The sequence below is a fragment of the Pungitius pungitius genome, chromosome 5 (genome assembly GCF_949316345.1).
Source record: "Pungitius pungitius chromosome 5, fPunPun2.1, whole genome shotgun sequence".
Classification (NCBI taxonomy): Eukaryota; Metazoa; Chordata; class Actinopteri; order Perciformes; family Gasterosteidae; genus Pungitius; species Pungitius pungitius.
The window spans coordinates 5124289-5194769 of record NC_084904.1 but is presented as its reverse complement, the minus strand read 5'-3'; the positions used below and the strand labels follow the sequence as shown (position 1 = coordinate 5194769).

General features: G+C 44.8%; 4 protein-coding genes across 8 annotated transcripts in view; 3 read left to right on the top strand and 1 right to left on the bottom strand.

The window, feature by feature from the left end:
* The window catches only part of mamdc2a (MAM domain containing 2a), a 15869-nt gene extending 6201 nt beyond the window's left edge, over window positions 1-9668 (bottom strand). For both annotated transcript variants that reach the window (XM_037483321.2, XM_062562320.1), the window contains exons 1-8: window positions 9571-9668; window positions 8949-9077; window positions 5048-5298; window positions 3606-3690; window positions 3397-3516; window positions 2008-2264; window positions 279-372; window positions 1-33 (exon numbers count right to left, since the gene is read on the bottom strand). The exon at window positions 1-33 is cut by the window's left edge and continues 114 nt beyond it. In XM_037483321.2, coding sequence (XP_037339218.2) covers window positions 1-33; window positions 279-372; window positions 2008-2264; window positions 3397-3516; window positions 3606-3690; window positions 5048-5298; window positions 8949-9077; window positions 9571-9598 — 997 coding nt within the window. In that variant the 5' untranslated portion in view covers window positions 9599-9668. The remainder of the gene's footprint in view (window positions 34-278; window positions 373-2007; window positions 2265-3396; window positions 3517-3605; window positions 3691-5047; window positions 5299-8948; window positions 9078-9570) is intronic.
* An 8303-nt stretch (window positions 9669-17971) lies between these two features.
* ptar1 (protein prenyltransferase alpha subunit repeat containing 1) lies at window positions 17972-27179 on the top strand. The gene is made up of 7 exons (XM_037483411.2): window positions 17972-18099; window positions 19971-20140; window positions 20566-20632; window positions 20765-20869; window positions 21455-21692; window positions 22432-22760; window positions 23221-27179. The coding sequence occupies exons 1-7, from the start codon at window positions 18014-18016 to the stop codon at window positions 23612-23614; spliced, it is 1389 nt and encodes a 462-aa protein (XP_037339308.2). The 5' UTR covers window positions 17972-18013; the 3' UTR covers window positions 23615-27179.
* A 1675-nt stretch (window positions 27180-28854) lies between these two features.
* apba1a (amyloid beta (A4) precursor protein-binding, family A, member 1a) lies at window positions 28855-52072 on the top strand. 4 transcript variants are annotated; one of them, XM_037482871.2, is made up of 13 exons: window positions 28855-28994; window positions 38303-39961; window positions 42797-42895; window positions 43010-43049; window positions 44908-45053; window positions 47995-48027; window positions 49855-49941; window positions 50497-50682; window positions 50764-50943; window positions 51020-51232; window positions 51333-51452; window positions 51566-51706; window positions 51922-52072. In XM_037482871.2, exons 2-13 carry the CDS (start codon window positions 38396-38398, stop codon window positions 51991-51993), a joined length of 2883 nt encoding a protein of 960 aa, XP_037338768.2. In that variant the 5' UTR covers window positions 28855-28994; window positions 38303-38395; the 3' UTR covers window positions 51994-52072. The 4 variants fall into 4 exon arrangements, with proteins under 4 accessions (XP_037338768.2, XP_037338769.2, XP_037338770.2 ...); XM_037482872.2 differs by having other exon boundaries at window positions 28858-28994; window positions 38306-39961; XM_037482873.2 differs by lacking the exon at window positions 28855-28994 and adding an exon at window positions 29069-29089.
* A 7189-nt stretch (window positions 52073-59261) lies between these two features.
* LOC119225175 (zinc metalloproteinase-disintegrin-like batroxstatin-3) lies at window positions 59262-70273 on the top strand. Its single transcript, XM_037482875.2, has 22 exons — window positions 59262-59564; window positions 61011-61099; window positions 61195-61271; window positions 61608-61686; window positions 61849-61925; window positions 62376-62559; window positions 62686-62748; window positions 62997-63068; window positions 63288-63457; window positions 64133-64214; window positions 64988-65121; window positions 65654-65831; window positions 66331-66420; window positions 67271-67466; window positions 67558-67663; window positions 67763-67919; window positions 68019-68099; window positions 68544-68637; window positions 68732-68837; window positions 68924-68987; window positions 69061-69162; window positions 69749-70273. The coding sequence occupies exons 1-22, from the start codon at window positions 59507-59509 to the stop codon at window positions 69779-69781; spliced, it is 2292 nt and encodes a 763-aa protein (XP_037338772.2). The 5' UTR covers window positions 59262-59506; the 3' UTR covers window positions 69782-70273.
* The last annotated feature ends 208 nt before the right edge of the window (window positions 70274-70481 follow it).

The window sequence follows — 70481 nt, the reverse complement described above, 5'->3', positions numbered from 1 at the left end:
CACAGTTGGCTATGGAGGGGTCAACGGTTGGTTCTGGGACACAAAACGCAACATCTTTAATAACAGAGGTCAGGGATGTGAAAAGTATTTATATTTTAACAAACTTTTCAAAGAAGGCGAGTTTGGAGCAAATAAACTATGTGTAAATCAAAATCTGGTCAGAAGTTGGCGGTCTCGGCTAGGCCTTATGCTGGCTCTGTCTATTATTCCTGAAAATGTCCAATTAAAACGAAAGGCCATGATATCGACATTGTCAACATTTACTGCGCTAAAATCACCTGTGTCAGTGTGGCAAAATTCAGGAGAAAAGGAGATGTCATCTATTGCCACGTATCCCCCTCTGGCACCGTTGAAGGCCACCTCAAACACCACCTGGCACCAAACATAGAAATAAACAGCGACCACAACGATGGGCAACGAGCAATGGGCAACGATGATGTATGACTGCAATCACCGCATACATCCAAGGCTCGTACTGCTCCCTCACCAGCAGCCAGTATAGACTGGCTGTCACTGTCAGAGGAGTCCTAGACTCTATCGGATGTGTATCAGCTGGACCCTCTCAGCCAATAAGCACAACCCTCTTCGCTAGCCTAATCAGCTGTTGCCGTCTCCTTTAAGTGTGCCGTACCACCCGGGCCTCTAGCGCCCTGCTGGCGTGAATTCTGTTTAACTAATACCTCCAGCATAATAAATGTAAACTACTAATTATTCCATTTTATTTCCTGATTGAAATATGGTGACACCTGTAGAGGCCATACAGTGACATCAGTGTTGGGTATATCCAGAAACATGGGTTAGTCGGCCAAATGTGTTGCCTGATGGAAAAGCTCTGTACGACTCTTGGCTTGGATGAGCCAGCTGGTAACGTTATGCAAGCTTTTTTCCACAGTCGCAGCAGTCTAGTCTGAAAGCACAAGGAGAGGAAACAGAGGAGTCATGGAGAAGGGCCGTTTGACAGGGCGGTGGAAAGTCACTGAGTGCTTCCATCCACTCGGCTGCACACACAACACTCAGTGGAGTATGGCTTCCTATTTGTCTTCCTTTCTTGATATGATCTTTTTACAGTTTGACATGAAAACCAACCAATTAGATGGAAATGCTAACTGGAGCAGTCCAAAGCCACATTTAAAGAACTACTCTGTCATGAAAATGTAAAATCCCCCCCCTCCAAAAGGTTCTCTGCTCCACTGTGGAATAGACTAAGGCAATGGTTGTCACCGAGGGACATACCTGGACCATCAAACGGCCTCCAGATAGAAGAAACTATTTTTCATGATGGAGACGTCATCAAACTGATGTGTTTTTGCCATCTGCAACATAAAGCCCTTTAACGGTTTCCATGAACAGTACTGTATTATGTTCATAGTTGTTGGTCAACAAGTTGTCTTGCGGAAAGCTTGCCGGAGGGAAGCTGCAGACAAGAGACATGACTCCTGTTATGGTGATGCATGTGTGGGCTCAGTCTCTGATTCTACACCAGAATGTGCAGGGCCAGGTGAAAGTCTTACAGTTTTCCAGCTGCAGCTGTCAGAGGGGCCAACGCACACAGGCTGAGGGAGAGCCTCTTTGGTAACCACAAGAGTCATCAATGCGGAGGCTGCCAAGGGTCAGAACACGGATCTCTGCTGGCTGCAATACGGGTCAGAATCTGTGCAGCGTCAGCTGAGGTTCTGTGGCTGTAAGAAGCCCCCATGGGTCAAGCTCAAACAACCCTGGATCCTTCATTTTCCATGATGCATCCTAAAGGCATCTTTTGTTAGACCCTTCGCATCCTCCCTCCCTGTCAAACCGTAGCTTAACCTTAAAGGTGACATATTAAAACCCTTTAACCACAAGTTCATGTGGTTCTTTGTGGTCTGAAGGATCATGACTAACGGCACCTTTTTCGCCACAGCCACAAGATCTATTGAAGTGGAATCTTCCTAAAATGTCCTCTTTAACCACTATTTCTAAATAAGTATAGGTCTTCTGACTATAACTGTGAATGCTACCTCCAGTACTGACCTCCAGCGGGTGAGGGGCCTTGATATCGACGCTGACTTGAGTCCAGCCAGATGTAGCATACACCCCTGGCCTCCAGATCTCCTCGTAGTGGCCCAGTTGGTCTCTGGTGAAAACCGAAAAGATGTTCCCTCTCTCTTGATCTCTGTTGTAGTAGAAGGACAGGCAGCCGGCTATGGGCACCGTGGTCATGGGCGAAGTCAGCTTGGCTACTTCCTGGAAGTGCTTGGCGTACACAGAGTCCACATACATGTAGTAGCCTGGAACAGTTGAAGACACAGACGAGCAGAACGTTGTGTGCTTGTCCAGTCAGATTTATGCGTGTGGTTTTAGAAATAACATTTTAACTCATTTTTCACCCTGTTCAGTGTTTAGAGGTGAAACAGATGTTGTCTGGACGAACTGCAGTGAGCATTGGCTAGGTCACTTTTTTTAAAGGATGACCTTGAGGTCTTCATCCAAACCAAACAATAGAGCAGTTCATTCCTTTGGCCAGCACAACTTCCTGATTACAGATTCTGTCCCCCGGATCATCAATCCATGTTAACTACACTGCCTTTGTTTGCAGCCCTAACCCTAACCAATGGATTTGGAGTTTAACATCACTAAAAGGTACAACTGCAACTGGCCTCATCAGCCCTGACACGGACCGTCACCCCCCCATATGGACAAGTTACATTCATTTCTTCACCTCAGTCTCTGAGCAGACCCTTGAGAATATATCTCTGTACAGTTGTTTACAGATTTTTAAACCACTTTCTTCATAAAATCTTTTATGTTACTTTTCATATTTTTCGTAATATCTAGTTTATATACATTTGCAATGCATTCCTTAAATCTTTAAAAAATATATACATTTGATGTGCATGTTATGCACCAATACACCAAAAACCTGCTTGTGAACCTGAGTGAGCCTGATTCTGAAAAAATGTACAGAGTAATTAAGTTAACAAAGAAAGAGGAAAACAACAGATGAAAGAAATGTATATATGTACGTTCATATGATGCAGGGCATTTGGTATTTGGTATGTTTGTCCCGAAGCATTGCGTGTTCCTTTAGTCCTTCATATCCTGAGCAGAATAAACCTTCACATCGTGAGCAGAATGAACACTGCACCGCCCGCTCTGTCAGGGGCTGTGAGAAGTTTCTCCTTTTTGAAACTCACAGACCTTGAGAACGAGGATATTTTAGGGTTCAGTTGTGTTGGTTAAGGTTAAGGTACAGGGCAAGGGCAAGGGCAAGGGTTATGTTCAGGGTAATGGTTGGGCTTCGGCTGTTAGTCGTGGTGGTTCACATTGGGGTTAGGGGCTTAGGAATGACTAATATCATGTGTGGGTCCTCACAAAGAAAGAAATACAGCGATGTGTGTGTGTTTGTGAGTGAGTGAATACCTCTCTGGTTATTGTTGTTAGACTGAGGCTCTCTGGCCACACTCCCTCCAACGTACCAGTTGACATTTGGGTTCCAGCTGTTGCTGTAGCCGCACAAGTGATGCTCCTCAAAATTACACTCTGGTAACAGCAACAGCAAAAAACACTCTTTACTCAGCATCACATATAATGTATAAATAAACACACATCAGGCATTATAACACACTGACCCATGCAGTAACCAGGAACAATGTGAATTTCAAAGATGGCCACGCTAGTCCCCGAGCCACGTTCAGGTCGACCCTCCAGCAAAATCTGTGGATGTGAAAAAGAGAAGTTAGCTCTGATCAAATCACATAAAAAGCATCACTATCACCACTGCTGTACCACTTTGTACAATGCACATGTGAGTTTTAGTAGTAACTACTAATATTTATATACAAACATATATACATTCATTTGTACAGGGGGCGCCAAACTACTTTATTGGTCATATCTTTTGTATTTACTCACAGTAAAGCATACAACACTACAACGGAACATGTACTTCAGTAAATGCAATGAGTCCCATTGGACATTACAGAACATTTCCACCACATTAAACACCTCAGGTCAGGTATTTGAGGGCGGGCATTGTGAAGGTTCTATAGACGCCACAGTGCGCGCACAGACACATACACAGACACACACACACACACACCCGTGCATCAAATCTCATTCCACCATATCTCATCACATAACATAACATATGTAAAGTCACACTAATTTGTAAAGGCAGATCTTACTTATTTTTGTACTTTCTTATCTAACTTACAAACTTAAGGAGCTCATACCTACCAAAGACAGACATCACTTGCAGTCAGCGCCTTGCAGCACGCTGGCCAGTGATGTAAGGTTCCTAATCCTAATCAGTCAGCCTTTAAATGTTTGCCATGCATTACCTTACATACCAACATGACTTCTGTTCTGTTTTCCCCTCATAACTCACTTGGCATGTGAGCCTCACCAACCTCGCCACCACCATTACAGCGTTTGGAGTCATCAACATTTGTTATTTTCTCAGATGATGTGTATTTTCTGATAGTTGTTTCCAAAGAAGACTGGATGCAGGAGGCACGAGTTCGCATTGACAATGAGGAAACTGTTTAAATTTAGAAAGTGGCCGAGATGACATCATTGCTTCTCTTACAGCACTTTGGGGCCTTGGCTTCACACACACTCTGTACTTAAGGAGGGTCAGCCTTTTTTAAATTTAGATTGTCTGGCAAGACTTTATTTATACAACACATTACATGTTGTTCTTCTTTCACATGACAAACCAACCACCTTCCTGGAAATATGCGTTACAATAGTGTCATCTGTGATATATACCGTCAACAGAAGGCGATGTCATCTTTGTCACGGTTTTCTTTCTTCTTTCTTTTAAATAAACAGTTGGAGATGCCATGTAAAGGATCTATTATCTAATTAAAAAACAATGACTACAAATACATTGTCACTACGCCCATAACACATGACCTTAATCTGGATATATAGCAGGAGTTCTTATGACCACTTTCAAGATCTTCAGCACATGGGGGTAAGAAATACTGTCATGCCAACTACATCTGATAGATCACTGATATGCAATAGAGCAGCAAATTCAACGTCACACGGACTTAACTACTCCTACCTGGTAAGGGGTCGTGGTGTTTGCCAGATCTACGCTGGCAATGAGCCAGCTGTCAGAGGCTCTGCTGGCCGTCCACAAAGGATAGTCAAAATTATCTCCATCGGGTCTGAGGTGGAGCTGCAGGGAACCTCCTCCGGTGATCTGGTACACCAGCCGCACGCAGCTCCAGTCCTCCTGCTCCAGGAGCGGACTGACTAGAACCGCCTGGTCCTGGTTGTTTAAGGAGGCCGAGTCCACCGTTATCAAATGCCCTGTGACAACATGAGCAAAAAACACGTCAAATTCACGGGTTTATCAATGGAAGGACGTCTGCTTATGTTGCGGGTGTGTATTTTTTAAATTTTCTGAATGTATACGATGCTACCACTTAAATAAAACAAATGTCGATAGACCTAGGGTGAGATCAAATGGTCGTATAATATTTTACAATAGTAACATTATCATGACATATAGAAGAGACTCATATTTTTAGCCTTAGGGCAACACAAAGTCATTGTAATAGAATAGATAGCGCCATGAAACTTCCCGAGTTGCTGACTTACCTTAAGACAATATTGTTATAATAATCTTCATTAAATGTTATAATTGAATATGCTAAAGAGGCATTATCTAATGCATCTTCTGGAAATCGACAAATGCAAAAAAAACTAAATGGATGATTTCTTCCCAATAGCCCAAAATCTTTAGTCTTTTGTTAACTCTGCTTCACTCGTTGTGACACTGTGTGTCACTTCTAAACTGGAAAGAGACAATGATGTTTGTTCTGAAATAGATCGGTGGCTGCAACTTTAAAATCCGTCACAGCACAGTCGTTTTTACCCATCAGCCATTCTGAATAAACATGTTTTATTATTTAGTTGGATGGAGCTGGATGCAGTGCCATCACTTCTTTACTCTGGTTGGGGAGGGGGAGCTGCAGTCGTTTTTGAAAAGCCTTATTTGGTCAAATGAGGTTCAACGGCAATCTTAAAAGAGCAGGACAGAGTAGACACAGTCCAACCAGTACTGATGTACCTTAGAGACGCATCTGATAATCAAAAGCTTTTTCTTAGTGCTGAGTCAGGGAGTCATTTTCCTGTTTTGGTTGAGGAGTGCAAGGTCAGAGGGCAAGCAGGATGTGCCGAGCAGGCAGACACAAGTCTGACAAGGATGGAGGTTAGAGACACACCAGAGCACCCTACAACACACACACACACACACACACACACACGTGTTGTTCGTTATGTTTACCCCCATCCGGGCTTCACATTTTTGAACACGTTCGTTCAATGCAGTCGTTCGCTCCTTCTTCTTTTTTCCATTCCAACGTATCTCTTTCACCTGAAGTCAATAAGGTGCAAATCACCTTCCACCGAGCCGTCTTTTTTTTTTATTAGCCGTTTTAAAGTCGCAGTTGAGTTATGTAAATCGTCAGAGTGCTCGAGTAGATGGAAATCTAGAGAAGCACACAGGACCAAAGACATGTTAGCAGAGCAATGGGCCGCTGTGGAAAACACAGAGTCCGATCCTAAGTACCTAAAGTAGTCAATAACACTTTAAGTGCGCCCTTTATTTATCTCTGACTGAGAACTGCAGCATCAACCAGTGAGTCTACTTGTGTTGGTGTGACTTTGATTAGTTTGGAGTCACAAGGATGCAACATTTCCGGTAACACGCCCTTCTACTTTTGAAATGAAAGTGATCGGAGAAGTAAGCAATGAACATTCAAAACAAGTATCCTATAACTTATTTGCCATTAGTGTTCTATCTCCATTTGATCTACACTTACTTGTAATAAAGTATGATATGCTGACTCAATGTCAAGGAACTTATTCTGATAAAAGAAAGAAAGACAGAAACTACCCTTTTAAGTGTAACTTCTGCTATAAAATGATGGGGGAGGAGAGGAGGAGAGAGCGGAGGGGCAGGGGAAAGGGATGGAGGGGGGCTGAAAGCAGAGGAGTCAGAAAGCCTGGTGGTCTGAGGCCCCTGACAGCTCTCCCTCTCACTCCATCTGTCCCCTTCTCTCTGTTTATCCTCACGTCTCTGTCCCTCATGTCTCTGTTTAGAGGACATAATGAATCCACCCCGGTTTTAACCTCAAAACGCAGCCCTTAGGTTCTCGTTTCCACCGCGGCCTCACCGCAGCACCAAAGGGTTGCCACGGCAACCAAACAGTAAAACACCGCCGCGGTCCCATCGCCTTTTTGTGAACCTATTCATTGCCACGGCGGGTGTAGTCTCGGCCCGTTTTTTGGCGTTTTGGGGGCGAAGCTCTTTTTTGGTGTCACACGTACGACAGTGAAGGCGCTCCGGGGCGAGGAGAGAAGGCTGCGCCGCCACTTATCTTCACGGCGGGGAACGTAAACTGTGCAGACGGACTCTGATAAACACAGGAGGCTCTGTGGCGGGGCACACGCGGCGTGAGCAGTCAGTGGAAAACAATGCGGGGGGGGGGGGGGGGGGGGGGGGCGATGTGTTTGCTTGCGCGTTTCCCAGGGCGCGTTTCACAGGGCAAAGCCGTCGTGAATCAGCTCGTCTTACAGCAGGGAGTCACCTCACTCAAATACTGATATAAATCCCAATGGCAGGTCAACTTTAACAGTTGTTTAAGAGCTGGTTTATTATCTGGAAAAAGAAATCCAAGAAACTGATGACATTATGAAAAACTGATTTGTTTGAATTTTACAGATAAGATGAAGTTGTAACTATGAAACAACGTCATAATACTGTGAAAATAGAGTTGTGTTACAAAGTTACTAAATATTTAGTATTTTAGTTTGTAGTAGGGGACACATTAATAACTTCCTCGGTGGTTTCACAGTCTTGTGTCAAGTATTCGTAAATGTGTAAACCTTCATCTTTTGTCTCGTAGCACACAAAAGGTTGAAACTAGGGCAGAGCCTTGGTTCCCGCCGGCCTCCACAGCTATCCGGCAATATTTCGGTTTGGCATTCCAGTGTGTTTGACCCATAAAAGAGCCTCAGCACCGCCGCACTGCAACTGGCTAATGACAGGCTCGTACCGCAGGCTGCGCTTGTAGTGTTAAATATAACTGCACTACATTTATTAGAGAGCAGGAGAAGAAAGAAAAATAAAAGGTTTGGAGAAAGTTGGTAGGCGTGCTGTAAAAAACACAGAGATGGTACTGTTTGACCACAATCGGACCCTGTGTTAAGACAATGTCAATGAAACGTAACACTTCCTTGCACCTTTGAAACTAAAAGTTTTACTAAGTGAGGTACACATGGCGTCCACTGATTGGGAAAAGTTACTGAGTGAGAAAAGCACCTTTAAGCAGAAGGTGAACGGAGCACAGGTCCTGTTCACACTTCAAACAGCAGGTAAACATGTGCTCTCTGGGCCGGACTAAGGGCTACATTCATCATACTATATTTCATCTGTGGGCACAAGGTCACAACGTCTAAATATTGTTGGCTATGATTGTTGGCTAATAATCAGATAATGTTTGTCTCAGCACAATCAATGACTTTAGAGATGAACTCAGGAGAAGTTGAATGTCAAAGATGTGCAGCTCTCACCCTCAACCGATCGAGAGCAGACGATTGGTCCGTAGCCAACACTTCGGGGTTCCCCCAGAGAGTCACTTTTCAACATATAACACGTCATCTTGGACGGCACATCGGTTTCCGGTTGTTAAAGGCTTAGTGTCTTTTCAAAATAAACTTCCAAAGAAGATTTACTTTAGCAACAAAACTCATTGAAATAAGTATATTTGTTCGATAAAATAGGTAAGCTTGTTAAGTAACTGGCTCGTTTTAAGTTGGGAGGCTGCACAACAAAACAAAGGTAAAATAAGTAAACATTGAATTGGATTCAAACGGGACCTGTTTCCTGCACTAACTCATCTGTTTGTTGAGTATTCCGAGCATGTTTATTTCTGTCAATAATACCTTAGTACCTTCTTCATTCATGCTCCAGCTGCCGTACTCTGGGTCTGACGTGTAGCCGCAGGTGCCCAGCTCAAAGTTGCAGGTCCCGGGCAGCAGCTGGTGCTGCACCCCGAGGACCGGGCAGAGCAGCAGCAGCCCTGCAGGGTGGACCCCCAAAAGGAGGAGCATCCGTGAGTTCAGCTTCGCTTTCATGCACGTCTAACACACAGGTGTAGCAGGTAGACTTATACACATGGTAGAAACCCTCATGCAGTTTCCCCAGCTGATTACTTACATTAAGATGATAAGCTCACGTATTACACATTTTCTTACAGTGTATGATTAAATATGCCAAAGAGGCCTTCCATTATTAATGATGTGTTCATTTGCATATATATTACCAAAGTACAAACCTCAACTCTGGCTAAAATTTGGATATTTCATCATCAGCATCATTCAATAATCTGAACACTGCCATACAAACAAACACTTTCGTCATAATAAGTAATAAGTAATAAAATACTTGTGTAAAAGAATAAACCAATAGATATGGACATTAAACCAGATGATTACACGAATGCAATGTTCTTTTGTATGTTCCCTTCAATCGTCATGCTTAAATATAGATGTTTAAAAATAGAAGATATCTACCGTGCAGGGCGAGGCGCGCGCCGCTCATCTTGTCCGTGAGCGCGATCCCTCTGTAGGTCGAGTCCTCCGTTACCGACCGGGTCCCCGTTAGATTCCCCCCCCCCCCCCCAACCGCCTCCCACAAAGAAAGACCTAATGCAGCCCGAGAAGCGCCTCAAAACTCGCCTGGGTCTCCCTCCGCATGTTGTGACCGTGGGAGCCGCAGAGATAGAGCGTCCGTGCGTGCGGATAAATGGACGGATGGATGAATGGATGAATGGATGGATGGATGAATGGATGGATGGATGGATGTCCCGTGAGAGGGGCGTCGCGGCGCCTCTCCGCCTACTTGTGCCGCTGTGCGTCCCACGGAGGAGCCACGGACGGGCGGACACGCGTCACACGATGGGTGCGTCCTCACAAGTAAATATCTGCACCTCCGAGCTTTATCTGTAGGAGCTAAATGCGGTTGTGTAGGACTCTGCTAATAAAGATGACGTTCCAAGCGAATAAAACCCCCAACAGAATATTCATGGACAAGAGGAACAGATTTAAGATCCACCCCCTGCCACATTATCTTATCAAGTGTTTAAGGAGACTTTTCCCCAAATCCACATTTCTGCAGACTTTAACTGGGGGAATTACCAACTTGTAGCCTACAAGCAAAGTCATTTTTTACTTCACTTTCTAGAAAATATGATAGCAAATCCCCTCACTATGAGCTACATTTGGACGGTTAACAGCAAAGCATTAAACATTTAGAGCTTGCAATGATTTGGTTCTACTTCAGAGACTGAATGGTTTACTCAGCGCCTGCAAAAAAAAAAATCTTGAAAGAATGCCAGTTGACAGACTAGCATTGTGTTACTTTCCACTGAAAGGGTTCAGCTTCTGCGCCTCTCACACTAAATCCCTCAAAAGAAAAGCTTATCCGTGGCCCCTTTTAGGGGCCCAGCGAACCATTGAAGTGCATGTGGAGAGTCCAAAAACAAATGCTCGTTTGGATCAAAGTCAGGTTAATAGTTGGCGTAAATTATTGGAACAAGTGACTCACAACTTCCATGCAGCAGTTTAAAAGGTTTCCCAGTTCAATCAAAATTTTTTTTTGTATAAATAGATTAATGACTTCAGCAAACAGTTCATTTAAGCACATAAACTATAGACAGTGGCAAACACCTCAGTTAAGACCACACGGCAGATCAGATAAGAACTTTATTTTTCTTTCCAGATTCTTTTAGTTGGGCTACATCTGAAGCTATGAGAGAGAGAAGCAACAATGCCAGAAAGGTCTAAATTCAACTCAAACAAAATGTGCACGTGCCATTCCATGAAGATGCTCATTGACCATCTTTGACAGGGTGTCCAGGGCGGTTCCCAGGAAGCGGCATGGGTGGAAACAGGACATCTCCAGGAATGTAGCGAAATTGGGTGAACTGGCGTCTTCCATTGTTGTAGCGGGAGCGGGATTTGAACGAGAACACTGGCTCCAGGTCCGACACGTCACTGAACACGGGCTTAGAAGCTTCCTCCTCATCAGCATCAGGAAACACTGCAGAGCCGCGGTCAGTGGACCCGGAGCCGGTGGAATAGAACGCAGGCCCAGCGGAGCCCACACCTCCGTAACCGTACCAACTGTTGTCAAGCCCAGAGGCCGGTGCAGGACGGTCATAGCCTGCTGAAAAGGATTAGGGGCAGTTCAGTGGGGGTCCAAGTGAAGCACCGTGGGCTCTGTAGATGGCCAACATTACCTTTTGGTGCAGGGACACAAGTGACACTGCAGATCAGCAGGCACGAAATCCACAACATCCTGCAAACACAAAGGAGCTCAGACAACTGCCACAAGACACCACGAACCCCTCCAGAAGACCAGTTGGGTCCCTTACCTCAAAGACACCCTGCAGCACACAGCCATTGTGACGATACTAGATTCACTGCTACACCCCTGAGTCCTCTGAGCGCTCCTTATAAAGGATCCTCACAGCTGCTGATTGATTGATTGCTGATTGTGACCAGCTGGTGGCCAGGTGGGACGTTCCCAACGATCAACTTCACAGTAAGCTACGTGGGCGGCAACGTTGATGCCAATTATAAAGATCCGGTCAACCAAAATGACAATAACTGGGTTTGGTTTCATTCATCCAGGTTCAGAGATATCTGCCCTCTACGATGGAATTGTGGTTCTTTGAAAACGAGGTTTGAAAAATTCTAGAAACACGTGTTTTTTGAAACGGTGTCCCCTTGTAGATCCATTAATGACTAACAGACTTCCTCGTATTCATGCTTCTTCAGGTCCTCAAATGATCTAAATAGGCCATTTTCAAATATAACTTTGATAGCATGTTTTCCTTTTGCCAGCCGTGTATCCCGTAGACATGTTTTTGTCCCTATCAAACTTCAGGGCCTCTTTCATCTTATGATTTTTCCCCCATGAGGTAAAATTGATCAGTTTCCATTAGTTTAACTTTACCTTTATTAAAGGGTCCATATTAATAGAGATCATGTTTTCAAGTCTAATTCCCAAATATTTCATTCATTAGGATCCATTTAAACAGAAATGTTTCCCTCATAGATCGAGTACACACAGATATTAGCATGCATTTTCATTTTTACCATTTTATTTTATAGCCTTTTTTTTTAAAGTCATTTGTAGAAAGAACCATGGGAATTGATTTCAGGGGGTCTCTGATCAGCAATAAAATGTCCTCTGCACGTCATAAACATGTTGTGTTCCTCCTCTCCTTGTGAGACCCCTCTGATATCCGCTCCTGCCTTGATTGGGACAGCCACAAGTTCCAAGAACGTCGTGAAGAGTAACGGACTCAGAGGGCCTCCTTGTTCGGTTCCTCTCATTAGGTTGAATTGATGGTTTGTTATCACTGATGCTCTGGGATTTGAATAAATGACATTCACCCGTTTAATAAAGGCTTCCCCAAACCCCCAAAAAAGAGGGGATGCCACATAAAAAATCACTCTACTCTATCAAATGTCTATGTCTATTTCCAACCTCATAGCCCAACAGCTTTGTTAGAATTTCATTGTCCACATTAATCAAACTCGGGTTTATAACTTCTAGGATCAGTGGGGTCTTTAACTTTTTTACCAATTAAGGACATCATGGCTACGTTGTAGGTGATTGAGGAAGAAAATAATAATAAGAAGAAGAAGTGTCCTTTATTGATCCCCGTGGGGAAATGATTCTCTGCGTTTAATCATTTCCAGACAGTGGGAGCCGTGTGCTGGCGAGGAGCAGATAGGGGTCGGCTCTCTTGCTCAGGGACACTTTGACTCTACTGGGGTAGATTGGTAGCTCTCCCGGGACCAATGATTTTTTCTACACCTCTGTCAGGATGGTAGCCAGTTTATTTACCGAAATCATATATAGACTGAGGGGCATCCATCTAACCCAGGAGATTTGTCCAGGTTTCATTAAGGAAAATCGCCCTTTTAACATCCTCCATATAATTAGTTTGATCCAATGGAATTTCTGGTAATGTAATTTTGGAAATGAAATGTCACATAGAGAAAGGATCTGGGCATTTGATAAGAGAGGAATCTCAGGTGAGGGGAGTGAGGCGATCACAGGGCAGGATCTGGAAAGGGAGTAGAATGGACTGAGGCAATCTGCGACGGTGGTTAAAGCACAGGAAAGTGGAAATAAATATTGTTGAGGCTGAATAAAAAGGTTAACAAAACAAACACCAAGGCTACAACAATTTGGATTCTCACATAGCTCTGGGAAGATAAATAGAAGGAATGAACTGTGTTCATGTATGTTAACCTACGACATCCCCCACGGTCCTCTATTTCCTGATTCAAAATGAAATGAAATATCTGAGGAGAAATATGTCTTTGCCCTGCAGAATTTACCCAGAACTCCCCATGGAAACTACACATCTGGACATGGTTAGATTCAAAAAGACACACATCGCAACACTAAAAATTTACTGAGCAAAGAAAGTAGTTGTTTTCTCTCTGCAATAATAATGATATGAAAGTGTTGATGTTTAACTGCTTCTGTAAATTCTTACATACATTTTACATCCCAAATGTTCAACAGGAATATGAATAGAATTAATTATTAATTGCTATGATAATAAACAAATAAAATGTCGTATTATTGATTATTAATGAATGATTAGCCAATTGTGTGGGAGTTATCGGGTACTTAACCGGCTCCAGATATAACATATTTACATCTAGTAGGTTCATAATCTATTCATTGCCATTTCAAGCTGCTGATCATTGTCAGTGTATAAATGTAAATAAGGAGTCAGACGTCAGTAAGCAATAAATATATAGCCGTTATACAAGACTCAAGTAAGAATTCAATGGAATACGTACATCGTTCCTGTGTGAAAGCATGACGATGACGGTCTGTTAATCATTAGTGGATCTACAAGGGGACACTGTTTCAGAAAACACGTGTTGCCAATATCTGTGTGTACTCGATCTATGAGGGAAACATTTCAGTTTAAATGGATCCTAATGGGTTTGAAATATTTGGGAATTAGACTTGAAAACATGATCTCTATTAATATGGACCCTTTAAATAAAGTTAATCTAATGGAAACTGATCAATTTTACCTCATGGGGGAAAAATGTTAAGATGAAGGTGGCCCCGAAGTTTGATTACATTCTAAACCAACATGGGTAAAAGTGGAAGGGATACTAGCAGCACCATATCAGATATCAGATATCCTAATATCACAAAAACACATTACTAAACAAATAGAACAAAGAGATCTAATACTCTCAGGGACGTGCACAAGGGCCCACAAGAAGCTTGGTATCTCTCATTACAAACAAGAGTAACCCTCTCTTTGCAATAATATCGTCATTTGTGTAGGGACAAAAACATGTCTATGGGATACACGGCTGGCAAAAGGAAAACATGCTATCAAAGTTATATATGAAGATGGTCTATTTAGATCATTTGAGGACCTTAAGTCTGTTAATCGTGGATCTACAAGGGGACACCGTTTCAGAAAACACGTGTTTCTAGAATTTTTCAAACCTCGTTTTCAAAGAACCACAATTCCATCGTAGAGGGCAGATATCTCTGAACCTGGATGAATGAAACCAAACCCAGTTATTGTCATTTTGGTTGACCGGATCTTTATAATTGGCATCAACGTTGCCGCCCACGTAGCTTACTGTGAAGTTGATCGTTGGGAACGTCCCACCTGGCCACCAGCTGGTCCCAATCAGCAATCAATCAATCAGCAGCTGTGAGGATCCTTTATAAGGAGCGCTTAGAGGACTCAGGGGTGTAGCAGTGAATCTAGTATCGTCACAATGGCTGTGTGCTGCAGGGTGTCTTTGAGGTAAGGGACCCAACTGGTCTTCTGGAGGGGTTCGTGGTGTCTTGTGGCAGTTGTCTGAGCTCCTTTGTGTTTGCAGGATGTTGTGGATTTCGTGCCTGCTGATCTGCAGTGTCACTTGTGTCCCTGCACCAAAAGGTAATGTTGGCCATCTACAGAGCCCACTGTGCTTCACTTGGACCCCCACTGAACTGCCCCTAATCCTTTTCAGCAGGCTATGACCGTCCTGCACCGGCCTCTGGGCTTGACAACAGTTGGTACGGTTACGGAGGTGTGGGCTCCGCTGGGCCTGCGTTCTATTCCACCGGCTCCGGGTCCACTGACCGCGGCTCTGCAGTGTTTCCTGATGCTGATGAGGAGGAAGCTTCTAAGCCTGTGTTCAGTGACGTGTCGGACCTGGAGCCGGTGTTCTCGTTCAAATCCCGCTCCCGCTACAACAATGGAAGACGCCAGTTCACCCAAATTCGCTACATTCCTGGAGATGTCCTGTTTCCACCCATGCCGCTTCCTGGGAACCGCCCTGGACAACCTGTCAAAGATGGTCAATGAGCATATTTAAGGTAATGCTTGTAAAGTAATCCTTTGTTTTAAGAATTGGAAGCTGACCTAATCAAGCTTTTCTTTTCCAGATCTCCTGCTTTAGCATCTTGGAAAATAAAGTGCTTTTGCTCTAAATTTTGAATGTGTTTTTTTGTTATTCAAAACCTTAACTGCATCCTACTTTCGAGTGGCTTAATGGTTCACTTGGTGTGCAAAAACTAAGACTTCCACAAACTTTCTGATCTACTGATATCTTTCTTGCGCCTCCCCAATTCTCCCTTCAATGACTTGATCGACTAAACCATGAAACCAATCCCTATTGGGATGATGACTATAAATACAGGGCACGCTATAGACTGATCACTGCCCTAAAAGTGCATGCAAAGCTGTCTGCTGTGACTTAGTGTTAACTCTGGACTTGCTCAGTGCCACATGCAATATCATAAATTGATACCTGTGAAGACAATTTATTGCCATGGACACTTTACCACTTCCCAAAAACACTTATCCATGGGTTGTGCAGGAGGATTTTGAGCTCTATGGAAACGATTGCCATGGAGTAAATTTATTGCAATTCCTTCTAGGTTGCTTTGTATTTGTATCCTAGACTGTTGGCATACGTTACACTTTCTACCCCACTAAAAATCCTTCATTCTGTAGACTAATCCTAATGGCCCATTTAAGTTTTGACCACTTTCTTAACTGGAATGTTGGGACTCTCCTAACTGGAAGTTCAAAGCAAGAGCAACAAACTATTTCCCGGATCTCTAACAATCGCTCCGATGTTTCTTGTTTCAAGTGTCAATTTCCACAAGTTGGCGGAGTTTTCCAAACGGCACACATGATCAAAGGGAGCGCCAGACAAGAGGCAGTCCATTTTTTGTGCTTTTCGTTGGAAAAGCCTTAAATCCGATGCAGATTGTTTTCAATAAGTGGTGAACTGGTGATGGCCTCTCAACAGGATAACCCCGTTTCCACAAATGCTCACCATCTCTTATGCAAGATTGTTTAAAAAGTTTCAGCCTTTGAGTTTCAGGTGGGGCGGGGGAGGGAAATGACACTGTCAAGCTGTTCTGTTGCCTAAACACTGAATTCTTTGATTCAGAGAAGGGAAACAAACTACAGGAGGAAAATGCAGCATTGCGTAATGTTTTGAGCGTCATTCTGCAAGCCTCTTTGGCAGTAAAAGGATCCTCACATGGTTTAGGTCTATAATGGCCACATACCACCCTCTGCCGTCAGGTCTGTCGGGTGCTCACATGAGCACAAAGCAAAGAGGAATCAAATCAGGTTCAAAATGAATTGATTGCTGGAGGTCGGTTTCTCGCATCTGAAACACAGGGCAATATGCATTTTATTACTGGGGGGCTGGATTGCAAAGCAGGCAAACGGTCCCAATTTGACTAATGCAACCCTTATTTTTGGAAAGGGCAGCATCAAAGCAATATTTGATAACCAGTGGCTAAACGGGACTACAAAATGTCATCATGCCGACTAGTTCCCCTTCACAGCCTTGTTGTGTGAACTCGGACACATTCACTGTAGAGATCATTTAGGGCTTGAAGGTGAAGGTTGTCCATATACTCAAGATATTAGACTTACTACTTTAAAAAAAACTGCTCTTCCCCCTTTAGCCCCCCTGAACAAACAGGATGCTGCCATATCTTGTACAAAGTATTTTAACATTAAAATTGTATAATATAACAGCAAGTTGGGCTCAAAAAATATGGGACTAATTTCTTTTGTCGACAGCAACATGCTTGGTATATCATTGAAAACTACAAATTCTGAGCTTTGTAATTCACCACGGCTTGAAATGCACACCATCCACCTTTAATGGGTCAACGTTCATCTTTTTGTCAACGTATTTCATCTTTAAAAAATAACAAAAACCCATTAAGTTACTCATATGTCTGCAGCAACAATAGAACACCAGAAGTAGGCTGAGGAAGCAGACAGGCCGCTCTCTAGTATAGTCATATATCAATATCGATACCTATTTATTGACATTTGTATTTATTCTTCACTGCATCTTGGTTTTCTGTGGAATAGTGATGGATACATTTTACTCATTTCATTTTTTTGTTTTAAAGGAAGACAAGAAATATAAATTAACCCTTACGTTGGAAAGGGACTAAGAGCTGAATTCTAGCATAGCTCCATCAGGCCATATTATCTATAGACTGTTTCAACTGAAGATCATCGGTGGAAAATGGCGTACTGGAGATGGGGGTGTCTGAAACAGGTTTCCATATAACATTGCCCAACCAGCACCACTGCTGTGACTAAAAGATCAGCTGTTATAGATTGCTCAAAGGATATATTGTTGAAAGATGATACATTTTTTACCAAATAATAACAGTAATTATTTAAATGAATGTTCATACTAATACTATACAAATATTACACCGACTAAGGCATTTAATATCTATTTCATTTATTATATATTCGTAAATATCGCATAAGACCGAGCATAAAACATTCATGCACTCCTCGTGGCAGCTTCGCCTAAGGTCTCTGCGGCTTCCGTAGTGTTTTTTTTCTTCTCTTTTTTTACCCGGAAAAACTTTTTGGTCCATGTTACGTCATTGGGTGGAACAAAGATGGCGGAGTCGGAGGAGGAGGTGGACGTCTTGGTCCAGAGAGTTGTCAAAGACATCACCAACGCCTTCAAGAGAAACCCCAACATGTAAGTATAGTAGTGAACGGTGCACTTACCAGGCGGACGGTAGCGGGACTGCGTCTCTGCCAGGGACCGTGAGCCCAAAGGCAGCCTTTCAGCCGCGTGGGCTCGGACTATTACCTGGAGTCAGAGCGGTCCGGGGAAAGTTGACAGTTTAGCTAGCTAACCTAGCTGTGTGTTTATTTATTCTGTAAAAGCTATAGGAACTTGCGCATAGACACACACCCTTCGCTACCACTTCCGCGTTAAACAACACCACATAGACAACGTTGTTTTCGTTTCGTGCGTCTACCTTAGCGCTCCTTTTAGACGTGGTGAAGGAGGCTGTCCACTGAAAACATTCGACACCAATCGATGATATCAGCTACTCTAATGCATTAACGTTAATTAATCAACCAATTAATTTAAATGTGTCTTATTTTATAAACCTCCTGCTCTGTTACATGGCTACTATAGTCCCTTTGGTAGGGGTACACCGGCTTCAGGTTGAATGCTAACGTTATGCTTTCACAGGCTAACGTCACTAGCTTCTCATCCAATTATAATAGAAATATTAAATGAAGCGCTGCTGTAAGCTCCATCCTAGCGACTCCTTGCATTACTGCTGAACTATCGAGCCGTTAACGGTTATCCAATTCATGTCAAAGGGAGAAAAACTGTCCATCTCATCTATTTTAAATGAGGCAGAGCCTGGTCGGCCTTCAATCAGAAGCTCGGCGGTTCGATCCCCGGCTCCACTTGTGTCCATGTCGGTGTGTCCTTGGACAAGACCCTACACCGCAAATTCTTCTCATCCGTGCATGAACGGGTGGATGTTGACATGTAGTTAAAAAAGTGCTTTACGTGAAGACGCCCACTTACTATTTATTCCGTGTGTTGAAACTGCAATTAGGTGCTTTTGACTGGCGTCCCCAGTTCCCATACAGTGGTATTTCAAAACATTCATTCATAATGAACTTAAAAAGAAAACCAGATATAATTTGTAAACATTTGGTATTTTAAATTAACACAACAACCACTAGAGGAAGCTGGAAAATTCTTTGTTTATGAATTGAAAACAATGGTCCTACACAGCTTATTCAAAGTTTTGGAGAACCAATGCACAACATGCAGGTATCTCTTGCCTAAGACAATAGTTTTAGTTGACTGTTCTATCCTGCCCCCTACTTATTTATACATTTACATCTAAGATTGTCCAGGCATCAATCACAAACTTGCATATAACTCCAGATGAATGATACACATTCCGACGAGGACTCCTTTTCTCATGTGATCATATGAAATAGACATGTACGATTGCTGTTAACTTGCAGTGTCAAGGAGCATGAAAACAAAGACATCAAAAAGGCCATGCTGCGATGTGACTGATGTTACCCCGAACAATTAAAGATTCAACCCTGACTGTAAAGAGCCAGCTCAAATGGCAGGATGTTCCTGGCAATGCGGCACAAAGCCCACACATTTGTCTTTTCCCTCATGTTACTTATTTACTCGACCCTTGGTTAAAGTCATTTAACTTGGCATTTGTTAAAATTAAGAGCGGAGATGAAACATGGACAGACGTGCGTCAAGTTGCTAGACACAAGTTATACATCGAAGTCCACTGAACCCATCTTAGTCTTCGAAGTTATGACATATGCACACGAGTTGTGCATCAAGGCTCTATGTCAATGTCTAGTTGAGATCCCCCACACACACCAGTTACACAACAAGGCTTCTCTGCTGGGAGGTCACAGAATTCATGGCAATATTCATTATTTTTTTCATTAATTAACTGCTGTGACTAAGATAAAACAATTAAGTTTTCCCAACACCTGTCCTCGCACCACGTATGAAAACCTTCTTTGTCCCTCATTGTTCGCCGTCTGCTCCCTCAGTGACGAGATCGGCGTGATCCCGTGTCCGGAGGCCCGCTACAACCGCAGTCCCATCGTGTTGGTGGAGAACAAGCTGGGCGTGGAGAGCTGGTGCGTCAAGTTCCTCCTGCCCTCCGTCCACAACAAGCTGCTGCTCTACCGCCAGCGCAAGCAATGGCTGGACAGGGAAGGTAAGCGAGCTCGCTCAACCTCCTTGAAGGATACGGGCAGAGCAAAGGCTTCCCACACCGGACTCTGATTTCTAGTTGTGTGCGACAAAGAGTGTTGGACTGTATTTGGTTTCACCAGACTTCTGTTTGCTTATCAATTTAAAATAATCAAAAAGATAAAATTACCAGCCGTGGCTCAGCAGGTGGTGCAAGTTGTCCTCCAACCACAGTGCCGGTGTCCCCCCCCCACCTACCTATTGATTGATGACTGAATAATGCTAATAATACTCTAAATTGCCACAATACACTATCTGGTCGCTGAATTATTTAGTAATAAACACATTTTTTTGGCAATTTGAAATGTCATCTTTGTTCACGTCTTTGGTGATGATGATGTAAACGTGGAAAGCCAGGTGCTCACAGCCCTTGTCTTTGTGTTCCTGCAGCTTTAGCAGATATCACCTGCACCCTGCTGCTGCTGAACCCGGACTTCACCACCGCATGGAACGTCAGGTACGGACACACCCGACTCACAGCGCCACCACAGAAATATGCGTTCCCCCGTGGGACGTCGAGCGCTCCGCCGCGGCAGAAGACTGTGTCCTCAAAAGGTCTGGCGTAACACGTGGCCCATTGTCGTTGCAGGAAGGAGCTGCTGCAGTGCGGAGCGCTCAGCCCGGAGAAGGACCTCTACTTGGGCAAGCTGGCCCTCACCAAATTCCCCAAGAGCCCAGAGACGTGGATACACCGGTAAGAGGCACTTATCTAAACTCTGCCTAAGCAGAGAAACACATTAACAGCAGCCTGTGTTTTTTCATATGCCAAGTCTGTACAGCCCTGTCAATGCAAGGCAAGTTTATTCATACAGTACACGTAGGCAAGGCAATTCAAAGTGCTTCTCAAAGAATAACATCAACATACAAAAGGGTAATTCACGAACAGTTTGTTTGGTTTTAATTAAACTACCAATTATCTGTTTGGTTTTTAGACGTTCCTATTATTTCCCGTCGCCCGTGTCCTTTGACCTCAACAGTCCCTGCGCCACCATAAAGGATTGCGTCCAGACTGTCTCTGCCTGCCAATTGAAACATGGGCCAGGTTCCTCAGCCTTTGTTCATGTGCACAACATGACTTTCTTAAAGCTGTGTTTTTCATGAAGACTAGCACCACTTTCCAGTAAACAGAACAGTTTCATTTAAACACAAGCTGGCCGGCCTCGTGATGTAACGGTGTCTCCTCGCGTTGTGTTCCCTCTGGTCTTTGAAAACAACACATTCAAACTAGTCTTACAACTGCCACCTGGTGTGCCCCCCCCACCCCCACCCTACCCTGCAGACGCTGGGTGCTGCAGCAGATCCTGCTTCAGTCCTCGGGCCGCAGCCGGAAGCATCCTCAGAGTGAGGAGGAGAGGGCCGATGGCGAGCAGAGCCGGCGGCTCGACGACCTGCTGGCCAGGACGCTCCATCAGGAGATGGCGGTCTGCTCCGACGCCGCCTGCCGCTACCCAAGCAACTACAACGCCTGGTCCCACCGCATCTGGGTGCTGCAGCACATGGCCACGGGCAACGTCAAGGTAGGACCAGGCTTTACAGTTTTACAACTTCAGGGTAAAAGTAAACCGGAAGGAACTTGAACTGACCCAGATAAGTTGTTACCCTTCATACAGTCTACTGCTTCAAAAACCGGCATACAGACATTATACATTATACTACCGTAAATTCCGGATTATAAGCCGCTACTTTTTCCCCACGCTTTGAACCCTGCTGCTTCTACAACACTGCGGCTAATGTATCATTTTTCCTTATTGGGTTGAATTTCTGGCTAAATGCACAGACAATAAGAAATTGAGCATTTACTGGATATATGGATATTTTTTTATTGCAGCGACTCGTATTCTTTTCTTTCGCCCATGATTTTATTAAATAATAGCGTACATTTCCTCTTCAACAAAAAATGTTTAATGTATCACCTTTGCCTCTTGCATATTTATATATATATATTTATATGCTGCGTTACATTAGAGTACCCAATAAATTGCTTACACTAGGATGCATATCAACTGTTTTCAAGTTAGAAGTTAATAATATATCAACAATAAGACTACAGTTCATTTATTTGTTATTTTCATTTATTTTTGATTTTTACTACGGTGGCCCTAATACCAAGCTTGAATTGTTGAGTGGTGATTATGTGCGAACCCTTACTGGACACAATCCATCACATGGACCTGGTGTTTGCCTCCACCCCCCTCACGGCTAACAGGACCTCCACCTACATGTGTCACCTTCACCAACGCGCTCCTTTCCCCTCAGGTGTTCCACGATGAGCTGTCCTCCATGCGCCTCTGGGTGTCCATGCACGTGTCGGACCACAGCGGCTTCCACTACCGCCAGTTCCTCCTCAAGGAGCTGATCGCCGTGCTCTCTCAGGCTCCGGCTTCCACCTCCTCCACCGGTTTACCCCAGCACCAGTGCAGCAGTCCCCCGCACCTCGGCCATGACCAAGCTAATGGGGAGGAGGCGGATGAGGATGGGAGGATGCTCAGCTCCACCGCGCTCCTTCAGCTCTTCCACCAGGAGGTGGAGCTGTGCTCTGACCTCATCCAGTCCTTCCCCGGCCACGAGACGCTTTGGAGCCACAGGTGAGGCCGTAGAAGTTCATTTATATAGCAGCTAAAGAGCACTGCAGTTAGACCAGTTTGTTATGTCAGTCAAAAAATGTCATTTCTTATCCTTAAAGAAATCTTAAAAATAGATTTGTCTGTAATGTCCGTATGAGTGAACCATATTGATCTCACTTAGATGTTACTCATCAGTGATGAGGTCCAACACCAGTGATGCTGCACACATCAACCGCAGGGAAGTTTATAAAAAATATCAATTCACATTTCCTATATTACGAAAGGGAAAATAGTGTAAAGACTATTTTTCTTTATTTTTTTTCCTTAATTTGAAATACACTTCATTAGCCATGTCCACCTTGACCAGCAGTGCATTTAACCATTATTGTATGTCTCGATGAACCTCTGTGTCACTAAATGAGTTGTAATAATTCCTGATTAAACCAAAGACTTCAGTACCCCTTTTCACCCCCTGTTCCAGGCGGCATGTCTACTACCTGTGGCACAACTGGAGGAGGGAGCACCAACACCAGTGCCACCAAGGCAGCAACGGAGGGAGCGGGCCGGACCGCGTGGCCAACGGCGACGGGGGCCCGCTGAAGGCCTGCGCCCAGAGCCCTGCGGGCGGGGGCGAGGACGGTGTGAATGGACAGAGGCATGCCGGCAACGCTATGGAGGTGGACGGGGCGTCCTTGCCTGACCCCCGCAACAGCAAGCGACTGAAGCGGGGCGCCCTGCCCCCCGGCGCCCCCGCCTTGCCCGCCGAGCACGGCTTTGTGAGCGGGATCCTGGACGGCGGCTGTAACCCCGAGCAGAGACGGTTCGCCCTGGCGTACAGGAAGTGGTTGGACACGGTCATCGGTCCGCATCCTTGAGGGGTTGAGAGACACAGAGAGAGAGAGAGAGAACAGGTCGTCCCCGTCTGGCTTTCTAAACATTGTAAGTTGCCTTTAGACGCCGATTTAGGATGAGCTTACCTACCCGTAGCGCTATCTTTTAACTCGTCATGCTTCGGCTGCGGCGCAGACTTTAGAAAGCGGCCAGCGGGGCGCCGCGGGGCCTGTCCCCGTTCTCCTGGCAGTGGGCAGAGAGGACGGGGTCCCGGAGAGCAAAGACGACGACCGACAAAAACATCTGGATCTCCCCGAGCTTCACCTGAGCCAGTGCCCCCTTCAGAATGGAAACAAACGGACCTCCGATTCTCTTCTTATTCCGGTGTCTCAATGCCTCAGGTCAACTTGGCACTGCATTTTCTCACATCTCCATGTCTTTGTAATATCTGTTCTAATATCTCGGCAGAGAAACCAGATAGGTTGCCATAGGAGGGGTGTTGACTTTGTAGAGGAGAATTTATGCCAAAAAATTGATTGACAGTATTGTATAAAATCCCAACAAAAGCGATGAAATACATACATTTAAAAATGGCATTTTCAACTAAAGTGAAAAATGAAATCCAATACAAATTGTTAATATGTAAGTTATCAAATATAATTTCACACTAATGGGGCGATTGTAAATAATCAACATTCTATGTATTTATTTATTGGCCCTTTGTAGTTAATAGCAAATATTGGATTACATCAATGAGGAACACCGCCCTAAAGAATAATTCCACTCGTGTTAGTGTAAACCTAGATTAATATTTGGGGCCCATGAGCTGCTCGCTCAAACTTGATGTCATCAAGTATAACGTCTGGACAATGAATGGGAGACTGATTTACTTTTTATTTACCCTCGTGACTAATTCCAGCTGTTTCTCAACTACTGGGTGGTTGGAACTGGGCTCCAGTCGTTGGATTTCTTTAAAAATAGAATTAATTTTGGCAATATATAAAGCATGTTATTTTCCTATCTAAACGTGCTAAAGAATTCACATGAATGAAAACCGCAAAAATGAAATGTAACTACTGGAGACCAACATTTTGGCATCACTAGCTAGATAATGGGGAAACCAAATGGATATTTACTTTTTTAAATTTATTAAGTGTGTCAAGTGTTTTGTTTAGTGAGGAAATAGGAATCCATAATATGTGTATTGATATTGGCAGGCAATGAAGTATTTAATATTGTCATTACAGCTGACAGAAATATTTACAGGCCAGTTTTAACTTTTTCCGATGGTTTTCTCATTTATTTTGGAACCTGGTCCTTTTGACTTGTTCAGTAAGCGTTGAGTAACAAAAGGTTGAGAAGCCCTTTGGACCATGTATCCGAATACTCCCGGTATTCTTGTCTTTTCCAACCCATTGTCTATGGCTCAATACCCTTGATGACATCACATTAGTAGTTTGTATCCATTCATCTTTCTGGGACTTTCTTAAACAACCAGAAAAACCAGTTGGAATTCAAAATAATGAAAATGGGCGCCTTTCCTCTTTTTAAAGGACTGTGGGTCTGACAAAATGCTAAAAGTCACACTAAATGTCCATTCTGAAGGCGGGAACGTTTTTTCAACCGGAGCTCTTTGTCGGGGGGGTCGCTGCTCCCGGGCCAAGTCGTCATTAGTTACCGCTGTCCTGACTATGTAGCTAAGTTACCGTAGCTTGCAACAGAAAGCCAAAAAGCTCGACGTCATTTAGGGAAACGGTTGCATCCGCCACGCAGAACGTCTTGGCTGGCGCTGCGAGTCCGCTGAACCTCCTGCCCGACCCCCCCCCGAGCACTACATCTACGAGCGGGGGCAAGACGGCGTCTCCCTGACATTCGCTGGTGCTATACGCTGCTATGTCAGACAACTGAGCAGCACTTTGGAATATTTGATTAAATATAGGCGTTCGTGTTCTGTGGGGTACACTACTTTTTGTTTTTTTTGAATGCAGTCTGTTACTTTGCACCGGGCTACGGCTGCTGGCCAACCGGAGGCTACTGACAAAGATGGAGGTGAACGTTTACGTTGTGTCTTTCCTTGTTTTATGGATCATTTACGGCACACACTTAAAGGCGCATCTGCACAGTCTCTTCAAAAGTCCTTTCCCTTCCTAGTCTCCAACTTATTTCTGAGAAGAAATACTCACGGTAGTCAACGGCGTTGACAATTTGGTGATTTATTTATTTTTATCTTTTTTTTTTAATTGTGCCATGAACACCGTTGATGTTTGTCAATTTCATAATTTTTGCTTGTCAAAGTTTCCAATTTGTTGTTTATTTTTGTGTGAACAGTCACCAATTAATTCATAATTATTTAGTATAGCCCAAAATTGCCAATTACAAATTTTCCTCAACATCCTCTGTCCCAAAACCCTCAGATCAGGCACTCTCCAAAAAATGAAAAACACTTTGATGGGGAAAAAAGCAACAGAACCGTAGGGAGAACGGCAGAGGGATGGACAGACTGCCATGAATGTCATGTCTACAGAATGAACACTGTAAAAGATACGCCAGTCTCGCTGCTCTAGGTACACGCGCACAGCAGCAGGGGGAGATGTCACTAGATGGTTGTGTTGTGTCTCCAATAACCTTTTTTCAAAGTTTTGGACCGGGCCTTTTGAATTGTTCAGGAAGTAAAAGGTCTAACCACGCCAACAGTTGTTACGATAAACTGTCTTAACCTTCCTTTAATTGTTAAACATATGTGATTCATGGCAAAATCCTTACAAAAAGTTGCTTTGTCTTTTGCTGTTGACTATCCACTTGTCATTTGAAATAACTAAGATCACATGGTGGGCCACCAAAAGAAGGCGGGTCTTTGCCTGCAAAAGAGCGCTTCTATATCGTCTCATCTCCATTAATGAGGGAAGATGGGTCACATGGGTTGTTCCATCGGTGTCGCCATGGACACCACATTGACTACGCCCACTGCGTGGTCACGTACCGCTTTCCCTCGACGCAGTCCGGGCGCCGTAACGTCTGTTTGTAGAGAGGTACGGTCGCTTCGCTTCCACTGGCTCCTTCCTGAAGGCAAAAGGGCACATTTTGAGGGGGACATGTAAACGGTTTTAGTGGCCACTGTGCACAGGTTGGCTCGCCAAAACAACCCCCACCCCACTGTCTCCATGTGCTTCCATGTAACCTGTGCCACGTTGTACTTAGAGTTACAAAGTAAGACGCTTTATCACCTCAATCACTGTGTAGATAATCTTGAAAGTAGTATTTTTAAGCCGCATAGTCTTTAAGTTTGTTCATCGTTGGGTGCATATCCGAACTGTATGGGGGGGGGCGCATTTTATCAACCGTACAGACCTAGAACACAAACTTTGAATACAAGACTATCTATGCAGAAATATATTTTTTAAAGGTTTAACAAACTTTTAAAGAATAATGTAGCTATTGTTTTTTTTCTAATTTATTGAGTTTTTTTCAGTGGAGGGTGCGTCCTTCCTGAATAATCCCTAGCATCTCACATATTTTCTATTTATTTATAGAGGTCAAGTCTTCACTCTCAATGTTTTGTCATCTGCTTACCAAGCGAATAAAGCTCATCTGGGATAAAGGTTTTTGTTGGTTTTTGTTTGGTTTGTCAAGTTGCTGGAACATAAATGAAATGATGTTATGTTGACATTAAGACATCACCTAATGCTTTCACAGACTTATTGTGGTGTCAAAATACTCATGTCTAATGTATCTTGGGGTTCTGAACAACTTTTTATATATATATATATATATATACTTTCATATTTAGAAAAGTCATTAGAAATTGCTAAGTACATAACCCTTTCCTGCCGAGGACGTGAAATTCATCTTTATTCATCTTATAATAGCTCTATACAAGTTTTATCCTAATGATTGAAATGCACTTCTTGAAAGTCTCTTTGGATAAAAGCGTTGGCTAAATGATCGAAGCGTATCTAACCTGAGAATTTGGAATTGGAAACGTGGCACTTTTAAATTATTTTCAGTTGCTTTTTTAAACTCATTTGAAAAACTACTGATGCTGTGTGGGGAGGGGGGGGGCGAGTTTCTTTTTAAAGTGAAGCCAATGTGGAACAACTGAATAACTTGCAATCTCCCCGTTGACCAGCAGGGGGGCGATTCCCCCGTTTTCTAAATGAAGTATGATTATATAGAAGTCTATGAGAAAATTACTCCATTCTCTCTTGATTTATTCCCTCAGTAAACATTTTAAACATGAGTTCATGGCCTCAACCTTTAATTTGACGTTATCTTCAATACAGTATCATGTTAATTTACTTACTGATGTTCCATTCAGTGTCTAATGGACCACAAAGCGGAGTACGCTTTAGGCTGGTTTTACTGTGATTGAAAGGTTCTACTAGAGAAGTATACGTGGCGCTGTATCACTCCTCTGCTTTCTAAAAGTGGTGATTTGTGGTGATTTGTTGCCAAATCGGCAACTCAAGGCTTCGTAACCGCAGTGACGTACGTTCACTTCTTACATTTTGCAAGCTATATGGCTACCAACGCGGATGTAAATTAGGGTCTTGTACTTCCCTCCATGCTTGGTGCAGTAGGCACCTGGATGCGTTGCACTCTGCCAAACCATCAGCAGCCAAGTCACGCCTGTAAGCCAAGACGGCCACAACCCTTCATCATCCCCCATGTAGTCCAAGTAGGTGTCCTGTGGGTCACTGCAGTCTACAGGACCTGATTTAAAGTCACTCTGCAAACATCAATTCACTCTGCAAACCACATGTCTTCTGATAGCATTTGGCTTTGTTGGCAGTAGCTTTTTTTTTTTGGTTGGATGATTAATTACATTTATCAACTTCAATATTTGCATGTTGCTGTGACTGGGACGCCATGTTTTTTGGGGAACTCAACGATTATACATATTGCACATCTCGGAGCTTGAGGGATGATTTTGATGTTTTTGACTACATATCTGTGGCAAGACACATTAAATTATGTTTATCTTCCACCAGAATTACATGCAATGACAATGTGGAGATTTGAAACATTTAGGCCACATTATAGAAAGTGATTGACCGTGTTTTTCAAACATTTCTATTTTTACAAAAGTAATGCGAATTTCGAATAAAAAAGGAAATAAATTATAAACACATGAGAACGTGAAAAATGTTAATATTCCATTGTTCGCGTATCTATGTTTTTTTTAAGGACTATTTCATAATTTTTTGTCAAGCTGCGAATCGATTTCTTGATGCAAACTGCTTCATAGGCGTCTTTCCCCGTCCACGGGGGGGGGGGAGGAGGGGCCGGGAGGGAGGCTGGCGACCACACGCACGCACACACACGCACGCACACGGACAGACAGCAGCCGCTTCGGGGAAGATGGAGGATGGTGTGGCAGCGGCGGAGCGGACCTCCAGCCCGCAGCGAGCCCGCCGCTGAAAGCAGGTGAGTCTCTCCGCTCGTCCAGCCCCCGAAGACCCGCCGACTGCTCCCGCCGCAACGCGGAGGACACGGAGCGGCCGAAAACGGCTCGGTGGCGGGTGCGTTGTGAGCCGTGGAGGGGGGGGGGGGTATTGTGTCGCTGCTCGGTTTGTTGACTATTTGAGGAGTGGCTACCAGGAGAGAGAGAGAGAAAAAAAAACTGCGCCTTTCCAGAGCGAATAGCGCGACCGGTATTCTGGATGGAAGGGGACGCAGCGCCGGTGTGGGGAGGGCTTTGTGCCGGGTCGAAGCGCCACCGCACGCCGGGGTGACACGAGTGAAGCAGCCCTTAAGAGGCCCGCTTGTTGGCAGGTGCGGAGTCCCGGCGGGGCTATAACCACAACGCCGTCGGTGCTGGTGTTTTTCAGTATGTCCAAAAACAGGACTCCATCTCGGCTTCCATCCCCTCGTGTGTGATGCAAAAGCCTAAATCCGACCCACACTGTTGTGCAGAGACAGCTGCTGCTGCTGCTGTTGTTGTTGTTGATGATAATGGAGATGCTGCAGGTTAGTGGATGTGCTGCAGCCCAGGACGACACGTCCTAAAACCACACTGGAAAGTCCACATCAAGTCCAACTAGAATAACGTTTAGTCCAAATGCAGTGACTCTTAGAATAAATGAATGACGCACCGGGCCCTTAGTAATAGGCAGATGGGTACAACTAACCTCCGGGACGATGCTGATTGTGTATTTTTTGTTATTTGTTATGTTGTCCATACATGTATACTTTTATATTTAAATTTGTGCTTAGTCGTTAATGTTTATGCTTATATCTGTTCAACCTGCAGTGGAAAACACCGTTGATTTCCTTGTACATTTATGCAGTCACGGCCAATTTGGGATTCTGGTATTGATACCTCTCAGCCTCCCGAGGGGCGTGGCAGGTGTCTGAGCTTGATTGACGGCGGATGGCAGGATGAGCACCAGCAGGGGAAACGAGAACCAAAACACGGGTCTCTAGATTGTAACCCCGAGATTTAGGAGACCTCGCTGCCTCCTCCCACCCAACAAACCAGTCTCTCAAAAACAATTTGGCTCACGCAGGAAGGCCGATGCTGGTCGTCAGGTCTGTAGCTCTTGTGTTGTGTAGCAGGTTGCTGTCTCGCTCTTAAAGCCCCTTTTTAAGCTTTGGGTTTCACGGCCCTGGTCCTGCAGTTTAAACACACTCCGTTCTGGCCCTGGAGCCGCTTTACCATCTATCTGCTGGATGATTGCACTTAGATGTGAGGCGATGGCCACGATGTGCCTCAGATTGGTCTCGCTCGGTGCCGATGGGCTTTTTGCACACAGGATATATTTGGGTATGTCCTAGCAGGAAGAGACAAATATAAACAAAGGCTGGCTTCTTAGATATCAGGGACGTGGTTTTGTGGTTCCCGGCTCCCTGCCTCGACCTACTGAGTCATCATCACCGTCATTGGTAACATCTGTGGAGCTCCCACTTTGAGGTGAAGGTGGGTTGGAGGCATGTACCTTGATTTTAGCGAAACATGTCATGGAGTTACAGTGCATGATTCTGTTTTCATTATAAATCCAAATCTTTGTAGAACCGGGGGCCGCCATTTGCTCAACCCTTAATTTCCGGACCGATGGGTAATAATGAGTGAGAGAGCAGCACGACGTCAACGTGAAGATCCAGTGCAGCGGGAAGCCGTTTGGCCAGTGGGGCGCTCAGAGAGGCGCTCACTGCTCACCTTATTGGTCTCTAGCTTGGTTTGCAGCGGTCGCTTCGCTTGCTTCTTGGAATACTAAATACCTGTGACACACCAGTGACATTTGTATGTGAGGTAGCATACCCTGCTTCAGTGTCTTTGTATTTGACCTTAAATAGGCCGCGATTTACTAAATGAATGCATTGAAGACGATTTGAAAATAAGAAAACCCATGTTTAGATCGTTCACCGAATAAATCAGTCATTTTCTCGGCAAAAAAAAAAAAAAAGGAGCTTTAGTCGAAGATGTAGCAAATCGCACCTCGTCTTTATCAGCTAGGAAGTTTCTTTTGTTTTTGGGATGTTGAGCCAGCCAATGTGTAGCATGCTCAGGGGCCCTTTAATGCCAGCGACTGGGTGTCGGGAAGCAGACGTGGTCATGCTGACGTCACGTCACCCGCTGGTTTGTGGACTGCCGTTTTGAGTTGGATTCTGTCGTCGTCACCTTTGAATACGACCTTTGCCCTGCCCGTTTCTTTGTATCCAATCATCAGACGTTACCGTATTTGGAATGCGGAGGAGTTGTGTTGGTCCCGGACCTCATCACCGAGCTGCTTCCTACGTAACGGACGGATTTGACCTTTCGGGCCAACACTTTCACTCTGTCTACCCCACCGTTATATAGGCACTCCCCAAGAAAGTTTCCAATTATCCACTGATCTCTGCACACAGAGGACTTCCATCCCAATTTCTAAGTAAGGCAGGGCAGTCGTTTTGAGTGGTTGCGTCCATATAATAAATGCCACAGCTCTTAATTCTTTCTAAAAACAACATGTTCAAATGGAATGTTAAATATTAAATATTGATTTCTCTATTTCCCTTCCGAGATGCTAAGTGTTGCTTTGTTGGATGTGCGTTTAACAAGAGGCTCCACCGCTGCCTTATTTTCAGCCTTCCCTCCCAGGTCCCAGAGTGTGTGAGTGGACAGCGTGTGTGGCAGCCTGGAGACAGAAGGAGGATCAAGTAAAGTGGACGTTTCTGCAGACCTGTGGAAAGGAGCCTCTCACCGCCGGCAAATGGCATCTCTATTCCCCCCCAGTGGGAATACTCTTTGGCAAATGCATGGGGAAATGATAACGGGCTGAATCCATTCAGAGATGTCAGCTGGCTCACCTTTTTAAAAGCGGAGCCGTGAAGGGGCGTGGAGGTTGAGACGCAGTAGGAGGACGGCATCCGCAGTGGTCCAATGCTTGTTCTACATTTTGCTGAATGGATTGTAGATGCAGCCCGATTAGACAAGGCTGTGCATGTAGACATTGATGCAGACTTGGTGCATCTGCTTCGGTCTGCTACACTTGTTAAAGGGGGAAATAAGGGCAGTACACATGGTAATACTGCAGCATTAGCGTACGTTACGTTGCATGTCGTTTAGCTGACGCTTTTACCCACAGCAACTTGCAATAAGTGCATTTCAACCATAAGAATACAAACTTGAAAGAACAAGAAAGTGCAATTTCAATAAATAAGCCGATTTACATCTTTCTATAGATACGAGCCTTTATGAGTGGATTTTAAGTGCTACAATTTGTGTTGAAAACCCATGGTTATAATTATTCATAAGTATGCAGTGTCATAAATAAAGGAAAACATCTGCTAGAGTAGCATACATTTTCCTACTGTAGCACACTGTTTGAAGATAGGGTTGTTTTGTGTACTCTACATTGACTAAGGAGACACATCAGGTGACAGCTGCTTGTGTCCTGTGTAAAACTCATTTTTATTAACATTAGGGAAGGCACTCTAAAAAGCTGAGCGCATTTATTTTGACGTCGCATTATTATTTTTTACAGAGACCGTTTTTTTTAAATTTTTTATCTCAACTTTGTTGCCAAAATCTTCCTGTCCGTCACCCAACATTAACCACATGGCGTTATGCAGTTGTGTAATGAGGCCATTTTCTACCCATCGTATTTGTGGTTGATGTCGATGTTGCAAATGGTAATATTAGTTTCGTAGCTCTTCCTGCCACCAAACTCTCCAATTTTCTTACTATTGAAATTCTGAAGGTTTTTTTTAGTATTATTAAAACATAACTCCTGTAAAAAGAAAAAACATGGGGAGACTTGAAAGATGCTCTGGGAAGGCTCTGACACCTTTGCATTTCCAATGTTTAATAGACTCATGTGTGGTTAACTCTGAGAAATGCATTGTTAATAGCAGTATTTTTTCTATACTGCAACTATACGCATGATTCAGCACACTTTGTTTTGATCAATCTATTTATGAGTTGAAGGGAATCCTATGAACACTAACAGGCCATTTCAGTGATGCCGATTCTGCCCCTGAGTATTAATGATGTGTTTGTCAGGTGGACAATTTTAATAAAGTCTGGTGAAAGCAGAGTCACTGAAAATACCGCATTTCCCACCTGCAGCAGTCTGCTGGTGCAGCAGCTAATGCTTCTGTTTCTCTTGCCAGGGTGCACAGGTTGTGGCTGCAGTGGATATTGTCTTTTAATAATATCCTTTTGGGCTTGGTGCAGCCACCTCTTGTTACCAATTTCACAGATGCTTGGTTGATGGGTACCAAGGAGATTCTTCCCTCGCCAGCTCCTAGTATTTCCATTTAAAAAAACCTGCCTTTTATTGAGCTTTTTTTTTTTTGAGCTTTTTTTTCATGAAGATGGAGAGGTTTGATGACCATTTTCGGTTGTCTGTGTCTCTTGTCAAAGCTTTGCAGTTGTGGGTCCACAGGAGGCTCTGAGTACACCGGTATCCACCGAATGGAGTCAGGTTATCTGAGGGAGGCGTGTAGATCGAGAAAGGAACGTTTCAGAAGTCGTAACACGGGGAAACTTAATTCACCTTTGGCGTCATTGTGTGTTTTTAGGAAGTCAATTGAACTCGTTTGACGGTGGGAAGCCAGTGAGGGTCCTTCTTCCTGCACAAGTCACTCATTGATTGATTGATTGATTGATTGATGGATGCATTGGTTTGGGCTCTAACGCAGAGGGCTGTGCGATAGGGATGTTGGGGTATGTGTTTTTCTTTCCTCCTTCATGACTTAAATCCTGATGCATCTTGTCGTCTGTGGGCCAGTGCTTCTGCACCAAGGTGCATCATTTATTCACCCGACTACAAACATTCCAATCAGTGACCTTTCCCCCAAGCGTCTTTTCTGTAACAATCAGCATGACCATCACATGGCTGTATCAGCTCCGATGTCCTCCATAACATCTCCAGTATTTCCTGTAAGGCCCCCACCGCTTGCTCTTCCCTCAGTAGCCCAGCGAGCATGCTAGAACCCTGCTGCTCATTCAATACAAGAGGAGGTGTAGTAAAAATACCACCGGTACACGATATGACATTTTATTAGACTAAAGAAAGGCTCCTCGTGCTCTGGCCTTGGTTGCTGTGTTGCTCTTGGCCTCAGAGGGATGGTTAATTGATCCATACGGATCCCTCACCTACAGTTTGGCAAGCATGTCAACAGCAGATTAATAGTCCAACTTGAACCATCACAGTGTAAAGAAAGTGTTCATGCAACAACCAATCTGTGACTATAATAAAGTAAGGATAACATTTGGAATTTGACATCAGAACAGTTGAAAATGTTTTTGAGATGGAGGCAAAGAGAATAGTCAGGAGCCCTGAAGGCCAGCTATAATCCTATACTATAATCAACCTACTCTGGGATCTGTATCTGCCAATCTGATTCATCACAGATCGACAGTTGGTATCGGCGGAGAACAAACAAGATCAGGGACCTCTAAAAGTAACCCGAACCGTGAGTTTTAGGATTCATTGCACCACTTCTTTCTACTAATTAATCCCCTCAAGTCATAACCTAATAATAGATTGTGCCTCCCTTCATACCTTCTCGCATCTTTGGATGTACAATAGTTTTAAACCACTTCCGACTTATTTGACACACGTTCTTTGTTAGGAAAGTGGAAAGATGGGAGATGATGCATATCCTTGGAAATACTGGCAACCTGCACGGAAGCCTGTAGATTTGGCATAAACCACATAAACCACAAAAATAAAGAAAATACAAATATTATCCATTATTAACGACCACTGCTGTCATATTTGATTGACTGGACACAACCCATAATAAAAAACTAGGCTGATAGTATAGACGCCAGATGCCTTTCGTCACTCGCTGGTATAATTGATTTTTTTTTTAATTGCACACTTTTTCGGGGGCGGGGGGGGGGGGGGGGGGGTCATTTCTGTTGTAATGGTAGGGGAAACACTGCCATGTACGCATACTACTATCGGCAGTCGATCGCAGTGCGGCCACATCGTGTCCAAGTGGACACGTGTCAGAGGCTCCTTGTATTCGCCTCCTTCAGTCCCACCTTAAAGTCATATTTGAAAAAAAAAATAATTACCTGAACATATATTGATAGTGAGTGAAAAAAAGTTGTAACTTGGTAGCTCCAAAGAGGGATCAGACCAACACAAACGAGACCAGGCGCTCCTGCACCTGACGACCGTCAGCCTTTTTATTTCGAGAGGTGAAGGGTGGACGACTGCAGCAAAGGTGGCGGAAGTGGGAGGCCGATGCTGCCCCCCCCCCCTGGAGAGGTCACCTCCTCAGCTGCCCTCCCACCGGGAGCAATTACCCAGTGGTTACCATGACAACCAGCAGCCGTGCTGCCACCGCCTGTGCTCTGAGACTGAGAGGGAGGACAGATAGAGCATGGAGCCTTGAAATAATACATTTCCGGCGGCTAAACATCCCCCAAGTTGTCATTACGTGTTGCCCTGTCAGTGCTTGACAGGATTGTGTGGCGGGGGAAACGGGGGGGGGGGGGGTTATCAAAGTGTTCATATACCTAGCAAAATTCCTACCTATCACAAGCTGTGTGGTTGTTATCTTCCACACAGAGTCGTGCTGCTGTGTACCCAGGTCAGCCAAAAGGGGGAAGGCCTTACTGATCGTTTTTGAAAGGTCCGATCACTAACCTTTAGTTAACCTTCAGGGAGTTCTACCCGGAGAGATCCTGTAAAGGTTATACAACAGTAACCCCTGTGGGAAGGTCCCCAGAATACATTTTCTTAAAGGTTTTTACAATGATAAAGAAATGGGCAGCTTTCAGGGTTGACCTGTCTGCTTGGTAATGATGTTGAAGTTGGTCAGTCAGTCAACGTGATCCTGTTTCCAATCAAAGATGCTCAGAGGGCTTTACAAACTGCACATGCAGCATCCCTCTGTCCTGAGACACTCCCCACCAAGAAATGATTCAATGAATAAGGAAGAAAGCTGAGGGCGAGCAGCACGAGATATCATGTGATCAGAATGAACAATTTAAAGGATTTACAATCCTTTTAAAGCAATGAATCACTGACCTCTTTGACAGACAGTATGTTGGTGTTTTTGTTTTTTTAATACCAAGGTGTCCCTTCCATCACAGCAGCACAGAGGGCATCGAGACGTGAGGCGTTTTTTTTGTATCTGGCCTGTGAGTGCAAATTGGCTGCCAATCATACCGTGAAAATATCTCCTGATATTGTGATTAGGGTTGACTATAATCCTGGTATTATTGGCATAACTATATCTAATATCTAAAATGATGCCTAGATCATCTTATGATTGTCGCAATATGAATATCATTTTGGTATATTGGCGAGCTTGGATGAAGGCGGTGATATGTGATAAATTGTTAACTCTATGTTGTCTTTAAACTTTAACAATCAATCAATTTAACACTTCAATTAATTAAAAGGGTGGTTAAGCCTTTATTGTGTTAATTTGCCTTTCAACAAAGATGCAATGAAAAAATAAGTGGAAATCATGATATGTTTATTTCTGTGACACGGATGTATTGAAGGCTTACAGAGACACTGACTACCTTTTATTATCTGCTCCATGCAGAGGAAATCTGGGTTACAGCTCTCACTGGAGTGCCTGCCCAAGAGCAATGTCAGTTGTTATGGTGCCACACCGGTATGAAAGCATGGAAACCTTACACCGCTGGAACCAGTACACGGCCCAGCCCTGCATGACGGGTTCCATTTGTTTTTGCAGCATGGTAAATAGTAAACTGTCTCTGTGACAGTTGGGTGTTACCATCTCCTTTCCAAAATGACCTCGTTCTCTGCATTTTGCACCAAGTACTAATTTCTAGGGCGAGACTGAGCAGTTTTTTTCCCCAGTGACATTAAATGAGAATGAATTATACACAGCGCTCCATGCTAAAAGAGGAATAGTAAAACAAATTCATCCACGCAAGCTGTGTTTATTATATTACTTTAGCCAATTGAATAAGCATATTAAGGTAATACGAACATTATTGTTGTGATATATGATACTGGTAAACGCTTCATGTTTATTACATTCAAACTACCATCTCTGCATCAGCTCGTCATCCTGGCGCTTATATCTATAAATAAACATTAACAGCAAGGGAAAATCTTTTTTTCTTCTCACTTTCTTTACCAGATTTGTCTCTAACCGCTGTAATGTAATGTGGAATTACTTGTCTTATAATTCTCATAGTTGTCATATATTATCTTCTGACAATGCATTATAATAACTGTTATAATGCATTATAAATAACTTTCTAGCACATCACAATGCCACTGTATAAGCTCTGCTGAATACTCTTAATGCTTCACAACCACAAACCTTTGTAAAGCATGTTATAATGACTTCAGGTCAAGTATCATACTACAAGATTTTAATCCCTGCTATGACGCAATCTAATGGGATTATAAATGAGTTGCTGTATCCACTTATTCTTTATAAAATGATAGTCAGGGTGATGAACATTGAACACACAGTAGTGTGGATGCTGACGCTGCATTATGTGTGCACAGATGGGAACGCGATGACGTGATGAAGTCAGATGAGTTGCAGTTTGACACATTAAGGCCTATTTTTGCCAGAATGCCACAGGATTGGGTCCTAAAATCTGGAAATTAGTCCTCCTGTTTGGCAGCTGCGGTTCCCCCGTCTCAAAGTACGTTTACAGTTCCTTTCTTGATCAGGCGCCTGAAGTTAACATAAGCTTTATTTCAGAAATGTTTGGTTCTAAGCCATCAGTCCAAGCTGCTATCCTGTCTTCAAATATCCGGTTGCTAGCAAGTGGTTTAATATGTCTTTAATATGCCTTTAGCTCCGGGAGGGGGACATGAAATCATGTGACTGGGGTTTAGCTTGTTGCAGCCCAACATGAACTTCTTGCTTGACGATGGCTTTAAATCTTCAGAAATTCTTGCTGAAAACATCTGTGAAAATCTAAAATTGGATGGAATAGTAATTTCCTTTTGTTGAGTGAACCCCTGCAACGTCGCAACACAGAATTCCTCCTAGTTTTTGTAGATTTTTTATATGCTGCTATGTTGCTTTTTTTTAATTACTCAGTGCTAGTTTTGCCATTTTCTTTTCTTCTGCCTTTTAGGGATTTTAAATCCCTCAAACTTAATTTCCTATTCAATTCAAGTTATTATTATTTCTTATGAGAGCTACAGAACTCTACATTTTGGTGGTTTCACACTAAGTGGTCATAAACTTTGACTCATACCGTACTCCGTCTCCTTACTCACGTTGTCTCCCTCTCTCTCTCTCTCTCTCTCTCTCTCTCTCTCTGCCACTTTCACTCTACCCAGCAGCCCTTGCCCTGCCCTCACAGTGGCCCCTGCTGATGACGGCGTCCTAAATCCTTTCTACCATTTCGTCCAGCCAACCAGTACCAGGCAGCCATGAACCCCCAGGAGGCCGAGCTCGGCCAGGAGGTCATGGAGGAGGCCGATGCCCCGCCTCGCCATCGTCACAGTAACCAAAGCAGCCGATCCCGTAACCACAGCAGCCAGGAAAAGCGCTACAGGCGCGTCGAAGCCCCTGCTGGAGGAGGCGCTGGCAGCCGAGCGAGGGCGCCCCAGCAGCGCAGATCGCAGGAGGAGCAAGATGTGGAGGGGCAACAAGGGGCTCAGTCGCCGCAGCCCCAGCAGCCCCAGCAGCCCATTCCCAGACCCGCGGTGACACGTTATCGCCGACAGGGGGACAGCGAGGCCCGGATCAGAGCCCAGCAGCAGAGGCACAGACAGAGGCAGCAGAGGGAGGCGGAGCGGGCCCAACAGCTGGCACAGCAACAGGAGACGCAGCACCACGCTGAGATGGCCCGGGAAGACGAACGAGAGAGAGACGACTCGGTGCTCGCTCGCTCAGCGAGCACCGAGAGCGGCTTCCACACTCACACCGACCGGGCCGAGGGGGACGACGGTCCGGTGATCACGTCACACGAGCCTGAGGGGCAGCCGGAGGTTGAGGACGAGGCGGAGAACTATTCAGTCCAGCTACGGCCGGAGGCAGAGAGCTACACTGAGAGTGCCGAGGCCGAACACCAGGGCGGCCATCTGGACCCTAGCCGCCCTCCTCAGGCCCCGCAACGCGAAGCCCTGTCTGATGACCACAACCTCCAGAGGCCGGAGGAAGCAGAGGAGATGCTGAACACTGGCTACTCCAACTACGTCTACACCACCGGAGGAAGGGCGGGAGGGTCCGCCGGTCAGAGCTTTGAGAGCTTAGACGGCGTCCTTGCAGACGAAGCCTACTCCGACCCGTACGACATTTACTCCCTCTCTGAGCACGTTTACGAGGAGATCCGCGATGCTCCTGCGTCAGTGTCCTCTGCTGCAGACGGGGCTGAGGACACCGAGTCACTCAGGCAGAGGCGCGCCGGCTTCCAGCTGCTGGAAGACGGTGCGGGAGATGGGGACTACCAGCAACAGGAGGCAGTGGGCTCCCGTCTCCGTCATTACGACGAGCGCTCGGATGGAGAGTCGGACAGCCCGGAGAAGGAGGCCGAGTTTGCCCCGTACCCACGCGCCGACAGCTGTGACCGCGAGGAGGACATCGACAGCATCGTGGCTGAGGTCAAAGAAAGCTTGAGCTCTCAGAGTCTCCACCGTGCTGTGGAGGACACCATAGATGAAGAGAAGGAGCTTCAGCAGGGTGATGAAATTCCCCCAAGACACGAGTGCCAAACTGACTCGGACAGAAACCACAAATCATCCAACCCAGGGAAGCCAGTCGGCAAACAGGCCGCGAGTCCCTCGGAGGAGCTTGTAGCAGTGAGGAACAGTCAAGAGAAGAGGGACGCCATATCCCTGGCCATCAAGGACATTAAGGAGGCCATAGAGGAGGTGAAGACCAGAACGGTGAGATCTCCATACACACCCGATGAGCCCAAGGAACCCATTTGGGTAATGAGGCAGGACCTGAGCCCCACTGCAGAGTGTGACCTAACGCCATCGCTGGGGGGTGATGTAAGTAGAGCAGCTCGGGCTATTACCGATCACTTTATTACCGTTGTGTTGGATTTTCTGTTGTGTTCTGTTCCCCCTTAACACTAGTAGTATCACACTGGTAAGATTGGGCCAACAACGCTTGATGTGTACCATCAACAGTATTCGTCATGCAACGCATCTCACTTTGGTCAGAGTCTGTGTGGGTCTGTCCAACGGGACACATCTTACAGGCAAAACATCCCAACAAATCACCAGCGTGAGGAACGGATGACGAGAGACAAGTGTGGCAATTTACACCTCCAATGGGTTCATGCCAGTGACGTTCAACAATCTAACTAAAACTGCCCTTTTAAGACTTTAAAGGATATCAAACACCTAAAAGTAATGCTGATTATTTCAATGACTTGTTACCTTGAAATCCTAAAGTTAGCTTCTCTCGGGAAAGGAGAAAGGAGAATTGAATGGAAGTAAATTGGGGCAGCGAGAACACGTTTGCACCGACAAATAGCACGCCTTGGCAGCTGTGAGGCTTCATGTGATATCTCATTTAACCAACAGTAGCCTAAAGCAACACACACATATATATATATATATAATTACACTTTCTGAGCTATTGACCCCCTTCTGCTAGTTTCGCTAGCTCTCTGTTAACATTTGGGATGCTGCTTGGTTCCATTTGAGAAGCTAGATAGAGTAGTTAGCTTGCTAGCTAGCTAACTCGCCAAATGGAACACTTGACACACTATGTCTGTATATAACAAATTAATGTATTTTTGTCCGCTAATCCAGGTAGACGCTTTGTTCCTTTATTCATAGTAACCATACTGTAGCTGGAAAAAGCTTCCATTTTATTCCAGTCCTTTTTAATGAATTCCTATGGATAGTTTCAATCAGCTTGGAGCGGAACAGCATTGGGATCATGGAGCGATGCAGACTGCAGGCCGGGCCTCATCATTAGGGCTGTAGCCATGCTAGTGAATGCGAAACAATAATGGCATTATTATTTTTCCACATTGAGGCCCATCCGCCTCGACTCAGTATCCTTCCCGTCTTCATAGAGCCGCCCAGTCGTTTGGACAGTATGCCACGCCTAGAAGGAACAAATGTTCTTTCTCATCGGCCATTGTTCTGGGCCTGAATAGAGATCTCATTCATTTGGTATTCTCTCCCTTCTCTTGTCTCCCCCTCTTTCCTGATGATTTATTCAGTGAGAGAGAGAGAGAAACAGGTAAAGGGCAAGACAAGGCCTGAATAATTCACTGAGTATTCGATAACAGAATGACATTGACAGTTTTTCTGTTTGGATCACTGTGATCGCTCCTCAGACCGGTGCTTCTGCTTCAAACTTCGTTTTCTGACCAATGCGTCCTCAGGCGTGAACGAATTTGCCGAATAAAGACACAGAGTCGCGCCGTTCAAAGCGCATTCAGGCCGATGCGCAAAGAGACGCTCGGGGCCTGTTGACCGCCCGACTGAGCTCGGTCACCTGAGCAGGTCACCTGAGCAGCTGACTCCCGGTCCGTACGCAACCGCTGTCGCATTTTAAACCCTCGCCCCGAACGCCCGTCTGTCCGTGGCTTCAGCCCGGGTTTCTGTGCACGCGCTGAAAGCCATGGAAAACTATTGGATGTATCAAGTAGAGAAGCTGGAGGAGGAACAAGCCAAGCAGAAGCAGCAGCAGCAGACGGAGCCGCGGGATGGAGACGAGGTGGGGGCAGGTTGAAGAGTTTCTCGTGTGTTTCTTTTACACTGGCGTGTTGAGGTGATGGGTTGTGTTGGAACCAATTGTCTCTTGTGTGTGTGTTTGTAGAGGGTTCTTCATTACACAAGATGACTTGTTTGTAAGATCTCTCATCTCCATTGAAAGCTCTTTTGAGGAGTCATGAAGAAGCTTTCTTTGTTTGTCAACGCAAAGCATTCCTTCAACAAAAGATAATAATTCATAAAAATGAACCTGTGGAAGCCAAAGGGGGAGGAAATGCTAGTTCAGTCAAATAATTCCACACTGTGAGGATTAAAAGTCTCAAACTGATTAATGCTGGCGGAGGCCTTTTTTACCGGCCCAAAGACTTAATTCTGTGTGTATTAAAATAAAGCCCGTTGTCACTCCCAATTCCGTCAATGATCAAAGCACGATAAGCCTGGATGAGACGCACAGGGCCTGCAAATGATTCCAATGTAAAACCATTTGCTTCATCATTAGGAAGTAGAAACGTATGAAGAGTAAGAAGATCCATTGGGGGAGGATGGCGTGGATCGTTGGGTCAAACAAACACAGGACTTACTTAAATAATACATGTGTTACGTATCAATAGGTTTAGTGTTAACACCAAGGTTTGTTTTAAAAGACAGAATCTGAATAACGCTATATTCACAATACGAAATGATCATAACTCCTGTTAAAAGAATAATAATATATATACATTTTAAAATAATCCAGACACACAAAAATACAGTTAAAAAAATGTATATTCAATTATTTGCACCTTTTTTATTTTTGTGGTTAAGACAGAAATCTGAGAGGGACATATATCAAGTCGCACTAATAAAAGCAGAACTATCTAACTGTGGGGATGGAAGCACTATGACAGACACAACCTGGAGGATGTGTCGCTAACGCTCCGTTGCAATGATTCAAGGGTGTCTTCTCCACCTCTGCACAGTCAGTTCATAACTGTGCCGAGTTCAGATCATTCAGCACCTCGGGTGCTCAGTAAAATATTCAAATTACTATAACTATAACCTGGACCTTTCTCGTCATGCCGTCTTTCCTTAATTTGACGTTGCTTTTGCCCGGAAGCCTTTTCAATTCTGTACTTTTGTTATACTTTTTTTGTGTGTTTCTCCCTGCAGTCCCCGGGGTCGAGCTCGCCCTCCCCGCCAGGAGCAGAGTCCTCCACTAGACATCTGCTACAAGACGACAGCTTTGAATCCTCCCCCTCTAGTAAAGAGGTGCGTGTCGCTTTTTTTTACTCCTCATTAGATATTCTAGTCCGTTTCTCACTAGCGCAAAATAAAATAAATCCCTCTCCTCTTTTTTTTTTTAAATTTTTTTTTTATGAATAGTCCCGGAGAAGCCTTGCAGCCTTCCCCACGTATGTAGAAGGTGAGTGCTCCAGAACCCGTGGGTAGGTGGGGAGGTAATGCGTGAGGTGAAAGGGATAAATGGTCACCAACGTGGTCAGCAGCACTCACACAGTCTGTGACTCACGGGGAACCTTCAGTATTTGTTAGCAGAGCAGGGCAGCCTCCATGGAACTGCATCCTGCTTTCTGCACGCCAGAGGGCACGTCATCAAGCTTCATCAATGGGGGGGAATTCTTCTTCTTGAATTCTTACCTGGAAATACAGTTGCCTTTTTCCTGCTTGCTTGCTTTTAATGGTGGTAACACTTGAAGACCAGGGTTGGTTCCTGATGCATAGACACTAGTTTTGTTTGAATTGAATATTGAGCAAAAAGCTAAATGCTGCTAGATGAGAAAGACAATGTATTTAAATATAAAACCCCAAATATGTAAAAACCTCAACTATCAAAATGTGTGCATTATGTTTTTTCTTTGAACTCTGATGTCGTACTACCTCATAGCACCTTTTCAAAGGTCATTATCGGGACAACCAGGCTTTGCGTCTCACAGACAGCCTTCTGGCCAACAGAGTGGCGTCATTGCCAAATGTGTGATGTCCTTTTAACCTCGGCCTGGCCGTTCCCCAGCGTTTCCATAGTAACACGCGGCTTATTGAACTGCACTGCTGATCTGTGCCTGTCCTAAACGCTGCGTCAGCATCTCCTAAATGTCAAGGCACTGAGTTGCAAATGAAGAAGAGCGGAGGAAAGATGGAGAGATTCCAGTTTCACCACTCACAGAAGCATCCGTGCATTCAATCATGGACACACACACACACACACACACACACTTGCTACCCTGCTCTGATAATGAGAACCTGGCGGTATAAAAACATGTTGCAGATTTCACTCTGTGTGAGTCTCACAATTTTCTCACTTTTAGACCCGTCTCTATGGTAACCACCCTGTGATGACACATTCTTTGTTCTGGGCAAAAACCTGTCTCCTAAATTATCCAAAAGTTAAAACTAGATAAATACATTTTCATTATAATATTTTCAACCTTAATCACCTGCAGTGTCTTCAAAATCATTGTCATTTTACATAACACATATTTAAAGGTTGTTTTCTGACAGGTTGAATGATCTCAGCAGCTCTTACGTCCACCAAAACTTCCAGATTAATTCATCTTTTTTCTAAGTTTCTTCTGAGGGGTTTGTTCATAGATCATTCTTAGTCTGTAATACACCACAGTCTCCCTAAAAACATGATGGATACAGAGAGATATCAAGAATCCTTTTACTCTAATACGTTGACAAATTAAACAAGATACTGGCTTTCGATGGCTTTATTAAATATATCTATGTATGTTCTAAATTAGCACATATTGGATTTATTTGAGTGTTGTCTTAATTTAAGTATTACGTAATTATCTTCATGAAGAACTAAAGAACTGGGGAAGTTTTTTTATTGCATTTTTCCCATTTTAACCCGTTGTGTCTCCCTGTACACGTTTAAAGGTGCAGATTATGCTTAAGTAAATAATCCCTCAATGCTTTATAGATGAGTATTAAACCAGTAATAAGAACGTCAGCCAGTCTGCAAAAAGTTATGGCAACACTTTATATACAGGTCATGTCTGCAATGCATTAAAAGCACATTCAAAAGATATTATAATGTATTCTTTCGGCTTTATTTAACTATATCCATGTTTATAATAATGTATGAGAACTTAGAACAGCCTTTATGACATAAAGTGTGGACACAATGTTTAATGATAACACACATTTGAACATAAATCGTTGTGGCAAGTTGTAAGGACACACAGAGTACTTCACTGTATCACGACAGAATGTCTGTCTGTCTTTTACTGAGACTGAGCCGCTCTCATCCCTTCCAGTCCCAGGCCCATGTGACCCGGAGGACCTGATCGATGGGATCATCTTCGCAGCCAACTACCTGGGGTCCACCCAGCTGCTGTCCGATAAGACCCCGTCCAAGAACATCCGCATGATGCAGGCGCAGGAGGCTGTCAGCCGCATCAAGGTGAAAACACACAGTGAGCTCTGCATTCTGACCATCTGCCTCCATGCATTCGTTTTCCAAGACCCCCATGATTTCCTTATTTCCCAATAGATGATGTATGGCTCACAGTAGAGTAGAAGGTCTCTGCAGCGGAGACAAAGCTAATCCTGTAACACATTTAATGTCTTTCAGCTTTCAAATGATCTGGATAACAGGAGAGGTTAAACTTAGCAGCACTAATAGTATACAGAAGTCTATTATTGGACCAGCGCGTTTCATCAAGGTCATCCTTAGGGCTACAGCCGGAATGTGAGTTTGCGCACATTAGAGATATTATGTGGGGGAGGAAGCTGCTCTCTGAAACCCCACCAGGCGGCAACCTCCAGGTCTGACAAATTGAAGCCAATGCTGAAGCGCCTTAAACCTGCATTGATAATAAAAAACATCCGGTTATAGAGAAGCCTATGAGAAAATGACTCCTTCTTAATTGGTTCACTCCCTCAATAAACAGTTTACGTAAACTCGTGTTAGCTTTAATAAACCCTCTTTAAGATGGCAACGCCCAAAATGCAAACTCAAGGCTCCAAAACCACCACCCATTGTTGGGTGTCAGCCAGAGCTGTGGTTTTCATCCATGTTTGCTTGCAAACTCAATTCCCTTTTTTGCCGCCTTCTTCAGGGCGTTTCCGCTCCACCTGTAGATGGGGCAGGAGTGTGTATCATACCGCCTGCGTGCGCTGGTGTGCACGTTCACCCTCTCATAGAGAAAGAAGCTCTGCAGCACTGACAGAGGTAACAGCTACACAGGGCTAGCATCACATGGAAGGCTGCGTTTCCATGGTAATGTCCACGGCAGAGTGTTTCTTCCATTTCCACAAGCTGCGTTACTGCAAGTTGTGGGTTAAATATAGATTTTTTTTAATTTATTTAAAATGATTTAAGGTGGCACAGCAATATTTAAAATTATTACGGAGCCTTGTTAATGCTGGCTGGGATTATTTATTCTAGTTTGAAAGGTGGAGTACACACCTTACAGCCCACTTTATCACTGCGTGTGCAATACTGCGTGCCACACTGCACTGGTTATCTTTCTATACCATGATATTAGATACATCCGGCAGAGATGGTAGTAAATTAGATATCATCATTTGTAATTGCTGCTGTTACTTACAACAGGCTCATTTTTCAATAGCTACATTCTGTCTAATGCTCCTTTTTCACACGCATGTTCCCACACACATCCTGCATGTCCATTTCCGATTTTTAACACATCCGTCAAAAATCTGTGGGTGTCATTTTTTACTCTTGACTTTCATTCTTCTTTACCTTTTTTGCATCTCTATTAACATACGTATTTTCTTGACAAAGTCAGAAGCAGCACGTGTCATTTGTGCATTCAACTTCTCAGGACTTGTCTATTTTCCTCTTGTCCTCAGCACAACAAATTAATTTGTCAAAAATACAGGAACCAAAAAGAAATGTGAACAGATTCTTTCTTTGCTTCACCGGCGCCCAGTTTCATTCAGGCTTATTGCACCGAACTCTAGCACTGTCCTATCTGTACACAAAGTACCAAACTACACACAGATAACACTAACTAGCCCGTCCATTTGGGGCCCCGGCTGGTGTGATCCCCATCGCAACATGTTCTCTAGTTTCCTTTTTTAAACAACCAATGACTATAAATCAAAGATTGTAAAGATTCATTAGAAGATGTGAGATTTTTCCCTTTAAATGTCTCTAAAACCTCTGTCCCTTGCTATGTATTTTTTATCCTATTTTATTATATTATGTTAGTCTATTCAGTTTTCATAGTCACTTATTTTTCTCTGATTTTGTTCCATTTACTGTCTTTTATGCAGGTGAATTCTTCATATATGTCAATATTATATCTTCGATGTTCATCTTAGATAACGTGTTCACTTATATCATTTTGCAGTAAACATAGGAACCACCACATGTTGCCTAATACCTCAAACTGCAGGAAAACCACCACGTGACGTCCTCATAATTTCCTGCTTGATGATAAAGGCCCAGGTTTTGTTTTATAAGTGGCAGGTAGAAAGCACATTAAGCAGTTAAACAGTCTCAAGTAGCCTACAAGAGAAAATTCTCATCCCTCCAACTACTCAATCTACCAAAATAAAATATTTTCTCTATTTTTGTAATACCAATTACTAATGTACCCAAGTGAGATGACCTTGACATTCTGATGTTGTGCCCGAAGGCAAAGGTTTGATGCTTGAGTGAGCAGCTTGAAGTGTGCGCTCGGCGGACCGTGCAATTATAAAAAAAAATACATATATATATATAACGAGCACATATTTAGAAAGATTCCTCCCTGAGATGTTTCCCCACTCGGTCCTGAAGCAAAATGCAACAGAGACACCTGCTGGTACCGGGAGGACAATGCAAATGTCTCTATAGTTCTGTCCATGGTGGCACATCCGGAGGCTCCCTCCTGCTGCAGAAAGAGAGCATGACCTACAGCCATGAGCAGAGAGTTGTGCTGGCAGGAAGCGCTCTGCAGCCGCACGGCGGGGAGGACGCATGGACTCCGCTTGTCTCACCCAGGGGGGGGGGGGTCAGTACCGTTACAACAGCAGTGAAACTGAAAATGAAGAGCGTTTCAGCCTGTGGCTCAGTGGCGAGCAGGCCGCTAGTCCGCATGCCGACGTGTCCTTGGGCAAGACGCTTGGATCCAAAACACACAACGTGTGAGTGGGACCATGTACGGTGTCCTGTTTATCGGCTTAATATCGTACAGGTAATGAGGCCAAAGTTAAAGTCTCACAGTCACAATCACGCAGTGCTACATACTGACTTCTGCCTGGGGCGCAGCGAGCCATGATGTCCATCACACGCGAATACACAACAACCCGTCTGCGGGCCGCTGAGCGTCCCCGTCTCTCCTGTGCACCGGTCTAACCCTTGACTCTCCTGTCTGCTTCATTCCTGGCAGACGGCCCAGAAATTAGCCCACAACAGGAAGAAGGTGCAGTACCTACGTAAACCGCCTCCTCCGTCTGTCTCTTCTCTGCTTGGCTCTTTGTCTCCGTCCGTGTCTGTCTGTGAGTCACTGTCCTCCCCCTATCGTCCTCTGTGTCCCCTCAGCGTGCTGCCATTCTGACCCACTGTTGTCATTTTCCTGAATCCAGCTTGTTGTATTGCTGGGGGTGATATAGATTCTCCCTTCAACATTTTTTTCATTCCATAATTTTTGAACAAGAATTATTTTTTTTTTATCAACTTTTATTTTGTCAACTTGTGGCTGGAATGCATTTAGCTGGATGCAGGAAACCCACTTGTGGCGTTCACCCAGGTTTGTGGCTGTGCTTTCCCTCTGATCCTGTTTGTAGTTTGTATGATACTGACAGACATTCCCTTGTTTGCTAACCAACTAAGTCAGGTGACAAACAGAAGGCTAGGATTATCAAAATAAGAGCCTCCGTCCATGCTAGTGGCGTAATGAGGCTAGTAACTAAAAGCTAATGTCGACATCCTCACAACAACAAAGTGATTACTTTGAGGTTTTGTGCATGCTAGCCATCTTGGTATAATATGCTACATGCTTATTAGCACAAGCCAAAGTAGTGCTGAGGCAGGTGGGGATGTAGCTGGCCGTGAATCAATGAGTGTGACAAATGTACGTTTGACCTGATGATGATCATGATGTTGCATAAAGATTAAAATTCAAATTAAAGCAAATTAAAAAACATGTTAAACTGCTCCTTATGATATGGCACAGTAGCGCTTTATTTCATACACTACTTGCACATCCACATAGTGTTTTTGTTGGTGAAATATGTACAACAACAAAAACATTGACATCAGGGTTTTTTTTATATTTTTATGACAAATGTGCAGAAATTGAATTCATGAATAAAGCCAACTAATGGAAGGTTTCTCAAATGTGATAAAGTCGGGTTAAAGCCTCTGACCCCTCCAGTGCCAGTGTGACTGTCTAATAGCAGATAGATTACATCTTTGAGCACACACTACTTTCAAAGGCTTTCAGTCCGGTATGGAAATCCCCTTATGGGAAGTTCAGAAACCAGAAGACCATCAAATCTTTTTGGGAACATGTCTGAACTCACATCTCTTTCCAGGGTCAACAAGCACCTAACTTTAAACAAGGAGGCGGCTGATTGTGTTTGAATGTTGATTTATTTAACGTGGCTCTACTGACCCACACCACAAATTATTTTTCTGACAAAACTGACACGGCGTCCCTTCATAAAACTGGTTCAACCCAGGGCGTCATAGTTTGAACCAGGCGTCTCTATTTGACAGTGAGAATGTTGACCATATTTGGCAAACAGTCATCGTAGCTCACACAAACATATTCAAGCAAACCCAAGGGAGACGACTGGGATTTGTTTCGCCAAATGAATATGCTGCGCCGCTGTGTGCTGTCAGTTAAAGGCGCACGTGTCACTGCTGCAGACATTTGATGGGAGCAAAGAGGTTAAACCATGTCAATCAGCACAACCAAATTGCAAAGCTCAATAGGGCCGTACAGTTTTCCTTCCTTCCAGGCAGCTATTGCTTTATCATACCTATTATTGTGCTTTCAAACAAACTGAAAGGCATTTGTTCAACATTTTGGGGACCACGGGTTTTCACACTGCAAAATTCTTAGGAAATGGTCATCAGTATTGTGCTCTCACCCATCAGCTGTTTGCCTGTGCTCTGGTCCTGATGAGACGTCACCGACGCTGTTCATTCAGTAACATCAGCTCAGAAAGGACTTTTGTTGTCTTGCTTTCTGGATGTGTGTGTGTGTGTGTGTGTGTGTGTGTGTGTGTGTGTGTGTGTGTAGGCCCCTGAGGGAGAGCCTCAGCCCATGACCGAGGTGGATCTCTTCATCTCCACCCAGAGAATCAAAGTCCTCAACGCCGACTCCCAGGTACTGACTCTGACTGACGTTTTCCTGTCACTCTGAGAACAAGGATACTGACGGGCATGTTGGGATGGCGCCAAGTGGGCCGTGGACTTTTGATGCTACACAGCTGCATGTGCTTTGGGGGTCGGCTCCATTGCTTGTTTTTTTTTCATCTACACATGAGCAATCAAGTAGCCTGAGAATGGGCTTCACATCCTGCCTTCATGTGTGGTCCAAATGCTCTTTTTATTATAGAATAATAAAGAAGAACCCTGAACGCAGCAAAATAAGAAGAGCGGAGTAAATGCAGACAGACTGCAGGGTCGCTGCATACAGACCAGGACAGAAGACTATTGGGAGGGATTGTTCTTAGTCTATACATTGGTTCCCTTTAGGAATATTATAACTTTTGAGGTATTAAAGGCTACTACCCAGACACTTTTTGTTTGGGATTTTAGCAAAACCTGACTGAAATTAAATTTAATTAAATTGATTGAAACTGATCTAGATTTCGATGTGAACCTAAACTTACTTGCTTGGTTTAGATGATACCAAGACTGATGGTTCTCTCACTTCCAGGACACCATGATGGACCACCCCTTGCGGACCATCTCTTACATTGCCGACATCGGCAACATCGTGGTCCTGATGGCCCGGCGCAGGCAGCCTCGGCCCGATTCCCAGGAGAACATGGAGGCCTCGGACGCGGGTCACGAGACCAAGCGGCAGTACAAGATGATTTGCCACGTATTTGAGTCTGAGGATGTGAGTCCAACAGTTACACGGCGCCGGAGCAGCGCATTAGATCATATAAATGACCACAAGTTCACCCATCCTTTCATCTAGGCCCAGTTGATCGCCCAGTCCATCGGGCAGGCCTTCAGTGTGGCCTACCAAGAGTTCTTACGGGCCAATGGCATTAACCCAGAGGACCTGAGCCAGAAGGAGTACAGTGACCTGCTCAACACTCAGGACATGTACAATGATGACCTCGTCCACTTCTCCAAGTCGGAGAACTGCAAAGACGTAAGTCCGGCTGTGGATCGAGTCATCCGCACTTTCAAATGTTTATTCCCCTTACTCGTGCCTGCTGTGACCTCAGGTGTCCATAGAGAAAGCCAAGGGGGATATTCTGGGCGTGGTCATTGTGGAGAGTGGCTGGGGCTCCATCCTGCCCACGGTCATCATCGCCAACATGATGCACGCCGGGCCGGCTGAGCGCTCCGGCAGACTGAACATAGGAGACCAGATCATGTCCATCAATGGGACCAGTCTGGTGGGACTGCCACTGTGCACCTGCCAGAGCATCATCAAGGCACGTGTGCTCTGTTGTTTTTAATGAGCCACGTCTTAAATGAATATAGGCAAATCCAACATTGCCCCTAAACTGAGACCATGTGCTTTTGCCTCTGTAGGGTCTGAAGAACCAGTCTGGGATCAAGCTAAACATTGTCAGGTGTCCCCCAGTGACCACTGTACTCATCAGAAGGCCAGACCTCCGCTACCAGCTGGGCTTCAGTGTCCAGAACGGCATTGTGGGTAGCACTGCTATCACCCAGTTTTTCTTTTTCTTTCATAAGAAACGATTCTGTCCAAAGGTGCGATTTATTTTTGTCATATAAAAGCATTGATCCATCACTATTGACAGATCTGTAGCCTTATGCGCGGGGGCATCGCAGAGCGGGGCGGCGTCCGAGTGGGCCACCGCATCATCGAGATCAACGGCCAGAGCGTGGTGGCCACGCCCCATGAGAAAATTGTCAACATCCTGTCCAACGCCGTGGGAGAGGTGAGACGCCGCAGGGGGACACGCCCAGCCCGGCTAGACCAATGAAATGTGTGTTCTGCCGTCCGGGGAGGAAAAGGGTGGTGGTATCGATATACACATCAGTAATATATACATCACACACTTTAATATGGGTGGTTGTTGCCGTAGTGACGGGACTCCCGGGTTGGTTTGACCACTGATGCCATGACCCGAGTGCTTTGTTCCGTCTCTCTCAGATCCACATGAAGACGATGCCGGCAGCCATGTACCGCCTGCTGACCGCCCAGGAGCAACCCGTTTACATCTAACAAGACAAAGCCGACACCCCCCCCCCCAAAGGACCCCTCCCTTCGTCCACATGACTCTGTTGCTCAGTCTCTACTTCAGAACGTAGACGGCGCCGTCACTGACTCTTACCTCGGCTACCAGGATGCATTTTCAGACTCCCAAAATAAGAACAAAAAGATCCTGGCTCACTGTTGATGTTTAGAAACAATTCGCACTTTCATGGTAAAACTTTTTTTTTTTATGTAGCCTACATTTTCCGGCCACTAAGACAATTGTTAAAAAAAGGAGAGTGAGAACGTCTTACACACTAGAAACCTTAATGAGCGGGAACAAAAGCCTGATTGTGGAATTGATCTGCCCATCCGACCCTTGACCCTTGACCCCTGACTGTACTTTTAGCCCTGCTGCTATTTCACTGGCAGGTCTCTGCCTGCGTCTCGTCGCATTTCCTCCCCCAAAACCCTTCATTTACCTGTTTCCATGTTGTAGCTCCATCCTTCGGGCCGTGCACGGCTTCCTTCCAGCTCTTCCGTCTCTCCGCTGCAACCCGCTCCGAGTCCTGCACGCCGCGCACAGCTCTGCACAGCAGAGCGTGTGGCTCAACCCACACGTTCACGCGACTCTTTCCGACATTTCTCCGCTGAAAAGCTTTCAAGCTGTAGCGCCGCGGGGGGCCAGGACGGCCGGTGGCGGCTGTTTGTGTTGGTTTGGTTGCCGTCTCCTCAGTACGCCGCACTAGGAGGAGCTAGCAGTGTTCGACCAGCTCGACTCCCGGCGGACCCCACCTATGTCAAGGTGTGTTGCACAGAATGCATGGCTTAAATGATCCCAGGCTATTATTGTCAGCTACTGTGACCGGAGTCAAGCATAGGGAAAAGGTAATAACCGATGTATCAGCATTAAATTCCCCAGTTGATTATTCACGTTAAGCAAAAGCGTTCAGAAATGTTGAGACATGTGATCGCTGCATGCCGGTTCATCCTCTGCATTTCTCTGTAGTAGCAGTTGGGGGCCGGGTCCGGCACGTCGTCCTTTCAATGTTCCAACAATGTTTTGCAAAACCTGGGTGTGTCTTTTGCCCCCTTAATTACAACGTATATGACCTGATGCAAACTTCTAACAAACACTATCAACAGAAGACGTCGCTAATTGAATCCGGTCTCTGCTTTCTAACTGAAGTGGTCAACAATCGCCTTTTAAGGCTTTTAAACACCTTTCTCAAAGTGTACATCATAGTGTACAACAACACAGGGGCCCTGTGGTCCAAACCAAGAGGGCACACACTATGACTCCTTTCTACCTTGATGAAACCAGCACACCCTAGATCCCCTCCTTTGAGTTCTTTCCTTTCACAATAAAAGCACTAGACACCCAATTCATAGAGTAGATAGAGTAGCCTCTAGTGGTTTAGGCCATTCAAGTGTACCTCATAATTCTCTCATTCACTTGCTTTAGGCGGGTGTCTTGATGCTGGTAGTCAGTCCTCTTCCTGCCCAAATCAAGCTTACGTGGACAAAAAGTCTTGCGACAGTCGCAAATTGTCATACCGGTATGTAAAGTTTTTGGTGTGAAATACTTGCAGGCGAGTCTTTTGCATTTAGGAGAAGTCCATTCATCATCCCCAGGACTCTCACCTCTTCCTGATCTATTCTAAACTATGAATTGTCAATAGTTAAACAATTAAACTCCACAGAGTGATAAATTAAGGCATTATCCGTCCATTATACCGGTAGTTACATAAAGAATGAAAGGTGAAGCTCTTAATGTGATTTTTATTTAAAAACATTTTTTTATTTGTCCAATTTTTATATTTTGAATGTTTTGGGGGAATGATATTTCTTATTGTGTATTCTTTCACAAAATCACATTGAATGTTGATTATAACAACTCTGCCTAACAATGACATCATGGCTGTCCTCATAAATGACTGTTTTGATGATACATCATTTAGCCCAATTAATACTTACTTTAATACCACAAACATTTTCAAGCTATTTTTTTTATATATTTACTTTTAATCAAATTCTTGATTAGCAACAAACTATAAAATCTGTTTCCTGATATAAAAAAGTCATCAAGAAATCACCAACCAAAACCTTCTTTCACTGTTTCAACAGATAAAAAAGATTAGGCGCGTGTTATTTTCTTCCGTTTGATGCCAGGAATGTAGATTATTCTGGCTTCAGCTCTTTTTTTTATCTAGAAATCCATTCTCATCACAAGTATTTTTTTTTTTCACTTATCTCTCAGGGCGTCCGTATTACACATTAACATGAAGTCACAATAAGTAACCAGGGCTCTGAGTGAATGTGAATTACTGTGAATGTTTTTGTTCATGTGCACTCAGACTCATCTGTGTTAAAACAGATGCCTCAACTATTACTGAAGGTGAATTTTAAACCCTAAAAAGATCCGAGTTGTCCCTACTGATACTAATAATAATATGTAATACTGTCTCTTGTGGCACAGGTTGATTGTCATTGGCTATTCGGTTCTGCATATTTATCCTAATCACAAACATTTAAGCTACCTGTAGGGATTAATTGATGTAGCTGAAGATGTGTACATTTATTTGTCAAATATAGAAATATGAAGAGATGGGGACTGCATGTCCTTCGTACAAACAACAACAACAATATGACCTTTGACTTCACATGACTGGTGCTCACTGGTTTCTTTCACAATACAAGACGACAAGTCAAAGTCTTCGAGACTAAACCTGACCTTCAATGGACTTCTTCTCCTTCTGATGGCCGTTCGAGTTGCTTCTGGAGCCTCTTTTTCCAATCGACTAAAGTCTTTGAACCCAACAGCCCCCCCCCCCCCCCCCGCCTCTCTGTGAATGTATCGGCTCACAACCACCCGACGTTCACGCCTTGACAAGCTGGGATCTGTTTGACCCGTGTTCTCGTCGTGAGGTCACGTCGAGCCCAGATTCCCATCCCCGCGGTCCCACCTCATCAGTGGAGCTCATCTTGGCCTTACTGCTATCACCGGTCTCCTCGCCATGTTTAGGCCGGATAGCGGAGGCAAACTGGGGCAGCAGCAGCCGCTTCATGCTCTACTCTTCTTACTGCTAGTGTGGTGTGTGCGTGGCGTGCGATTACAACCAATGTACTCCGTGTTCAAACAAAAACCAGCTGGATATATAAAAATAGATGAAATATATATATAGAAAACTACTGTAAAGGTACGTGTTTGTCATGGTTCGTGTGCGTCGGGGGCGGCCTAGAAGCCGTCGGTAGGAAGCGACGTGGAGGCTCTGTTTGATGTAGGACAGCTGGTTGTGTGGAATGACATTTGTGTGTACATATATACAGCTGGAGCACAAGGTCATTTAAAGTGTGTGCGTGTGATATTTTCCCTCCATAGTGCGTCAGGGACTGTAGGCTAGTGTGACGCGACCAAGGCGCCGGGGCCTCGACGCGGCCGCCGGGGTTGGCTAACAAGTATTTATAAGTGCACTCATTTTGAATGTAACTGAAACGTTAACTCTCAATGTGTCTAAAGATTAAAAGTAACAACAACAAAAAAAAACACCGTTTCTGTAATGCTGCAGCAATGTTTATTTATCTGCTAGCTTTCTTTCTTTTATTTTTGTGATGTTCTAGCTATTGGCGCTACATTCCTGTACCAGAGCCAGAATGTTTGTACCAGTATTTACAACAATAAACAAGTTGCAGAAGGACTGGACTGCTGATTCTCATTGAGAAACATCTCTTACGTTACACAGCTCAACAACAGGAGTGAACATTTTAAAGCTACAAAAATAGTTTTTGTAAATTTCCCATCACAATTTTGGGGATTAAATCCATCACTTTGATGCTGAAAATGACTTTTTATTACTATGGCATTTTGATGCGCCTTTTGGACACAAGATACTGACACTGTTTTGCGGCGGTTTGTGTAATGGGAACAAAATGTCAGGTTTTGTTTCTTTCAGGGAGCAATACTACTACTAGGAGAAGCAAGTTTACGCTTTTAGGAAAAACATAATTGCTATCTTAAAATAGCTATGTAGAGTTGGGTTCAACAGAAACGCATAATTAGATTCCTGAACTGATTAGTTAATGTAACACAAGCTTCCAACCAATAGTGTTCATTTAGGATATGATAAAGAACTCTGTAGTCAGCTGATGCTCCTAATTGACTTTCCGTTGGATCATTAGCAGTTTTTGTTGTTTTCATCTCTATCAACATTCTTTTTGGTTGGTATACTTTTTGGATTCTTTTGGAGATACTACACAACTGTATATACTTTTTATTATGAAACTTTGACTTTTTTATGAGCATTTTGCCATACTATGTTATACCTTTTTCATTATACTATTAAAATGTCAATAACAATACTCTTTGAGGTATTTTCCCTTTTTCATTTGACACAATACACTGAGGATTCTTAGAAATACTAAACTATGATACAATACACACAATGATATTTCGAACATACTATACTATGGCTTGATTATGAATGACATACTTTGACATACCATTACTTTTTAATTACCTTTTGAAGTCACAGGTAATTAAATAATTCTAGAACATGATTTAATATGAAATTAAGCATTGTTCAATGAAGAATCATTTTGAGCATTGGGCTGGGTTTCCCTGATCATATGTGTGGTGGTGAAACTGGTTCTAGGATTCAAGACTCATTTAGCTTCCTTTTTATAAATTCACAGCGCTTGAACTCAAAGTGTGACATGGAAAATAATAAATATCAAAGTTTAATGCAGCGTGAAAATAAAATAACTAGGGCCGGGACTTTAGCGCGTTAATTAAGATTAATTATTTACACAAAACACATTAAACATTTTTTACGCATTTTTACACTTATTTTTTGCACCGCGGAACGTTTCTCACTGGATGAGTTTCGGGGGGACCGATTATACTGGAGCACCAACTAGCGTTCATGACTTCAGACAACAACAAACCACAGTGAACATGAACGAAGAAGCTGACGAGGCCGTGTCGGGTGGCCCCGTGAATGGGACATTTTATTATAATAAACACACGGATGGAAGCGTCGATAAGAGCATGGTTGTGTGCAAGCTATGCAACAAGGAATTCACATCGAGCCTCAAGTATCACCTCAACGCAAAACAATTAGCAGCTAGCGTGGACGTACAAGGACCCACACCCAACCCACACTGCACCAGATGACTGGTTTAAGGACCAGGGTAACTAAGTCCACGTCTGAAAAAATAACCAATGTTCTGAATGTACTTGAAAGTATTGGTCTACTTAAAAAAACCTAGTTTACAGAAGGTCTACCTACCTATAGGCTACCTGAAAGTACTATATTTCTAAATATGCTATTTCTACACTTGTCTGCTGGAATTGGTTGAACAAAAATAAAAATCCAAAAAATTACTTCTCACTGTTCTCAGGTCAAATATTTATGCAATTAAAATGCAATTAATTTTGATTAATAAATTACAAAGCCTCTAATTAATTAGATTAATATTTTTATGCGAGTCCCGGCCCTAAAAATAACATAAACTAGTAATCAAAAAAAGTTTAGGTTAAACCTTGACAACCAACACCTGCTGAGCTCTAGCAGAAAGGTAACGGCTGGGCATCCCTCCTCAAACCCAACCGCGCTCCCGACATGTGCTGCAGACACAGCGTAATTGGTCATTTATTTCATAAATTGGGAAACAATGGCTTGTCATTTTAAAAAAATTGTTCCGAGGAAAACAAGATGTGGAAACACTAGTGTGTCATTCAATAACATAATAATAATAATAATTCAGTCAATATATCATGTAAAAGGGCCTAGTATGTCATGTAAATTAAAAGAACTTTCATAATACATGTTGGGTTAACAGTGTAGTTTATATTGTAAAAGCGTATAAGCAGTCTCAACACATGTATTAGTATACATATACTGTATATATATATATAGTATGAAAAGACACACACTGCCATTCACAGACGAGGATCTGCGTCCTGCATGTTTGTTTTTGTTCATCTGTCATCGGTCCAGTAGGGACACGTCTTATCCATACATGTCCCACATGACTGTGCTTAGCATCTCAAGTTGTGATGTGAACTGACCTTTAGGTTTGGACCTAAGTTCATCCATGAGTGTAAATAACAAATGACACCGGTGCTTGTCCCACCCCTACTTCTATGTGACGGGAGGTCAAAAAGGTTTTACACTTTCTCTGAGAAAACGAGGCAAATTTTGTAGTCCAGTAAGCTTTGCTTTTTTTCCCCATTATTAATGCCAGATAAAGAATTATGATGAATTCATCTTTAACGCCAACCTTATCTGTTATCAGTCCGCTAGAAAAAGTCAACTTCCACAAGGACAGCAAATTTTGTGGTCCATTGGTTGCACAGGAGTTGCAGCACATCGTCCTTCTTTGCAGCCGGTATGGACAGAAGCACCGGTCACAGCAACATCTCAGCAAAGAAGGATCCCTCAAGGGGGAGAAAGAGGTTAGAGACCTTTGGGAAGGAAGCAGAGGAGGAATCCCTCAGAATGCAACAGATTTCCTGTTTTACAATACCTCCAACGTATATATCACAGAAATGACTCGGAGTCGGAGGCAGAATAATAAGGAAATGACTCATGAGTAATAAGCAGTGTGACGTGTTCAGCCAGAGGGACACGCTGTAAATAACCCCACGATTCTGACTTCTGGTTGAATGCAGAGTCACAGTGAGACAATTGATCAGCTGTTTAGGTCCAGCTGGTTTCATGAAGCATTGCACCCATGTGTGAACCATGTGTGAACCATGCAGCTCCAGCTATGTACAGTGCACTAAACCCTCAGCAGGCAGTTGTTATCTGTCTGCTGATCCCGTCGACTTTCCTCAGAAGTCTGCTGCTGTCTTTTTAAATGATCCATGAGGATCCACATTGAACCTCCCTTCCTGCAGCGAGGCACTGACGCAACAACACTGTTACACCAAAGCTAACACAGAATGTTACTTTAACTCCACTGTGCTCCACCAACGCACATCTGGGTCCTCAAACGTCCAGTGTCTGCCGCTGCACGTTGGCTTTATTGTCCGCTGTGAACCCCCCCCCCCCCCCCCCCCCCCCCCCCGACCCTGCGTCCGGTGGGTGAGGCCCAGACAAGCAGAAGTGATGAGACGCATTTTTGGACCAACCGCTAAAAAGACATTTGGTGACGACAGCGTGACAATCGATGTGTGTGGAAATCCCCATGTGGCTTCAGCACTGTGTGTGAGTCAGCCCCCACAAAGGATGGAACCGGCCCCCTGGGGGGGGGGGGGGGGGGGAAGAAGAAGAAGCGGCAAAAGATTTTGAACCAGCCCAGAAAGGTAGGAGTGTCTGTGCGCGTGAGTCCGTGGGCAGTGTGTGTGAGGCTGCAAATGAAAGTGTGGCACAATGCTCTTCCTTCCTGCATTCTTTGAGAGAAGCGCGGGGGCGTGTTGGGGCCGGTCTTCGGTGAGGGGGAAGGTGTGGCCTCACACAGGCTGCAGGTAGGCGCAGCATAAAGTCCCGGTCACAGTGGCGATCTGCTCGGTTACCGTGACACCGCCTGCACTGGGACAATGAAGGGAGCGCTCCTACTGTGGGTCCTCGTCCTAAATGCCTCGATCGAGCCCTCAGGTGAGTCACCTGACACTGCTGCCTCCACTCGGGGGCTGTTTAATAACTTAAGCTGCCCTGTGTATTTCAAGCAGTTGTGGGTTTCTGCTCTTTTGGCATGAAGCGAAAGAAGTGCCATAAAAGAACATGTGATTAGATGAGATATGATGTGTGCTCTTATAAGGTAAGTTCCGACCGGTCTCAGGATAATGAAAGATCTCTCTCCATATCTCAGCTGTGACTGAGTTCCCCCCCTGCATCAGTGACAGGGGGGCTCTTTGGTCCGAAGGTGTGTCAACATTGTGTTATAAAGGCAACGTGACGAGTGTCAGTGAGCCTTAATCCTGCCTGCTGTCAAATCCTGCCAAACAAGGAGCGCTTTCCTGGTTGTTTGTAAACACACCCAGTACCAGAGAGAGAAACTGGGCGGGGTGGGGGTGGGACCACCTCTGGTCAGGTGCTACAGAGAAACTGGCCAGGAATACAGATGTTTGGTTAATCCGCAGAGAACGCACAAACACAGAGAAGGTTGTGTTTGGTTCCCTTATCTATTGTGTACCTTTCTGTTTTGTTGCCTTTTTTAAACCTTTTTGGTCAAAAGCCCGGTTGGGAACATCTGGAAGGATTCAGCCAAACAACTTCTCTCGTTCTGGTACATAGAAGGGGACGTAACTTCCCCTGTTGTCAGTGGACTATCTAATGTTTGTCTCATCATACCACCAAAATACAAATTACAGTCTGACTTTATTACTCTGATATTAATACAACAAAGCCTGTATTGTTCCTGCTGATAAGGATTATCACTAAGAACCATCTACAGGCAGTGTGTTGACACCGTATACATCTCATATCATGTGTCATGGCTTGGTAACAAGCTGCAACAGAAAACCACCCATAATTACTGTTCAGGCTTCAGGTTTGTATGTGTTTGAGCAAAAGGTTTAGCAACAGTTTGGCAATAATCTAATAATGAACTCATTTGAGTCTAAAAGGATTCAGTCTGTAAAGCTGCATCATAACTTCAGCTTCTGTTCGGTCCTTTGAGGGTCTTTTCTGCATAGGACGGGGGCCACATCACAGTTTCTCCTCCTAAGGGTCAGGGCCCTTATGGGGGTCATCCAGTATGCAGATGTGGTTCACAGGAGGTCCGTCAGACATATGCTGACCTCACTATTTTACTCTATTTGTAAAGAAAAATAGTTCCTTACACAACTATGTACATTCTTTCCAATTAGGAAATATGTGCCTGAACATGTGGCGTCTAAGCCCAGGCTGCACCGACAGCGTGTGACTTGTTATCAGCACAGGTGCACGTGGGCAGACGGGCCAGCTGACCCCCCCCCACCCCCCCCGTGCTGTCTCTAGCCGTCATGCTAAGCTAACTATCAGACATGGACGGGTTACTGCCGTGATGTTAGTCCACAGCGGGGACAGAAGACTGACACGATGTGTGTTGTCTCTCCACAGAGAGCCGCGGCCACGACTTTGAAGACGTGAAGGACTACGAGGTGGTCCGGCCAGTCCAACTCCACTCGGTCAGGAGGCGGGATGCAGAGGTGCTTTTCATCTTTTCAAATGACGGAGACACGCTTGAGCTGCTGTTGCCGCGGTTGGTCACAGGAAAATAAGAATGAACCTTTCCTTTGCCCAGCATCTTCGGCCAGATACCGTGAGGTATGCCATGACGCTGGGAGGCAGGGACATCGAAATGCGACTAAAGAGAAATCAGTAAGTTACCTAATGGATTAAATCTGTGTGTCACATCCACATGTGTCCAACTCGCGTTGAGTTAAAGTGGGAATTATCCGGCCCTGATCACATCAATGTCTGAAGCAATGCGTCGGATCTACTTCCCGGCTTTACTTCTCTATTTTCTTTTCTCACCAACCCTGTGGTTTCTATGTTGGCCATAGCAACGCTGACAGACATACTTTGACCACACAGATTCCTGCAGCCTCACAAGCCCATTTGATATGAAATGTTTCATTTGGTCATTCCTAACATTTGTTGTGTTTTAACCCAAATCAGAGGAGTTACATTTTTTCGGCCTCTTTTCATCATCAGCGAATTACTCACCAAAGATTACACAGAGACGTACTACCAAGAAGACGGGACTCGAGTCACCGCGCCTCCGGATGACGTGGTGAGTTTCAGTTCTCCATCCATCCGATGTGACTTACTTCACAATAGACACAACTGTCATTTCCCAAACCATGTTTCCACATTTCTGAAAGGACATTAAGCCTCACGCCAGTCTGGGTGTCTTCATTTGCTGACGCTGTTGTTGTCTGTGTGTCTGTGTCAGGACCACTGCTACTATCAGGGGAGCATTGTGAATGACAGCCAGTCCTCCGTTAGCATCAGCACCTGTGATGGACTCAGGTGAGGCCCTCGAAACCTGCTCCCTTTGACTTTAGCTGAAATTGTGAGAGTGGAGTTCAGTTGTCCTTCACGGCCTTGCCAGTCCTACATGTTATCTCAAGATAAGGACACAATCAGCGTCGTGCTCGTGGTTTTTGGTTAAACCTCACGGATGGAGTTTCCAGTTTGCATTGAAGTGGCGGAATAAATGGGCGTCGCCCAACCTTCTCGGCTTGTGACCACTTACAGATTAGATGAGCCTTGCTTTATTTCACGTTATATCACTGGAGAAAAGGGTCCAGGGTCCAAGTCCTAATTAAAAAATGATGGAGCCTTTAGAAAGATCTTCACTCTTTACAAGTTTGCAAACAGTTATTTAACTTGTTTGATTTAAAAAGAGCAGCTACAATCTGAAGTTAATACTCATGAGAAAGAAGGCCTGAGCGACTAACTGGCGCGCTCATGTTGAAGGGGTTACTTCAGAACGTCGGCCCAGCGGTACCTGATTGAGCCCCTGTCTGGCGGCGACGAGGGGGACCACGCGGTGATGACTTTTGAGGACAAGACCTCCCCCCCCGCCGTGTGCGGCGTCACCAACACCAGCTGGAGCGACGACTTCGAACCCCCCACGGGCCAGAGCCGCTCCAGGGCAGGGGTGAGCGCCGTCAAGCGCCGTCAAACGTCCTGGAAGGAACACCTGTCACTCATCACCAGATGAGACACATCTCAGCCATTTCAAACGGAACAAGACGTGACCTGCTTTGTCCTCGTTTCCCTGCAGGGGCTATCTATCGTCCAGAAGCAGAAATACATCGAGCTCTTCATCGTTGCTGATAATCGAGCGGTAAGCCACACGTATGGAAGACATTCTGTTGAGGAGGAAAACAGGAAGTCATTATGTTTTGAATGATGTTTCTGTGAGTGATGTGGCTCAACTTATCTTTCTAATGTTGGCAAACGTCAGCTGACACCAACACCTCGTTTGGATCTTGAGCAAGTCACACGTTGGTATTTTTTTCGTTGGGTGATTTATCATCGACTGGTGAGAAACAGGACGTGGGTGTGCTCTAACATGACGGCGTGTGGTTTCAGTACTTGAAGATGGACCGAGATCAGACCCGGCTGAGAAAGAAGATATTTGAAATTGTCAACTTCGTCAACATGGTGAGTCAGTGATTCTTCTATTTCTGGGAATATTCTTAACTGCAAATGACACACAGAAATCTAAGGGTATTCATTATGACGACATTCAGTCTGTAATTAAAAAGGAAATATCCATTGTTGTTCCTTTTTTTATTTCTGCATTTGGAACAATAGCTCAAACATGATGACAATGTCTCCTCATTGGAACAAAGTTAACTGCGTCCACCTGCTTGCTTGCAGGTGTACAAGCCAATGAGGACCTTCATTGCTCTGGTGGGGCTGGAAATCTGGTCCAATCGGGATTTGTTCACCGTGACCCCCCCGGCCGGGGCCAACCTGAACGCTTTCATGATGTGGAGGAACACTGAGCTTCTGAATAGGAAACAGCACGACAACGCACAATTCCTCAGGTCGGGATTGTTAATCAGTGGAAACAAAGAGTTTAAAATGCTGTCGTTGATAACCTCGGGATTAATAGTTAGCGGGGAGGGGGGGACAGGGGGGGGCTTAGGCCTGAGAATGAACATGTCATTCTGTATCTCTGGCTACATCTCATGATGAAATAGAAGGAAGCTGCAATTTCTGGCTCTTATCTAAAAGTGCCCAACGGTTGATTGATGCACAATGAGCTACGTGTACTAGAAGTTTCCACATCAGACTTGTGCAACTTGCCCGTCTCTGCACTTTGGACAACGGACGGCTTTTAACATTTGGGGTCACAGATAGTGTTTGCATTCGTAAAATGCATAGAAAGGCATTATTTAGGCCGTTGCTCACAGTTTCCTCCACGTAGCATTGAGGACCCCTTAATAGGGGTAATAGCCTGCCTAACTGCTATCAGGAGGAAGTGTAGCCTCAATAAGCTGAACAAACACGTACCGTAAAGGAACGTTATCGCCGGCTTCCAGGAAGTGCCAACCTATCCGGTAAATGTTACATTAACTCGCCTCCCTTTACACAAACTAACATTTTGGAACAATCGTTACAACATATACCACCTATTTGCTTACTTTATCAGCACCAAAGGAACCACACGGTACCAGGTAATGTCGACGTGGGGACTCATTTCATTGCTTGTCTTTCAGCGGTATTGACTTTGAAGGAGCCACCGTGGGACTGGCTTACGTCGGGACTCTCTGCTCGGGTCACTCTGTTGGAGTGATACAGGTGAGGTGCTGGGAAACTGCTGGTGTGATGTACTCTGCGCTCTAGGCTGGGTGCAACCATAGCAACCAAGTGACGTATTCAGTAGCAGTAGAGTGCAATGTTTCAACAACTACTGGATGGTTTTACATCCATGTTCCCCTCAAGATTAAATAATAATAACTTCTTCTAATTTTGATCAAAACTTTATTTCCAACTACCTAAAAAAAGCACCCCAACCTGAACTGCAACATTAAGTAGTAAATAGAGAATGATACTAAAACTGAAGTAAATAACCCACAAGCTAAACATTAGAATATCTGAATTGATATTGCTAGTATTCAGCAGTATTGTGAAAAAACCACAGAAGAATCCATAAAGGCTTGTAATGGGATCAAAACGTGGCTAAAAGTGCCATTTTTCCACCATCACATTTGGGTGGTTTTCAAAACATTCCCTTTAACAATTCTCATGGCCTTCTTGTTCATGACATATAGATTTGTGGTTTATGTGAGATCAACCTACTCATTGTAGGTGAAATCCTTGGACTGAAGTACAGCCTCGTTGAACCACTTTGAATTATTTCACCAGCACGTCCATTCTCATCAATAAGTCACCAAAAATCTGAACGTGAGTTAAACTTGATGTGTAACTTTTCTTATAAAATGGCCCCTGTAGTGCAGCACATGTCCACACAGGAATACAGCTGTGGTCACAAAAAGCAAACACAGCACAATGAGGAAAAGTGAACGAAATGCCGATAAAAGGGACTCAATTGAGAGAGTTCCATCCCATAGGACCACAATGACCGGGCCATGGCAGTGGGGGCCACCATGGCTCACGAGATGGGCCATAACCTGGGCATGAACCACGACGACTCCAGCGGCTGTTCTTGTTCTGCGGACAGCTGCATCATGGCTGCAGCTCTCAGGTAGGAACGGTTGTTGGAAAAAAAAAAACGACATCAAAATACTACGTGCGATCTTAAGCTGATGAAGATGAAGTGTCATCGCAAGTCAGGACGAGGAAAAAGAAATGAGTTCAAAAGAAGCGTGCCTCGCAGACCTCTGTAGCTCGGTTCTCCTCTTTAAGGGAGGCTCACTGGCTGAACGCTACCAAACAAGTTGCATTGTGGGTATGGCCAAGTTTGACAAGGAGGAAAAATGGAATGGAACAAAAATGATGAGATTTTAACAGATGCTTCGTTATAAAGTAGAGGGACCTATTCTCTGTTTTCAATCAATTGCTATACATACAATATACTGTACGTACAATACAACGGAACCAAACCACATTTTAATGAACAGAGCTTAACAGAACGGGGTTTTGTAACCAAGAACCGTCATAGCTGGTGGCTAGGATCAAGTTCTAAAAAAAATAAATGAAAAAATAAACATTTGTCTTGTAGTGGTTCAAAGTATGTGACTTTGGACTGAAGTCAAAGGTCTTTCCGTTCTCCTCAGCTGGGACATCCCTCGGACTTTCAGCAGCTGCAGCGGGAACGACTACGAGAAATACCTGCTGGGCCGCAACCCCGACTGCATGCTGAACAAACCCGACTACCGCGACCTGCAGGCTCCCTTCTTCTGCGGGAACGGCTTCCTGGAGAAAGGAGAAGAGTGCGACTGTGGCAGCGAGGAGGTGAAACGACCAGTTCAACCCCCCCCCCCCAAAGCGTCTGGGTCATTAACAAGAATGAGGGCAGACGCAGCTTCCTTTGTTTTAGGAGAGTGAGCCTCAACACCTTCTTCCCTCATTAGTTGGTCCACAGGCATCAGAAGACGGAGGCAGTTCTACATTTACTTAAGGGAATCATAACCTTTGATCAATAGAAGGTTTGTCAGATGGAGACTTCATTTTGTTTCCTGTAGGACAAAATCCCACGACAACAGAATTGATAGAGGTGCATTATGCATCATGCATTATGGTGCATCATCGCATCCATTCTCTTTGGATCAAGTAACAGCTTTATGCAAAGTCTCCACAGGGTTCATTAAGCCGCATAATCACAGTTTAAAAAAGGAATCGTACACACGTCCAAAAGTAGGGGACCGTTCCTGAGGTGGACGTGACCGGAGGAGGGTGACCACAACACTGATGAACTACGGCCCTAATGAGTCCTCTGCCCCCTCCCCTACAGGAGTGCACTAACCCCTGCTGCAACGCCACAAACTGCACCCTGAAGGCGGGGGCCCAGTGTGCCGAGGGCGAGTGCTGCGAGGACTGTAAGGTGAGCACATGTGAGCCTGCAGATGTTCTGCTGCCGCCCTCTAGTGAGTCACAGGCTTCTCACATCCAGCTCCTCGGGCAACAAAAACCACATGACCTTCTAAAAAAATCACACAGATTGTTTTCATTTAATAAGTGAGCGTTAAGTGAACATCGTGGGCTTGTGATGTGGAACCATGAAACTCGCCCTGCACCTACAATCCCGACGTGTTTATACACACACACACACACACGCTGTAATAAAAGGCCAACCTCCACACCGCTCCATCCAATAGATGCTCTCTGTGCACACGCACAAACGGAAGCTGAGAAAGTTGTGTCACTTTGCGAATGAAACTTCCCCTTTAACCATAAATGTTGTCTTACCGTTGCCATTCTCCCACCAAAAGTCGTGTCCGAGGGCGTGTGAACGCCGCTGAGGCCTCGTCCCGTGTCTGTGGATCGTTTCTGGGTGGATTCCAGGCGTCTGTAATCACTCACAGGCCTTCTTCTGGCATCGTGCAGCCCAGCCTCAGCCTTCCCAACCGAGCCCTGTCTTTATCCACTGGCCACACTGGGCTACGTTTCGCTTTAAATGGGAATATGAATGGAGGAGTGTGAAATTGACAACAACGGTTCTAATGGCACAGATGCTACCCGAATGGCTAATTCGTCCAAGTCTTTCCTTCTTAAAACGCCTCGCCCGAAATTTTGCTCAATTCACATGTTTCTGCACAGGTAAAGTCCAGATGTGGTTGTCCAGAAATGTATTGGCTCCGACTGCATCTTTCCAAAGGAAAACTGTACACTCCTTTTAGGCCAAAATGACTGTCTTTCGTTTACTTTCTCCCCCACCCCCCCCCCCCTCCCAGGTGTCGCCTCGGACCACGGAGTGCCGACAGAGGCGGGACGAGTGCGACCTGGCCGAGTTCTGTGACGGGCAGAGCGCCAGCTGCCCCGAGGACACCTTCGCCGTGAACGGCCTGCCCTGCGACGCGGCCCTGGGGTACTGCTACAACGGCTCGTGTCCTCAGAGGGGAGGCCAGTGTGTCAAAATGTTCGGAGCAGGTGAGAGTCGGGTTCGTTGTGTACGTTCACGTAACCTTTTCAAAAGGAAAATGACCCCAAAGACACCCCTTGTATGGTCTCCTGTCCTCAGGGGCCACAGAGAGCAGTTCATACTGCTACGACCAGAACACCAGAGGAACGTACTTCGCCTTCTGCAAGCGTCCCGGAAACGATAATTACATCCCCTGCCAGCGAGAGTGAGTCTTTAGCAAAGAGTTGGGTGCGACGGGCCAGATGTTGACCGTGACTGATTCATTCGTCAGGAAGCGCTTTGTTGACCCTCTCCTCCGTGGCAGGGACGTGTTTTGCGGCAAGCTCTTCTGCCACGGCGGGAATGACATCCCCAACTACGGCCGCAGGGTGACCGTCCGAGACTGCAAGGCCACTTTCTACGAGGACTACACCAAAGACTACGGCCAGGTGGACACGGGGACTAAATGTGGGGATGGAAAGGTGACAGGCTGTTAATATTTGATTCTTTATTATTAAAAGGGTTGAATGTTGCGCAGGAGCACGGCGACACACTGTGTGACCGGCTCTTTTTTCACCCAGGTGTGCAGCCAGAACCAGTGTGTGCAGCTCGAGACAGCGTTCAGGAACGTCAACTGTTCGGCCAAGTGCCCCGGCCACGCTGTGAGTACATGCCACCGCTGGGGGTTATCAGAGATATTACTTCAAATTCAAAGGTCTTAGACAAAGAAAAGATGGAAGCCAAAATTCTAAAAATAAATGATAAAAACTACATGTGCGAAAATCTAAATCGAAAATAATAAAAATATTTTTTCTACGTGCTGAAGAAATAGAAATGAGGTAAAAGGTGTTTGTCTTTCCCAGTGAGCTTCCATCCCTGATTTAAATGTAAATCACATTCTGGTGGATTAATGAATTTCACTGACAATTTCACTGTGTACGTTACTGATGAATTGTGTCTGAACCAATTATACATACATTTAAAAAGTTAAAATGAGAAATAAGCGCAAACAAACATTTGAGATGAGCTGCACCACTGGTCAGTGTGGCTGTAGTGTGTGTAAACGGTGCCGTGCGATGACATCACAACGCAACTTGTTCATTCAGGTGTGCAATCACAGAAGTGAGTGTCAGTGTGAGCCCGGCTGGCTTCCTCCTCGATGCGACTCCCAGGACGCGGCGTTCACATCTCTTTCACCTGGTAAGATCCACCGCGGTGGTTCAAAAACGTACGGACTGTTACAGATATTTTAAAAAAAAGGGAAAAAAACAACAGAGACTGACCTTTATTCCAGGAGCGATCTCCGCCATCGTGGTGGCGATCCTCCTGGTGGCTTTAGGTGCCATTGCCGGCGTGGCAGCAGTCATCTGGAAAAGGCGGCAAACCCCTGCGCTGCCAACGTGAGTGACCCTCACAATGTCGCTAGGTTACATGTCACCGTGGTCTCGAGTCTGCGAAGCTCATCGAGTCTGTCGTCCGAAAACAGAGTGCACCCCCAGAGGAGGCCGCCGCCGGTGGACCAGCGCCCCAGCCTCGCCGCGCCACTGCAGGTAACGGCCGCGTTGAGCTCCGACGCGGCGCTTCACCGCCAAACGCTTCCACTAATACTGCTTGAATTTTCAGGCCGGGATGCGCAAACCCAAAGGAGCTCCTCCGCCGCCGCCGCCGCCTGCAGCAGGGAACAGGCCGAAGCCCCCGGGCCAGAACTACACGACTGCTCGTCAGGTACCAACATCAAGGCCTTTTTCAAATGGCGCCCCACGTGCTTCTCCGTATGTTTGCGGCTTCTATTAGAGTCACAAAAGAAAAGCCCTGTCGAGATCCTACGTTTTGGGTTGCGCCTGTCGCCAAAATCACATTGAAGTGGTCCCCACCGATCCAGCTTTTTCAATTTCGAAACCAAAACCTGGGCTTTGAGTCTCGGTCGACATCGAGCACCGATCCGACACAAGTGTGTGATTTAAGTGCATGTGGTGGGGACTGGGATCCATATCTGCCATCTCCAGTTTTTCAGGAGGGACATCCTCCATCTTCCCATCACAAACTGCTGGTTAGCAGGCTAACTGACTTATAATTTAGCTTATTGACAACGATAAAATCTCCCCACTAGCACTAGGGTTTTCGTGTTTTTAATCTGCAGTTGAATCTGCAAAGAAATGGCCAGCACGTAACCCCGCCCCCTTCAGCTTCATATTCAGGGTATGAACGTGTCGCTCCTCTCATCCGAGGAAAGCAAACAATGGTGTTTAAAGAGTAAATGTCAAACCGTTGAGGTCAACTGATGCATTTCTTTTTGGTTTGTCTTCCTCAGGCTCTGAGGCCAGTGCCTCCACCGAAGGTCTGATGTCGGAACCAGCGCCACCTTCTGGTGAACCGCACCTTTGAGCTTGTTGTTGCTGCTGGTAACAGGCAGGTTCAACAGCGTCCTGTCCCGCCCGCTCTCTCTGCAGGAGGCACAAACTGGGCTTTTGAACTGTTTCTTGCATGCAATGCACTGAGGACAGGGATGTTTCTTTAGGAATTCTTAAGGGACTTTTTTATACCATTGAGTTTGGGTTAGTGCTAAAAGAAACGGCCCTGAATGTGAGCCGTGTGGGTTTTATACATTGTGGGTGTACATTTCGTAAGAATACTGACTGGATTGAATTGTTGAAACCGTATACCTTCATGAACTGCTTTGATTAACTTGGGTCTAACATTTCAGTCACTCGGGTGCAGGAAGGTGCAATCAAATCCCAATGAACACACGCAGTGTGTGTGAGCTCTGCACTTATCCTGCTCATAGCTTTCGTAATCCGCTTTTTTAAAATGAGAATAAAAGATTTTTTGTAATATACGAAGATAGTTTCCAATTAATTAAAATATTTTGACTACTTTTATGATCGAATTGTAGGGCTTTAGAAGTGAGCAGGTTGCTTTTCATCATTCTAGATAATCTGGATTAGACCTTTGCTATGCACACTTGACATATTCCTGCCGCTGGTCTCATGTGAGTTCACTGTGTGAACAGGTATGGAAAAGTTCTAACATCTTGTGATCTCAAC

Excerpts from the sequence above, each read along its gene's own strand:
- ptar1 (XM_037483411.2), top strand. The coding sequence starts at position 18,014 with ATGGCGGAGTCGGAGGAGGAGGTGGACGTCTTGGTCCAGAGAGTTGTC. Across the intron at positions 20,141-20,565 it reads GCAATGGCTGGACAGGGAAG|CTTTAGCAGATATCACCTGC; the intron begins GTAAGCGAGCTC and ends GTGTTCCTGCAG. Across the intron at positions 22,761-23,220 it reads GAGACGCTTTGGAGCCACAG|GCGGCATGTCTACTACCTGT; the intron begins GTGAGGCCGTAG and ends CCCCTGTTCCAG.
- apba1a (XM_037482871.2), top strand. The coding sequence starts at position 38,396 with ATGAACCCCCAGGAGGCCGAGCTCGGCCAGGAGGTCATGGAGGAGGCC. Across the intron at positions 45,054-47,994 it reads AGGCTGTCAGCCGCATCAAG|ACGGCCCAGAAATTAGCCCA; the intron begins GTGAAAACACAC and ends CATTCCTGGCAG. Across the intron at positions 51,453-51,565 it reads TCAGTGTCCAGAACGGCATT|ATCTGTAGCCTTATGCGCGG; the intron begins GTGGGTAGCACT and ends CACTATTGACAG.
- LOC119225175 (XM_037482875.2), top strand. The coding sequence starts at position 59,507 with ATGAAGGGAGCGCTCCTACTGTGGGTCCTCGTCCTAAATGCCTCGATC. Across the intron at positions 67,467-67,557 it reads TGTCAAAATGTTCGGAGCAG|GGGCCACAGAGAGCAGTTCA; the intron begins GTGAGAGTCGGG and ends TCCTGTCCTCAG. Across the intron at positions 68,638-68,731 it reads GTTCACATCTCTTTCACCTG|GAGCGATCTCCGCCATCGTG; the intron begins GTAAGATCCACC and ends CCTTTATTCCAG.